This window comes from Leptidea sinapis, chromosome 6, assembly GCF_905404315.1.
Source record: "Leptidea sinapis chromosome 6, ilLepSina1.1, whole genome shotgun sequence".
Lineage (NCBI taxonomy): Eukaryota > Metazoa > Arthropoda > Insecta > Lepidoptera > Pieridae > Leptidea > Leptidea sinapis.
The window spans coordinates 15,071,782-15,132,729 of record NC_066270.1 but is presented as its reverse complement, the minus strand read 5'-3'; the positions used below and the strand labels follow the sequence as shown (position 1 = coordinate 15,132,729).

The 60,948-nt window shown below is 33.8% G+C and overlaps 2 protein-coding genes across 5 annotated transcripts; one reads left to right on the top strand and one right to left on the bottom strand.

The window, feature by feature from the left end:
• Positions 1-422: 422 nt before the first annotated feature.
• LOC126964825 (calcium-binding mitochondrial carrier protein Aralar1) lies at positions 423-36,613 on the bottom strand. 4 transcript variants are annotated; one of them, XM_050808127.1, is made up of 16 exons: positions 36,278-36,613; positions 33,979-34,117; positions 33,241-33,417; positions 32,108-32,199; positions 28,558-28,752; positions 26,338-26,576; positions 19,186-19,239; positions 17,345-17,435; positions 14,951-15,026; positions 13,642-13,850; positions 12,068-12,148; positions 11,091-11,303; positions 8,999-9,121; positions 7,356-7,458; positions 5,368-5,458; positions 423-4,411 (listed from the first exon to the last, which is right to left on the bottom strand). In XM_050808127.1, the coding sequence occupies exons 3-16, from the start codon at positions 33,368-33,370 to the stop codon at positions 4,249-4,251; spliced, it is 1,860 nt and encodes a 619-aa protein (XP_050664084.1). In that variant the 5' UTR covers positions 33,371-33,417; positions 33,979-34,117; positions 36,278-36,613; the 3' UTR covers positions 423-4,248. The 4 variants fall into 4 exon arrangements, with proteins under 4 accessions (XP_050664084.1, XP_050664081.1, XP_050664082.1 ...); XM_050808124.1 differs by having other exon boundaries at positions 36,282-36,613; XM_050808125.1 differs by lacking the exon at positions 36,278-36,613 and adding an exon at positions 35,717-35,848.
• LOC126964828 (oxamate amidohydrolase proenzyme-like) lies at positions 35,827-43,581 on the top strand. Its single transcript, XM_050808133.1, has 2 exons — positions 35,827-35,940; positions 41,493-43,581. Exon 2 carries the CDS (start codon positions 41,519-41,521, stop codon positions 43,094-43,096), a length of 1,578 nt encoding a protein of 525 aa, XP_050664090.1. The 5' UTR covers positions 35,827-35,940; positions 41,493-41,518; the 3' UTR covers positions 43,097-43,581.
• Positions 43,582-60,948: the final 17,367 nt, after the last annotated feature.

Here is a 60,948-nt window from a genome sequence, read left to right as displayed (position 1 = left end):
TTAGCCAACCGTAACGAAAATCCGGTTGACTGAAGGAAATATTGTATGCTGATTGTATACCAATATGATGATTAAGCCGTTTTAAGCACTCTAGAACTTATAAAAATATCAAAAAAGCAAAGACACACACAATGATGATATTGATGTTATTTTAAAAACGAGGTAGATAAGATTCTTGGGTTTGTATGGACAACAGGCTAATATTTCCTCTGAAGCAACACCAAATAATCAAGTCAATTTTTCAACATCTACAGTATGGGCTTAAAGGTGAACGCACACTCCAGTGGCGACAAAGTAACGCCCATGTATATATATATATATATATATAAAATGGAAATAGTATATATATATATACTATTTCCATCTTTTGTTTAACGATTTTTATCATATGTGCATATACTAGGTACAAATAAAAGATGAAAACATTTTAAAATGATTTATTTGTAACACAAAGTGTATCATTAGCATCTTGCCCCCGTTGGCGGCACACAACTGTCTTTATACAATGTTGTTTGACAACAAATAAACCTAACTATATATTAACATGTTATTTCGAATTGTGCATTGTGGGCCATCCATATATAAAGAGTATTAAATACCCTGAAATGTCTCTCATTAAAAACTTATTTTCCATATAATGTACTATTATATGCTGTTAAAGTTTTATAAATCAATTTTTGTGTAATTTTAAAAATACATTTCAAGAGTGCACGTGCAAAAATTGAGTTATATATGGATGTGCCCAAGCAAATAACAATAAAATGAGATATGCATTCGTTTTTCATAATGTCTAACTACAGTATAATCTCTTTATACCATACTGTTTAAGGTTATATAATATACTTCTAACGTACAATCACAATATTTTAATCAAATTCGCTTCTTATATTATAGTCTACCTAACTCCGGTCGTGGGGTAAAAATTTTCGGTCATTGACCTTAGGGTCTTGACACACCAAAGCGCACGCTTTGTAATTTTGTGCTTAACACGTCTTTTGGGGTTAACACAGAATTTTACGACGGTATACAGCATACTTCTATTTTATTCCATGTATACTTTAATATCATACGAACAAAATATTGATTTTCATAATAAGTATAAACTATTATTTTTCATATGTGATAGAATATAGACGAGAACTAAATCTGTAATATTAAAAATACTATGTAACCGCAAAAACATCGAGTCTTGACACTAAAGAGGTCAAAATAATGTTCAAGTGACATTGACAGATATGAATAGGGCAATGACCGACATTCACTTTGCTTCACGACCGGTGTTTAGATACACGTATTTAATAACATTTTCATATAAATCAAATTAGTTGTAGTCAGTAAAAAGCTTTAAGAAATTATAACTTTGAAAAGTGCATCCAAAATAATTTGTTGAGTATATTTTTCTATCTAATGTGACGGCATAATAAATATTAATAACAACACGAAGTTTATATAAAAATAAATATTCAAAAAAAAAATCGAATATAAAAATTAAATATGATTTTGATTTACTATCCTTATAACTAAGCGAAAGATAAAAATTATACGAAAACAAAAGCATAATAATATGGCAAATTAATAATAGGAAAACAGTTGGATTAGTTAAGCTGCGAAGTATGTGTTATATTTAAAATGTCTATTAAAAAGCTTTGAACTGCCGAAAATTACATCAATATTGCTTTTGAATTTTAACAGCACAATTCAAAGAAGTCTCCAGAATCAAAAGAAAAATGACATCTTTGAAGCAGTACTTGGTAATATTTGAATACCACTTAACGCCCTGAAGTTACTTGCACACTAAGATAATTTATACGTCTAGATTGTCTCTTAGTGTTAAGCAACGCATTACAACAGACCAGGGTTATTACTTTAATGTTCATGATACAGTCTATTTATTTTAGATTCCTGCGTTGTTGAAAATAGGGGCCAACAGTTCTCCGCAATTTTTTTCGCCGTGTTCACAGCTGCCACAATCTTTCTAGACTTACAAATTATCTATGCTTACATACATTCTATAATGAATCATTTTACCTTAGAATATGTTGCTTACACTTAAAACACAAAGTAAGTCGCGGGCCCGCACTCACAAAAGTTGTGTTCGTATATGTGTGTGCGGAAAGATTCGTCTTGACCTATTCCAGCTCGTTAAATACTCAAAGTTTACTCTTTCATATTAACCTCTGCGAGTTGAACTACATACAGAGTAAATTATAATGATGGCCCATCGTTTAAATACGATATTATATTAATATCCATAATATATACACTTTAGTAATCAACGTTAACATTTTTTTTAGTAATGTTTGATAGGATGTTTTAGTTTTTAAAAACACTAGGCTTTTATAAAGTCTAAAATACCACAAACTATATGTCTGTAACTATTACCTAGATATACAATTCATTAAGACAAAAAAACATTTAAATGGTGACCGAAGCACGGTATAAAGCTAGCATTTTTGAAATGCTAAAGCAGGGTCATAAGGAGACATGGTCCTTCGAACCGAATTTAATTGAACACCTGATAATTACCCTCGGCCTTAAGTAGTAAGGATTTTATTTTTAAATATAGCATAATTTAAATAATAAAAATTCAAATTAATATTATTATATTTTGCTTTAGAAGCGTTTGTTTTGTTTTATTGCTCTTAGCCAAGAGCAATTAATAATGCACCCAGTAAAAAAATTCTCTGGTGTTTTTGTCTAGGGATACGTAGACATTGGCGATTTTTAACGGCTGTCTTCCGTGTCCACTTGGACATGGTAGCATAGGACCATATAAAAGCTTGCCTTGACACTTGTACATGGGAGCTTCTGAGGGGTTAAAGGAAGTGTTTGTGTTTAAAAGTTACCAAAACATAAGTGACCTTATGAACAACACCGGTGGGGAATGAGCATGTACATAAATATTTATTGTTATGCAATTGTTTTAGATCCTTTATACGTCTAGATAAACTGTGACAGCTGTGAAAACGTCGAAAAAAATCGAGGTTGACAGTTAACCTCCTCTATCAGCAAAGCACTTACACTAAAACAAAGTGACATACAAATCGCGAATGTAAGACGTAGCTTGTTACGCACACTAAAGTAATAAACCTGGCCTGTTTTCATGGGTTATATAGCAGCAAGAGGATCTATCTAGAGTGTATATGTATAACTTATGTAAGGCAATTGAAATAAAAAGTTTAAAGTGTACCATTTCAAAGGGGTGACTCTGTGGCAGATAATTAATAAGTGATATAAAATAAAATATCCAATTTTTTGTTAAAAAAAAACACTAGAACTAACAACTACAAAATAGAACATTTCTTTGGGAAGCTTTTGCGAAGGTACTAAAATAACGGGAACCTATCTTACCAACCACACTTATAATGAGGAGGAAATTAAATTTATGGCAGCAACAGTTCTTCAGAGTTCACATCTTTCTAGAATTACAATCGTTAAGAGGTTTAGCTGAGGCAGTTTTGCAGATTTAAACAGATCTAAAAGAAAACAGACAACAGCTGCTTCGACTAAAAATGTCGAATAAAATGCAAAAATTAGAGTTTCTTTCTCGAAAATTTTGCCAATAGAAACTAAACTTTGTTTGAATGAATAGGAAGGAAATATTCTATGATTTCGTTTGCTTTGCTTATTTTTGTCGGATTTGTATACTAGGTTTCTGTTTGCGGGCTATATGATTAAGCCGTTTTAAGCACTCTAGAACTTAAAAAATATCAAAAAAAAAATAGATAGACACACTCAATGATGGTATTGATGTTATTTGAAAAATATTTCCTCTTAAGCAACACCAAATAATCAAGTCAGTGTTTAATCCAACTCCTACAGTATGGGTTTAAAGGTGAACGCACACTCATCCAAGTCAAACGAAATGAATTTTAGAAAAAAAGTAAGAAATGAAAGAGTTCTCTATATGAAATCTCATGAAACCTCGGATACTTCTTCGCGTCGAATCGTTCGAAACTGCGAGAACCCCAGAAATCCTAGACGAATGACGTCACCAGATTCGTCGCGGTTTATATCGATTCGACCGATGCGCTCGCATTCTATCAGTCGCATACGACAAAGCAACGCACAAGTACTATTACTTCATTGTTTTAAAAATTTCTTCGATTCGATTCTTTCGGTGCGGTTGATTCTTCTGGTTCAGATATGGGAGGCCTCATTGACTTCGATTCAATCAACGCGTTCGGCTCGGATGAGTGTGCGTTCACCTTAATATGTTACCTAATGTAAGCTCTCATTTTTTCTTCTCTAATTGGGCTTGGCGTAGGAAAACCTGGGAAGAGAGATGCCGAACTTGGTCTCGAGGCCGGTGAGGATGGGCGTGGCTAGTTGGTACCCGCCGATGTGATGCGCGCGCTTCACTTGCTCCTCCACCGGAGTCGATACGTGCAGTTCAGAACCAGCTGGTCGACTGGAATTACACATTAATATAAGGCACACATCATTGTGAACGGGGAGTATTATCAAAACTTCAATCAAGTAGGATTTCACCTTTATCTATCTTTCTATGATATCTTTCTTATAAATTTTATTAAAAAGAACTCTATCTTATTATCTATTTATCTATCTTATTAAGATTTTAATATATATATATATATATATATATATATATATATATATATATATATATATATTATATATTAAAATCTTATTATGAATAAAAATAAATTTGAATTTCAACTTCAGTATATTGTCGTATAAAGGACTAGACTCAATGTAAAAAATGTCCGAGGGGCATTGTATATACATTAACTTATACAGATTATTTTAAAATATTAAAATTAACACCTTATTTCGTGGCAGTAATGTTCAACATCTATTATTGAATACGCTCATAAGAAGCTAATTTATTATGATGCGCAATTCGTCGGCGATGCATCTTGTTTGAGCAATTGAAATGTAAGTATTTAGCAAAATGATTAAAAACGTCAAGTCACTTACACAATTTTGTTAATTTAAAAGACCGGTTACCTGAAATACGACACTCCATCCTTTTTAAGTTTGAATATGCTGTTATTTCGACAGTTTTTCACTGAACACTTTTTCATTGCGTGGCGTTGTATTCAAAGCGCGGTCGAAACACAACTGAACGAATACTCTGCTTCAGAAAATTTCTAGGAGTGATTGTGAGTCTAGTTCTTTATTGTAGATACGTCAATGTAGGAAAGCGCAAAAATAGGTACCTTCCTTCAAGGCCGGTAACGCTCTTGTGATTCCTCTGGTGTTACAAGAGAATGTGGGCGGCGGTGATGACTTAGTGATGATGGCGATGAACACCAGGTGACCCGTGCCTGCGTCGGTCTCCACCGCAGATATCTATCTACATACACACTTGACACAAAGGAAAGCGATATAAAAACAACTTACGATCCTCCAAAGTCAACATAGAAGAGACGCTGTAGTATCTCGTAGGTCACCAGTGTGACTGCGAACTGGGGAGACGATCGGAACACACGGGCTGAAATTAAACAACAAGTCATCAATTCAAGATTTTCCCTCAGGCAGGTTTTTAAGGACATAGATATTTTAACGGTTGCTTCTTACGCTGAGATCTATTACGAAATGAGATTACGAGAGAACTTAGACTTTGCTCAGACTTATTTCTAGCGAGTTGAGTCGAAGTACGTATTTATAAACATCGCTTTGATCCGCGCGATAGTAATAATTTATTTCTCTTAAAAACATAGGTTTATAGCTAGTGGCCGTAGTCACATTTTAGCCAAATAATGTCTGTACCAGGTTTCTCCACTCTTCCATTTCCAGCAATGTGTTATTTTTAACAAAAGTTTTATTGGTATGGTACTGAAATAATAATAAATTTATGAAAAGAAAAACATTTACAATTTAAATATTTGGAAAGTTTTTTTGAACACCTTAACAATACAGCGACATAGATTTACACGTACAATTTTTAATTCTTAAATTACTGGTAAATAGCTTTTTTTAATTATTAACTTAAATGATAAATGTATGTAACTATGTACCTATATGTGCGATACTGTGTGTTTGTGAGTGTTAGGTGCATGTGTGTGTATGTTATATGCGTATGGAAATATTTTCTGTCTGATCTATGTAAAATGTTAGTTTAGCTATTGGTTAAACTATAAAATTATTAATAAATTATAAGCGATAAGCCTAGGCTTAGCTCGCACTTACGTCAAACATAACGATGACTAAGGAAAAACTCCGTGAACGAGTCGAACATCCCACATCTCGTAGCGCCCTGTCAGCGGTTGCGCTGGCGAATGCTGTGTTTCCAGATTTTCCCCCAGTTCGAGCATCAATCAGTTCGCGTGTGCTCATAACTATTTACCATTTAGACTTAGTTCAAGAAACCAATTGTTCTTAAGTCTCGTTTAATTTATAAACCATACATAAATTAAACTGTGCGGCAACCATAGCACCGTACACTCAGACTATAACCCGAACATAAAGGAGATAAAAATTTCTTGCGTTATCACAACAGCTGTTGTTCGACGTTTTAAAATTCCCGTATAATACACTGTCTGCTGTCACGTTTCTCATACGAAATAAGTTAATAAATCTATATCTCGCATAAATCATTCATCAATTTCCATTATACTGTGAGCACTGGCGTGAGAACCAATATAACTGGCTATAAAGGAACGGCTTCACAGTATACTTAATTGACGTCACACTGTACAGTGGTCGCAGTACATATCGGAACATAGCCAATATGTGTTAACAATCATTGTCACTGTTGATATCATGACATGACGTGACAATAAGTGCTATATAAATAATTTACAGTACAACAGAAACGCTAGCTCCAAAGGGCCATCGGTAGGGAGCGGACATTCCCGGGTATAGTGTTCCTTACAGAAGAACAGTTGTTTCACTACCTTTAATATTAAAAGGCATTTATTTTCTCAAAATTGATTCCTTTAGAATTCTTTTTGATGTCATTTATAATATACTAGACACTACTACCGCTTCGGAAACAAATGGCGCTATGAGAGAGAAGAAGCGGCGCAAGAAACTCTCCCAGCACGTTTTGCGCTCTCTTTAATCAAATATACAATATTGTACTGTCATTGCTATTGCTATAAAATAATCATAATATGCTCCCAGGCTGTCGGATCACTTACATATTCAGCTGTGATAATGATTTTAAAAAATTTAGGGCTCTTTTTTACTCCATAATGCCTTACTTTTAGGAGTAAAGTTGGTAGACGCAGGCAAATGCTTTGGACAAATTACAAAAAATGCCCAATGCACCCTGTGACTCTTCTCAGGATTGAATATCATAACCTAACCCTCTTTATTGGCACTTTAATCATCTTATGCTGCGGTGGCGTGAATACGTAAGTACTAAGAAAATCTTTTTTACTTACCAACAGCGCCCTTCCAGAATGCTCTAGCACCTTCCTCGGCGTATATTTTTCTAGTCGCATCGATTACTCCGTTGTACGTGGTCTGTCCTGAACGTGCTACCACCTAAAACAAATACATTAAGTACTAGCTGACCCGGCAAACGTTGTTTTGCCATATAAATTATATTTAGTGTTCGACCGTTTTTTCTCAGACTTACTTTTTTAAGCCGACAACCACGACCACGAAAAAATCTTTTCATTTTTCGGGTTAATATAATATAGCAACAATATTTTTATAAATGTGTTATTCTGGTGTGTGAACTATATTATTGTAATGTTTCATCAAAATCTATTCAGTAGTTTTTGCGTTAAAGAAGTACAAACATACATCCAGACATACAAACTTTCACATTTATAATATTAGTAGGATGTGGTAGGAACAATAAATTTCTTCAATATGAAGACTGCTACCGAAATATTAATAGACCAATATATCCAAGGATTAAAAGCATAAAACTAAAAAATAATATTAGTTTGAACTTTTAAGAGATTATGTTATAGATCCGGCTCGAAGGACCAAGAAAAGGGGTTGCACTTAGGCTCGAAGGACCATGAAAAGGGGTGCACTAAGGGGTAGGTATATGTATTGGTTATTATGGTAAAACTATTTATTTACTTAAGGTACTAAATTAATCTATGACACTTGTTAAACAACTATAATTAATGGTTCTACTTGTGAGTACGCGGATCTCTACTATTAATTGGTAATAATGGTTAAAATTATTACTCGGGCCGTTCCTGTAATGGTTATAGAGGAATGGTTAAAGGTAAAGTGGACCGATTTAATTATATAAATTATCTACTAAGTATTTATCTACTAAGCAATATTTGTAATATAATGCTGTTCGATGGATTCACTTCCAACACATTTGAAAGAGCGCCATCTCAAGTCATTTTCCTAATATGCAATTATTGGAGTTGAGCAGGTTATCAACTGTAAAGTAGATCCTGTAGATGAAGTCACAACCTGAGAGACATACCAAGATAATTTAATTAATCTTAGAAGTGAGGGATATCACTTTAAAAATAACAAATTGTTTAATTTTTTTTTATGGAAAAAGGAGGACAAACAAGCGTATAGGTGACCTGGTGTTGAGTGATCACCTCCGCCCACATTCTCTTGCAACACTAGAGGAATCACAGGAGCGTTGCCGGCCTTTAAGGAATGTCATACCACGTGGTATCGTCCCGGAGACACCGCACAAGGAAGTTCATTCCACAGCATTGTAGTACGTGGTAAAAAGCTCCTTGAAAACCGCACTGTGGAGGACCGCCACACATCCAGATGGTGGGGATGATATACTAACTTGTGGCGAGTCTCTTCGGAACACTCCCCGTGATAAATGCGGTAGAAGACACACAATGAAGCGATGTCTCTACGCAGCGCCAAGTGATCCAGCCGTTCACAGAGCACTGGATCCCCGACAATTTGAGCTGCTCTGCGTTGCACGCGGTCAAATGGATCGAGCTGATACTGGGGTGCGCCAGACCAGAGATGACAGCAATACTCCATGTGGCTGGACCTATGTTTTGTAGAGCGCTAGAATGGCTATTAAATTGGCTTTTTTTATCTGCATGAAAAAAGAAATTTAATTTAATTTCACCTGAAGTCTAGTCTTGATGACGTCAGCGGGCGTGACCAATGAGGCGGCGGGCACACCCGCGATGGCGCCCGCAGCAAGGAGAGTAAGCGGGTGGTTGTATCCGTTTTCATCCGCGAATTTCGCCTGAAACAATGGCAATGGAATTAGGACCTTATTTATATATCTATTCAACACGTTCAATTATGGAATAGAGAGCAGACTTACAATACTACTTTAATAAGTTAGCTAGAGTTAAGGGCTCTTTCATAGGTCTTGGTGGTCAATCTTACAATAAAATACCAAAGGGTATCCTTGGATTTACTGAGCACATATTCAAGAAATATATTAAAGCCCAACAGATTAACAGTGAATCGCCATACTAGTCAGAGATAATTATGGGATAGTGAGAAATATTGATATTGTAACAAAGAGTTCTATATACGCATATAAGAACTCATTGTTCTATGGTTGGCCGTAAGGTAAAAGAATAATATTCTAATTTAAAATATTGACGCGGATGAGAAGACAATCGAATAGCAATAGAAGAGATTAGAGAATGAAGTAAAGCAAGAACGCCTTCGGCCCAATATAAAAAGTTGTGAGCTGTCACGGGACGCCTGGCAGATGTCAAAATCGAAATTATTTTGTACAAGTACTTAATAGGCACAAAAGTACAGATTATAACAGGAACTAAATATGGCATGATAAAAAAATAAAATGAATTTCTCCAGAAAATGATGTAATACAAATATAATTGTTAAAATAATTAAGTATGTAAATTCTGTTTTACCATAATAAACAGAACTGTTTAAATTCGGGTTATAATAAGAACAAATTTTAATAATGTAGGTACTAGGTTAGAATCACTGTTTAAGCATTTACTCAAGAAATGAAAGTAAATAATTAATAAATATGTAAGTACTGTTTTACCACAGAAAACAGATCTTTTGAAATTCGAAGTTACCATAAGAGAAAGTACTAATACTAAGTATAGATGGCGGCAACAATAATATAGCGTGGCGAAGCGTCGCCACGGCTTGTATCGCCACGCCAACAATCAGGTTTACCCTCTGCCTATAGATATAGATTCAAAGATAGTTTCAAATCAAAATATAGTTTGAAATGTATTAATTTATAAAATGAAGAGAAATGATGAGAAGTGAAAACGTTTGTTTTATTGAACAACGATCCCGCGTGTGCGGGAGGACTCACGCGTTACAATATCTACAAATAATTTTATTCAAAATAGGATGTGACATCACTAATTCAAAGTCAAAAACTACCACCCATTCCAAAACGAATGCCTCAGACCTGCGAAGAATGGGCGCAACAAACTCAGCTTTTTCTATAAAAAATTAAGTTTACAAAGTAATATTGTACCATCAAACTTATTATTTAATAGCCTGAGGGGGTTCGCTGCATTCCCAATCTGTGGAATCATTAAGAAAGTCATTTACGTTATAGTGTATATTTTTATTGAAAAGAACGCAAAAAAAAGAATGCTGGGAGAGTTTCTTGCGCCGCTTCTCTCTCAGAGCGCCATTTGTTTCCGAAACGGTAGTAGTATCTAGTAGTTATTAGAAATTACATCAAAAAGAATTCTAAAGGAATCACGTTTGAGAAAATAAATGCCTTTTATGCCTTTTAGTAACCTAAATACAGTATCATCTTTCCCATATATAGTTTGACTAGCTAACCCGGCAAATGTTGTGTTGCCATATAAAATAATAAAAAAAAATTGGGGGTATAATAATAGATGACGACCAATTCTCAAAACTACCAAATATATCGTACATAAAATTTATCGTACTACAATAATCATTATATTCGATTGCCATCTTGCAACTTTATTGCGTATCTGTGGATGGAATAGAATAATATTAGTCAGTATCTTTGTTATTTGTAATGTGGTATCATAAAAAAATAAACAATTTATCTAAAAAAAAAAATAGGGGTAGAATACTCTTGACATTTAGGGGGATGAAAAATATATATTTTTCGACTCTCAGACCTACCCAATTTTATGAGAACAGTCCAGCCGTTTCGGAGAAGTTTAACTACAAACACCGCGACCGTGACACGAGAATTTTATATATTCGATCTATGTACTTACCTTAACATGCGCGTACGCAGGGAAGTAGATGGCACTGAATGGCACGTCACGCAACAAACAGGCTTTCGCGCCCTTGTAGAGTCCGAACAGGCCGAGATCCTTCACCACGGCCCAGGCGCGGACTTTACCTCCGCCGGCTATCTCACCCGCCACTTGCAGGCGGATCTTCACAATCTCCAACGGATTCGTGAACACCACTTGTGAAGCTCCGGCCTGCCAAACAATAGTACATTGTACAAAAAGGGGAGAAAGTTGGGTTTTTCTCTTCTTAATAACACTATTAGTGTATGTAGCTAGTGAAATTACTGAGCAAACCAGACTTAACATCTTATGTTTCAAGGTGACGAGCGCAGTTGTAGTGCCGCTCAGAATTATTGGGTTTTTCAAGAATCCTTAGCGGCACTGTATTGTAAGGTGGCAGGACGTATCAATTACCATCAGCTGAACGTCTTGCTCGTCTCGTCCCATTTCATAGAAGAAAAAAAAATCTATTTTACGAGTGTGAGGTTGCTTTGTACAGAGTGACAGCTAGATCATGGGTATTGCAAAGGCAGGTAGGTATCTGCCGTGAAGCAGTAATGTATAAGCATTATTGTGTTTCGGTCTGAAGGGTGCTGCAGAGATTTGTTTTTATTTTAAAACTTGTATATAAATTAATTTAATTTAATTCTCGACCATTCGTTGTGGTTCAGTAGACATAATATAAGTAACAACAGTCTTGTTAGCTGAAGTATGATACAAATGGTCTTGTTAACCAGCTAACGTCAGGGTGTCGACTATCCGTGACGGTAGGCGCGCGCATTCTTGATAATTCACTCTGATAATTGTACCCAAACGCGCCGTAAATAAGTATAATTTCCAAAAAATTTTATTTAACAAATGTAGTAAGTCCATAGTGTTATAAAAGATATTATCTGGTACGTTGGTAGGTTCCTTAAATATTACAACTAATTAACTTAAAGAACTAGTTAACTTACACAGGCTCCTGCAAGTATTTCGCCAGATAAAGTAATGTTTCCTTTCTTGTCCATCATTTTATCACGCACTAAGTCGTTCATCTGTAACACGTAAATTTAAATTACTTCATGAAATACATGCATCGAAAGGATGACGACATCACTTATTGAAAGTCAAAAACTACCACTCATTCCAAAATGAATGCCTCAGACCTGAGAAGAGCGGGCGCAACAAACTCAGAGGGCTTTTTTTTCATCAAAAAAATATGTTTTCAAAGTAATATTGCACAGTTAAACTTATTATTTAATAGCCTGAGGTCGGTCACTCCATTCCCAATCTATGATATCATTAAGAAAGTAATTTATGTTATAGTAACCTTTACCACACAAACGTTTTTTAACAATTCTTTTGAATAACGTAATACTTTTATTTTGAACATTTTCTGGGATCTTGTTGTAAAAGCATATACATCGGCACAAAAGACTTACTAACTCGACTCAGCCGAGTAGTAGGCATTATAACTATATGTCTGTTCCTGGTGTTAACATTATGGTTAAGACAGTTTCTAGCAAATTCACTTATGTAAAATATACTAATAAGTATCTCGTGCATTGTATCTAGGTTTATATCGCAGTAGAAAATACAAATTTCAAGAAACATATTTACAAGTTAGTACAACCCTCCCAATATCTGCTTTTTGCACAAATTTTACCTGAACTTTGGTCGTTCATAATGTATTCATAAATTGTAAAAGTAAAGAAAACATTGCGATAGAAACCCCATGCATGTAATGGTAATTTTACATGATAAACATTTACTTCACAAATTTGTAAGGATTACTCAAAAAAACGTATTTCCTGGTTTTATGGAATTTATGCACACTATTTTTCGTTCAATGTTATCGTTTTCTCTTTCTTGTCGTCAACAGGCGGTATGCGTTGGATGAAACAACATGTTTGTTTTTCGACCATGTTTGTGTTGACCGGGAAGGGCCCTCTTAAGGTATATTTATTATACTATGGTCCGACAACGGCGTCCTTTTTTGCCGTGTAAGTACTGCTTCGCAATGTGCAATGTGCAAGCAACATTGTTTTTCGTTATGCAGAGCGCCGTAGATAGTGAGACTTAACATCCTATGTACTCAGTAATTGTTATATTTCAAATCTGGACTGGATTTTACTATTTAAGATTAGACAGAGAGAAACAGAATATAATGTGACGTCACACCTTAGTAATGCCATAGTAGGTCCTATACAAATGTTGTTTGCGAAATAGCGACACAAGATCCTTACCTGAAGTATGAATAATACCTGCAACTTTGTATTTCTTTCTTTTATTTAATTTTTAGTTTTACTTTATATCATTATATTTCTTAGTTTATTATAAAAAAAATGTATAATTGAATCAAATACCCAATTGTGATGCCGTAATACTTTGGCTTCAATCAAGCAATCAATTTGTAATGGGCAGTAAAAATCTTATACCATTGCGTAATGGTATTGCTAAATCGTCTCTTAGTCACAGAAAAAAAATATAATTCATATGACTTTTGTCACAAAAAAAACTTAACTTTTTATAAAAATACAAAACTTACAGTCAACTTAATGGCCTTTTCGGGTGCGACTCCAATAAGCTGCGGCACAAGGCCTCTATAGAGGCCGAAGAATCCCTCATGCCTGATGACTTTCTTGAAGCAATCCCACGAGTTCCTGTACGCGACCTCACCGATGAACGAACCAGTTCGCTGGTTCTGCATACGGGTCTTCACCAAATCGATGGGGTATACCGCTGAGGCTCCCACCGCTGATAAATAATATATTTGTATTAATATGACTCTACAGAATATCTAAGTAATATTATGCTTTTGAAAACTTATCCCATAATGAAGGAAATTTTTATTCGAATCACTGCATTAAATCGGTCATAAACGTACCAATTTTTTTCCTTTTTGAAATAAAACTTTAACGTGTATCGAATTCCTTCATTAAATTTACTTTTAAAAGTAAGAAAATAACTCGCAACAACATTTTGTTAATTTGTTTTTCTTTAATGTATTTTTTTTCATTTAATGCCTACAAAGCACAACACGCAAACAACAATGGAACCAAGAGCAAGACACAAAAAGTACAGGAAAAGGAGTTATTTGAGAGTTTATTAACACCGATACCTCAGTTCCAAACAATTCAGAAAAGGGTTCCAAATTAAAAAACTCGAGTTGTTTCTGTTTCAAGATTTATGCACGGACGAGTAAAAAAATTAGGACTCCGTGTCACCTTACATAACAGTGAGGCACCAAGACAAGCCGGTAAACGTGTAAATACATAGCCCCACTCATACACTTACACTAATACAAGCCGATCGGCCGCCAGTATGAGATTTGCCATCGTCTGTGACAGATCAGTTTGCGTCGCAATAAAACATTTTAAAAATGCCGTTGTGCGTTGTGGAAAAGAGTAAAAACAATAATATAAAAGTATTTGTGGATATATGATCATCTAATGGAGAAAAAAATGTGTAACCGGTATGCCGGTTACACATTTACCGGGGTATACCCCGTAACCGCACACACACTAGCATAAAGGTGCTTCACTTGCTAATATCACGGCGCGGAGTCCATCTTTTTTTACTAGTCCGTGGACTTATGAAGAAATAATGACTAAATTGTATTCACTTATCGACTTTTCTTTTTGATAATGGTGGGTTATCGTTCTCATACATATTTCAAACTTATTAAATTTCGGACGTAGGAACTGAAGTATTGATACTATATTATGCGAAAAGACTTATTCCCGACCTATTACTTTCGATTTAGATTACAGAGGAACTGAAGTCATCAGCGAGAAGTTGCTATAAGCATATATATGAACTAATGTAATATAATAGACCTAATATAAAATACTTACCACCAGCGATGGATCCCAGAGTAAACCTATATGTGCTCTCTAAAATTTGGATCAATATACTTCTTTCCTCGGGACTCTGAAACAAGCACCAACATAATATATATGTTAATAATTAGATAATAAATTAAACTACAGATAACGCGCGAGTTGAATGCAGAGTTCAATAATGCGATAGTGATGTGACCTTATTATAATTGATATCTATAATCACGAGTGTGTCGATAAATTTAAACAATGCTTTCAGTTTACCATTTTAACCAAATGTTCTGCCTTTCTTCAACACACGTGTCTTAAATACTATTCACCATTTCTCGTGCTTGGCAACGAATAAAAAGGTTGGTTTTTGCAACGGAAAGTGATGGATTTGGATCAGCCATTATTAAAATCAAAAACATAACAGGGGATCGCCACTTGAGTAATAACGCGATAGCACAATAATTGTCGACTACAGCACAGCACTACACTGCAGGCGCGTGAGGTGAGGTGTGCGGACAGCGGGGGGAGATGCTCCCGCGCTTTACCCTCAGGCCCCGACTGCATTCAACTCGTGCACTGTGTATATAAAATACAAAGAAAGAATACGCTTATGACTTTTATTTCCTCCAGCTGAGAATAATCGGAGAAAAATCGATTGATATGTCTTGTTATGAATTAAGAATATAGAGTATGTGTTTTTAGCTTATAAACTTATAGCTAACTCATTATATTTATATAAACTTGAAAACAGTACTAATTTGACTTCTATTACGGCAAAAAATTTCCTCAGTTGGAGTAAGTAAATACTGACGAAAATGGGACGGTCAAAAATTTTTGTAATTCCAAAATAATTCTTATATATGTCGGCTAATTGAGTACGAAATTCGAGCAGTCATACAATGAGTGAGCAGCATTGTCGATATCGCGCACTTGCTTACTCTAATTGTTTCTACTATTTTTATTATTTATTTATTTATTACTTTTTGTTTCCTTATTTAAGTATAGATTTTTTTTGTTAGTTTTTATTTCGTAATATTTATTTTAAATCTTCTTGGTATTGTTACTTGTTTAGTTTTTTAACACAATTATTTTGTAATTTGAACTTTAAAGGTCGGACCGCATAAGAATGATTTTAATGAAATTTAGTGTACAGGTAGTTTCGGGGGCGAGAAATCGACCAAGCTAGGTTTCAATTTTAAAAAATGTAGTTTTATACGTGTTTTAATGAGAAACAGCTACAATAAAATTAGAATGCAAAGGTAAATTTCGCCAGTATATAGAAGACTATAATAGCTCAGATGGGATATTGGGTGATCCGGAAAGCAGAAGACCCCGGTTCGGTCCAGATGTCCTGTTAGTTATTTTTGTTCAAGTTTTGTACTTTCTTAAAAATCCGAGTAAGGCTCAATCGTCCAGGCACTAAATATTTAAGGAGGCTAAATAGTTTTTCATAAGTATACCTCTAATAATATGTAAGGAACCTTCCACTAGTACCACTAGCACTTGCCCGGTTTATTTTATCAATAATTAGTGATGCATATTAATGGCAAATACCTTCACGGCTAGGTATATGGTTTAGCAATGAATAAGAAATTAAATATACTCATAAGCTTAGCGTGTCGATAAGTATTATGATGTTTAAGGTGCAATGGTATTCTCGTTATGAAATGCTAAAGGGCGAAGTCGAATCACTGACCTCTATAAATACTACTGGACAGGATGTTCCATATGTTTGACAGCAAATTTTTTGTGCCTTTTTGTAGCGCCACCCGCAAGCGTCCAGGTAACTAATTTTGACGTATAATACAAATGGCTGCGAGAGAAACGTACAATACTCTGAAGTATTTTTGCATTTTGAATTAATTTCGGTCGTTTTCCGTATTATTTATACTTCAGGAATCAACGTAATAAAGTACAAATAAATATATTTGATTGTTGATTGATGTTTGTTGTTTAGCTGCGGTTGTCATCACTAGTTTTAGTTCCGCAGACTCTCGCTATGGCCAACAGCGCCAAAATGGCGAATATCAAACAGGCACAAAAGCACTTTGACAGCCGCCAGTCTAGTGGTATCTATATAGTAGAGGTCAGTGCTACGGATAAAGAAATAAATGAAGAAACATCATAACTCCAATAACCTTGTACTCACCAATATACTTCCAACATAGTTAACTAATTGATAACGGCTTCTTAACATATTTACCTCCTCCTTGAGCATTGAAAGAAAGAGAAAAATACAAAGCGGTAAGTTAGTGATGTTTCCAAATAAACTCTTAACGTAAACAACATACAGTCCATTATTCTACAAACATTCATAAAAGCTTCGTACTCTGCGTCCTATAAGTACCTAGATCATATTAGAGTGAGATGGGTGTACAATGATATGTGTGGGTGACAGAGTAAGGGATATTATCTTACCGAAACTGCTTTGATTTCGGCGACGCGTCGCGTTACTTGCTTGAAGTACTGTTCAGGTGTTATTGTGTTGAGATCGTTGTATACGATGCGACTGAAATACAGTAATTATTCATGTTAAATTACAAACAGTAATTCATGGATACTGTATACCTAGTACTTACTATCTATGGAATATAGAAATATACTTCAATATCAAGCAGGTGCATTGGTTTTCTAGCAAAGTAGGCTTAAATTTCTTAGGACCGAGGACAACTTATTTTTTAATTTTAATTGTATGAAATGCAGTTCAGTTCCAATATGCAATAGGTACTTATTAGACTGCGTACCAAAGTTCTTTACTAGGTATTTAGCGTTAGTTAAAACTTACTGGGTGGGCGTTCAATAGAAGTTTGGTTACAGTATAACGGAACTAAATTTACTTTAATACTAGTGGTTATTAATTTAGGTTCTTATTAAGGCTTTGCCTAATTGCCTATATGGAATGCACGCCCCTGGCTTCCAAGAAGGGTAATATTATATCATATAACAACTTAAATCATTTAAACATCTAGATACACTATGACAGCTTTTGAAAATGTCGCAATAAATTGTTGACAGTTAAACTCTATTTTGAGCAATGCACACACAAGTGACATACAGATCGCGACGTGTAAGAATGAATCATGTCACGCAGACTAAAGTAATAAACGCTGCCTGTTTTCATAGGTTTTCTAGCAAACAGGCTCTATCTAGACGTATAAATAATCTAAGGATAATATGAAGTCATTCCAAATTCCAAGTATTGCAAAAAGAAAACATCAACATGCCGAAATTCAAAACCAGAGTCAAGACGTCAATTTTTCGAAAGGTGAACGTAAGATTTTAATGAATAGGAAAGACAAACGAACATGCGGGTATTATTATCCCGTCGCGTTAGAACATGGATGTAACCTTGTTATAATAAATGCGTGACGTAAGCAGGCAGCCGTCCGTTTGTAAATGGTATTTTCGATTGGTGCTTTTAGTGTCAAATATGACGTCACAAACATGGCGGCCTATCTGTAACTCAACGCACGGAGATTTTTTTCAATTAGATAGGAATTTAACTTCATAGCGCATTGATTCTCAATGCATTATGAATGTAGTTCTGCACAGTGAGACCGGCGCATACATTTCACTCACTACTCAAGACACGTGGCAAAGTACCTTGTGACAATACGTCATTATATGAACATAGAGAGTAGATCAATTGTCAAGTCTTTTGCGGTCATTTTCGCAACAGTTACAAAGAAGTAGGGACTTATGTTAATTACCAACCCGTAAGCTGGAGGAAACCAATTATTATTGGATAAAGTAGCACACAAATCTGTAGATCTATTGTGCCCCCTACATGTACTTGGACTCACGCTCTAGTGATGAATATTCCCGTTGTGATGAGGTAGTTGAGCAACGTTTAGAGAAATTAGTCGAAGGTCTTAATTGTATCTAAATCACATGCTCCAGGTTTATGACCTTTAAGAGGCGCAGTATACTCAGAGGGCCCAAGTGGGGTAGGTCCTCTGCCTGTAATTTGAGGGAATTTCAATCACGTGAATCTCAATAAATATAGTATTTCACACAAATTAACCAATTCTAGATGGGTCTTCTTTTATGGAATAGGAGGACAAACGAGCGTACGGGTCACCTGTTGTTAAGTGATCACCGCCGCCCACAATCTCTTGCAACACCAGAGGAATCACAGGAGCGTTGCCGGCCTTTAAGGAAGGTGTTACACATCGATAATCGTGTTTTGCACTGTTAGTATTATTACGGCGAGGGGATATCTCTAAGCTAACAAACTTTGTTTTACACAGGATCCGAACCCAGTATGTCTGCTTTCGTAACTCAGCCCGGACACGTCTGTGGCAGCAACCGTGCTATATATTTAAAACACATTATGAATTAATATTAACTTGAACGGTCTTATTCATAAACGTGGTGTAAAGTTACTCCAAGTTTAAAATTACTTCTACCTGTCATGTTATTCTGAAGTGAAGAAGATAAAGACAAAAGTTTTAAGGTTGGAATAACTTTATTTCGTTTTTAATATGGAGTGTTTTGCTCCTAATATCAAAGAATATGTAATTGTTCAAGAGTAGAAGTCTGAAAGAAATAGGGACTGTTACACCTATACAATAAGGTGTAATTCAGATCACACAGCGCTATTAACCTATATTTTTATTCACCAAGAAGTTGCCTCTCTTTCTGTCGCGTGACTCTTGCCTCTTCTGACGACCTTAGTGTTGTCTTCTTTACCTAAAACTGTACCTACCTAGTATAAGATCCTCTTATAAAAATAGCTCAGTTTTCCTTCAGTAGATTAATATAAATAGATATGTAATCGTAATTTTAATCAATATTCTTTCGTTTTCAAACTAAATTAGTATCATGAATGGTAGTTTCATAATAATAATAATTACTTTAAATAAGATTGTTTCAGCGTCTTTAGGAAGCTTTAAAAATGTACACATTAAACTATTTTGGATAAATATATTCGAATTTTTTATATTACTCAATTCAAGATCTTAAGTTTTTATCGCTCATATCCAACATATAAGCTGAGATAATATTAATATTGTACAATAGTCCGTTATCACCAGTTCAATGAAGCACTATAATTAATCTTATCATTAATAAAATATGTAGACATCTACACATAAAGCTATTTACGCCTCTAACAACAGTATATAAAAGTATTATACAAATCTTACACAATACTAAGTGTCAAAACAAATAACTTTTCTGGGTAGTTTTCTCAAAATTTGTAAAAAGGAAACGGCGAAACAAATAAAAAAAAAATATTGAAACACTTTTAAACATATTATCTTGGCCTAAACTAGGCATAGACTGTACTTTTGGTACAAAACAACGGTAAAATTAATACAATATACTTACTAAAACATACATAAATACATATAAATATGCATGACTTGGAAACAAACATCCATATTCATCATATAAATGTTTGCGCCTACCGGGATTCCAACCCGCGACTTTTAGCTCAGTAGGCTCACTAACCACTAGGCTAAATGGGTCGTCACACAAAAATCTTCAATAAATTTTTATTTCAGTTTAAGCCTTATCATTTGATCATGACGTAAAGTAGACAATACATAATTATTTAAATGTTATGAATGCAAAAAAAGCAACCTGCTTCGGAGAGATTAAACCATGCCCAGTGGAAAATCTTTCCCTAAAAGATTTTTTTACGAGGACATAAACACACACTGATACGTACAGATAATGCACGAGTTGAATGCAGAGCTGAGGAATGCGATAGTGTTGTGACCTAATTATATTTGATGACGATAATCATGAGTGTGTCGATAAAACAATACTGTAAGTTTACCATCTTAAACTAATAATCAAATACCAAATTTTTGTTCTGCCTTTCTTCAACACACATGTCTAAAACCTTTTTCGCCATTCTAAATATACTATAAATACATAAAATTATTCTTTTTGCAAGGGAACCTGATGGACTCGGATCAGTCATTACTAAAGTAAAAAAACGACTACAGCACAGCACTACACTACAGGCGCGCGAGGCGAGGTGCTGGTGCGTTAACACACACATGTACATATATACGTACATACACTTCCAAGGGTAATAACACTTTTTTCATAAACACATTAGATAAAAAATGGCTTAATTAGTTATTCGGGGAGCCATCATATCGAGAAGTGAATCTCTCCCTCGTGTTCCAGAGTCAATATCATCCTGAGGACGCCTCGTGTTTTACCAACTAACTAACCCTATCGTACAGTCGAAAGTTCAGCGAGAATTGATTCTTCGGTGAAGGGCGAGATTAGTTTTAAATTTAAACTAAAAATAACTTAGCGGAATTAACGCTTAAGCTGAGTAGCATCATATTAGCTGTTATAGTTTTAAGGTTTAAGTCAAATTTAACGTTAATAGTAACGCTGAATTTAACATAGACTGTGGAATATGTTGCACCGCCTAACTCCTTGGCATAGTTACAGTTATGTTAAAGAGTGAAATATCAAGTCAATATCGAATATTTTTCTGAAACTTTTCACAAATCGCTATTAAACATTAACAATAGCTTACGACGGTAACGGTTAACAGATAAAATTTGAAGTCATCTTAAAATTTTCAAATGGTTCAACTCATTTTTTGCTTAATCGGGGCATTGACTTGTTTGTTATTGCTAAAGTTAGTTGGTGCAACCCAGCCTAAAGAAATTTTTTAATCATGACAATTTAAATAGTAATTAATAAATTTGTAGTAAATATTATTGCTGTGGTACTTGATGTAAATGTTAATTGTCCAAAGAAATTGATTATCGTGTCAAATGAAGGCCGTAGTAAATATGTGTGAAATTATTAAATAATCTTTTTATCTGAGATATTTAATTAATCTTATCGATTATCCATACTGTGAACACGTGTAGTGTTTTCGTATTGTATTTATAAATAAAAAAATATGCCTTCCTTATCTAAATCGAGTTAAATATAAGTTTTGAACTTCTGTGGTTTTCTACATTTTTTTTTTATTAAAAACTAATAATATGGACCTGAAAATGATTAGATCCGTAGGAGAACTAAATAAAAGGGACATAGCCCAAATGATTGCTTAACTGAGCGACCACGTACCGGAAGACGCAGTGTTGGTAGACCCTGTAGGCAGGCCGGATAATCTGGACAAGATCACCGTAATACGTTGGATGAGGGAAGCGCAGGACCGATAATCAAGGAGATCTTTGGGGGAAGCCAGCAGTCTTCCGGCTGATATGATGCTAATATGATGGTCATCTGAGTGTTTCATATTCAGCTGTTCTGTTAAGTGAGCTATGAAGTGTAAGAGAGATAAAGTGAATCTATGGCCATAAGTTCTCTTTCTAGAACACTGATACATAAATAATGCGTTAATACACTGTCACACATATATTCTTGCCCCAATCTGTGGTATGGCTACAAGAAAACTATATATTTTATACAATATACATACTCAAATTAACATTATAACATAAATACCATGACTCGCGATCAAACATCCATGTTCATCATACTTATTATAAATGGATGCTTCTTTTTTTTATGATAAGGGACGAGGCGAATAGGACGTTCAGCTGATGGTAATTGATACGCCCTACCCATTATTGTAATGGATTCTTGAAAAACACAAAAATTCTGAGCGGCACTACAATTACGCTCGTCACCTCGAGACATAAGATGTTAAGTCTCATTTGCCCAGTAATTTCACTAGCTACGGCGCCCGTCAGATCGTAACACAATAATGCTTACACATTACTGCTTCACGGTAGAAATAGGCGCCGTTGTGTTACCCATAATCTAGCCGGCATTCTATACAAGGGAGTCTCCAACTATAAACCTGCAGAAAAGAGACAGACATTGGCCGTTTAAGCGCGCTGTCTCTTTTTAGAGAGTGATCAATTTAATAAATAAGTTTATATTGCTCAGTCCATGTTGTATGCGCGCTTCCGCATTTTCGTTGCTATCTATAACCCTTATCAATATGATATTGGTAGAAGTATTAAAAAACAATGAATAAGAACATTTTGAAAACGATAACATTATGATTGTCATTGTCATTGTAAAATGTAATGTCACGAGAAATTTCCACAGCATGTAAAAAAGGCCTCCCCCAAGATCGCCATAACGATCGGTCCTGCGCTGCCCTCATCCAACGTATTCCGGCGATCTTGACCAGATCGTCGGTCCATCTTGTGGAGGGCTTACCAACACTACGATTTCGGGTACGTTTCGCGATTCGAGGACTTACTGTTTTATCCGAATTCTAGTCTAATATATAGAATATCCTTAAATAATATATAAACAAACAGATATTACATTAATAATAATATTTTCATTAGATTAATTAAAAGAATTGATAAAAACTTTTGTGTGGTAAAGGTAACTATAACATAAATGACCTTCTTAATGATATCACAGATTGGTAATGGAGCGACCGCCCTCAGGCTATTAAATAGTAAGATTAATTGTACAATATTACTTTGTAAACATATTTTTGTGATGAAATTAAAACCCGCTGAGTTTGTTGCACCCATTCTTCTCAGGTCTGAGGCATTTCATTTTGGAATGCGTGGTAGTTTTTGACTTTCAATAAGCGATGTCACATCCTATTTTGAATAAAAATATTTGAATTTGAATTATCTTATTCATACTTCTTAATATGATTTTTTTGAAAACTTATTTATTTCATATAAAACATTGCTGTGCCCTTGCATGACGCCACATATTGTCAGCCTATCTGACTTGCAATAAAAATAATTTTGATTTGATTTGAAGATTGTGTTCTATAACATATATTTAATAAAAATGGTCTTCGTTTAAGGCCCTTTTACGCTGACCACTGATCGTATCGACATGAAACTACCACCATTCAATGCGAAATTTATCCTAGAAAGTTTATGGCTACTTATTTTTTTAATTCCAACGTTCCTTCCTTTTAAAATTCGCCCAGCGAAGCAGGCGGGAACGGCTAGTCACTTTGTATAGAAAGCATACACGATTGTATTACACAATGGAAATATTGTAATGATAGCAAGATCGATTAAGACATTGCTGATAATTATATCCTCACGCAAGTCTTCTGTAGTCTGTGGTAATCACATAAAACGTAACGTAACAGATAAGCCCGTATCTACAAGCTTATCTCTATTAGATCATCCGGCTTACATAAATGTACGTGGAATTACAACTATTTATTTTAACCTTACGAGTATTGATTATTCACGTGGGCTCACAAAAAATTATTATATGTAAGGTCAAGAGCATGAACCGCCACTTCTCGTACGTTTGACTTACGTGACGAGTAAACTTTTGGAATTATTTTTACAAACATTACGTGTAAGAAGTTTGATGTTAATTTATATTGTTGAATCAAATATTTTGATAAAGTAAATATACATTTACTATATCGTTTATGGTCTTACAAGATCGAAATACAGGACATAGATTAGAGAGATAAAGATAAATTACCTATTTAATAAATTAAAAATTTCTTTTATAGTTCAAAATACAATAAGTTGTTAAGTATTGTTATAGTAGAAAAATAAAGGCTATTCTTATTTTATATTAATTGAAATTATATATTAAATATTATTAATTACAATTCTCGTCCATTGGTTGTGGTTTAGTAAACATATGAGTTACAAGAGCTGGTGTCGAATTTACGTGACGGTGTACGCGCGCATCGTTAAATTGATAATTATTACTATTATTGATATAAATCCACATTGATAATTTTTCCCTAACGCGCCAAAAGAAGTAAACAACAATAATAATTATTATAATAATTAAAATAATCTCTTGGAGACCATGCCTTGTTTAATTGAAAATTGGTCGTCTCCTAACTTGCCAACCAAATATCCATAATTTAAATTAGATGTTATCAAATATGTCTTTGTTTTTTTTAGATAATAATTGATTGAAGATATTATAAACCTAGCAATGATATATAATAAGGTGTGTTCTTATTAAAACGGGGTAATATTTCACACAGAATCATATTATCAACATCGGATCAAAAACATTATGTAAAAAAATTTTTTAAAGGTAATACGTCTAAGAATTTTATATAATTTATTCATTTATTTATTTATTTATTATATACAGACACTTTATCACATAATATTACATTATATTTGGTCCCTACACTAGGCGTAGCCTGTCCTGTAGGCAACCATTTTACATCCTAAGGTTAACAATATGAACCGAAAGGTCAAAAAGTGCACTCTGTATATGTGTGTGTGTACACGTGTGTGTCTCTGGGTGTGTGTGTATGTGTGTGTGTGTGTGTGTGAGGGTGGGTGTGAGTGAGTGTTAGTATCTGCTTAATCATGTTACAAAGTATTAACATTATATGAATGCTAAGCTATCACTTTAAGAATAGCTTCCATGTCTGCATAAGTGAGTGTGTGTAACCATCTCTGTATTTTAAATTTGACCTGATGGACCGAGCAATTTTTAATAGAACATTTTAAATTTACCTTGTTGTATATATATGTATGTAAGAATGGGCTAAATCTACTTGCAAATGTTGTATTTATTATTGGTGTTGGAATCTTGTACGAAAGGCTATCTAGTAGGTTTTTATAATTAGGCAAATTCAAGACCTCCTTATGCATGCTTGTCATAACACGCAAGATAAATATACCTCGGACAGAAAGAAGTTCTAAGTCTTTATATAGTTTATGTGTTGGGTATCTAATAGGTTTTTTAAAAATCACTTTAAGGACAGCTCTCTGTGCTCTTTCTAAGAGTATCATGTGTGAAGTAGCCGCCCCTCCCCATACGGTGATACAATAAGATAATACAGATTGACCGATTGCAAAATAAATGGTTTTTAGCAGATTTAAAGATGCCGAAGCGCGTAAGTTCTTAAAAATATAGATCAGCTTGCGGACTCTTTTCGCTACCCTTTTAAGTACCTATATTCTAAAAATATTTATTTAAACCAAACAAATCTTATAATATAACTGTAAATATACAACTATGATTACATTATATTAAAACTATCAGTATGGGGAAGTGTACCAAGAATACTGGCAAGATTTCTACGTTGGATAGCTAGGCTGATCCCTTGACCGAAATAGCTGCCAGCGCTTGGATTTTCAGTAGCCTTATTGAGGCGCGTACATAATGCTATGTAAGTATATTGTATTATATATGGAGTGGTCCCTCAGGTAACAGATACCAAGGTAGGCCCAAAATGAGATAGAGAGATGACCTTCTTACAGTGGCAGATAAAAACTGGCTGGAGAAAGCAGTTGTGGAAGAAGATTGAGGAGGCATATACCCGGATGAGATCAAGATTATAATTTAAGTAATCACATTAGTTTATGGTATATTTTAAGTTACTAATACATTAAAATATGTAATCTATACTCTTGAATAAATATGATTATTGTTATTATTATTATGTAGGTATGATAATGTCTTTATATAAAAAAATGATATCAACTCACCCGTTGCTATTGTGCATCATATCACACAATGTGAACAATATATCAACTTCCAGCGGAGTAATTTGGCTCATCATCTGGGCAGAGTGGAGAAACTCTTCCTTAGTCACCTCTTGTGACCGGTGTCCGTTGGTTGCGTTCAAGTAAACTCGTTTTATCAACTCCATGTTGTTTAACAGAGAGTTAAAAGCCATGAAGTAAGGAAAGCTGATTTTTCGCTCGCCTTGAGGGAAACCAGAAGCCTGAAGCATATAAGGATACACTGACATTGAAGAATTGAACTATTAGTATTAGGATATCATCTCCACCATCTGGATGTGTGCCGGTCCTCCACAGTGCGGTTTTTCTTTTTTTACGAAAATAAGGGACGAGACGAGCAGGACGTTCAGCTTATGGTAATTGATACGCCCTACCCATTACAATGTAGTGCCGCTTAGGATCTTGAAAAACTCAAAAATTCTCAGCGGCGCTACAATTACGCTCGTCACCTTGAGACATATGTTAAATCTCATTTGCCCAGTAATTTCACTAGCTACGGCGCCCTTCAGAGCGAAACACAGTAATGTTTACACATTACTGCTTCACGGCAGAAATAGGCGCCGTTGTGGTACCCATAATGTAGCCGGCTTCCTGTGCAAAGGAGCCCCCCACTGGTTTTCAAGGAGCTTTCTGTCACGAACTACAAAGCTGTAGAATGAGCTTCGTTTTGCGGTGTTTCGGGGACGATACGACATGGTTACCTTTAATAAAAGCGCGTACACCTTCCTTAAAGGCCGGCAACGCTCCTGTGATTCCTCTGGTGTTGCAAGAGAATGTGGTCGGCGGTGATCACTTAACATTAAGTGACCCATACGCTCGTTGTTTTCCTCTTCCATAAAAAAAATATTCAGAGAACAAACACTATTCATTGGTTACCAGTAAAATTTCAACTACGTTTTTATTACAACAGGGTGGTTTTGAGAAGGGCGGATTGATGGCCAAGTCGGAAACTAGGAGACTTAGAGAAAAGTCGTGAAAGGAGTCATGCCCTAGATTTTTAAGAAAACAATAACTGCATATTTAGTTTTTTTAAATGTCTTGAACTTTTGACGGAAATCGACCCGAATGATTTTTCAAAAAAAATTACAGGATTAATCTTTGCAAAGATATGATATACGAAGAATGAAAGGAAAAGGAAAAATTTTACAAATTTTTTTCATATCTCACTTTTACCTAACAAATAAGTTGCTCAAAATGGCTTCATTTGACTCCAATGCATAAGTTTATACGTCTCTCTACTGACCTTAGTTTGAATAGGAGGTAAGTTTTCTTCCGTGTAAAAATAATAAAACAAAAAACGGGCCGATTTCCGTCAAAAGTGCAAGTAATTTTAAAAAACTAAATATGAAACGAAAACTAAATTTTTAAAAACTGAACTCCTATCACGACTTTTCTTTAAGTCTCGTAATTTAATCACCGCCCTTCTCAAAAAACCCACCGTGTATATAAATAGATAAAGCGATAACTTAGTACCCCTTTTTTTAAATACGCGAACGCATGAGCGTGAAATTAAAACAGTTAACTTTACATTGTGAAGAAGTGCAAAAAGCTATTTTTCTTATATAAAATGCCTTATTACATTAAATTAATTAAAATAAATATAACACACACTACTGCATGAATGGCACCCAACATACATTATACAAATAAACCCTAAAAAAATAATTAAACTTAAAAGAATTATGGTCGAATTTCGACTGCTGGGCGACCTCTAGTTAGTATTAATAAGTCAAGAATAGTTCTTTATCCTATTTTTATAAGAAAAGAGAATTTTTGTTAGTTTTTTTTTTATTGTGAAGTGCAAAATGCTAATTACTAAACAATAAATATACACCAAAATATAAAACCATTGAATAACTACAATAACTATTTAAACAAGAACTTTTTTTTTTTCGATAACTTAACCAACAAAAATAAGAACTAAGGAAAATTTTTGACTGTTTCTACCACACTGTTTCTATCGAATGATTTAATTGTTACTTAATATAGTAGACATATACCTTACATGCATAAATTTATTTAAAGCTATTAAAGTAATTGCTAAAGTAAACTTAAGTAATAACCGTAATAGCTATAGCTAACAAGGGTATCATTATATTTAACAATCTCAAGAAAATATACATTATAATAAAATCCTGAAAAAAAGGGGTTAATTTCCATCAAGTTGATCATGATTAAAATTACCTCAATAACTTTGCTCTTCAAATCCTTAGTGAGAAGGTGGTTCTTAACCGACAGCATAATGTCCCTGAAGTCGCCAACACTGATGAACCCACTGCAGTCCTTGTCGCATTTCTTGAATGCTTCAACTCCATATTCCTCATGGAAGTCATGTAAAAACTGGCTGAATTCTGGATAAGTCACTAGCCGCTTCTTGTCCTAAAATAATTATGTTAACAAAATTTGTTCTTAATATTCATCTCATTGGGATTAATCTTTAATTATATTTTATTGTATACCTAACAGAAAAATAATTATAAAAATATACAAATAAAATATGAAAAACAAAATTTTATGAACGATGCGGGGCTCGAACCAACGACTTCCGGCGTTCCGTGCCGGTGCTCTAACCAACTGAGCTTTTTATTTGTGTATTAATCCTAGAAGTGAGGGTTATCACTTTAAGAACATAACAAATTATAAAAAATAGTTTAAAAAAAAACTAAAAAACAACGCTTTGGTTGAAAAGATAATAGTTGAAATTTAAAATGAACATCAATTCCTGCATTATCGAAAATAGATGAAAAAATTATATAAATTAACAAAAATCTTATTTTTCTAATTGAAAAATGGAATAATATTATCAAATTAATGTATTGTCATCGGTCCTCGATAAATCTACGAAGTTTGAATGAAATCTGGCCGTTTAAAGTGGGTCAAAATCGCGCCGAAATAAGTCGGTTACAAACAAACATACATACACCTGAAGCTAATAAAAAGAGTGTAAAATCATATTTGAATCATGATGAATCCAGTTATTTATTATCTATAGTATATAATTTATTATATATACATAGATTATTTTGGTGATATTGAAATTAGTCTGTCACACTTCATGATTGTGAATTTTAGTCAAAAACTGATAGTTATACGTTATTTAATGTCATAATTCAGGAAGTGGATGTCATTAAAACTGAAACCTACCAGGTGTAACTGTTGCTTTATGTTATGAGTATGGTAGGTACATCACTAGAGCATCTTTAAAGATGGCGGCTTTACTACCGCTAGTCGGAAAGTATATTAAAAGCATAGATCAAATCCGTTATTATTATTTATATTCATAAACCAACCAAGACACTCAACAATCATTCTGTTAAAGAAGATAGTTGGTGAAAAGGATAATTCACTATGTATCCCAGGGACATAACTAACCGCGTGGAAATGGTCGTTTTGGGTAGATTTAATTGCAAGAAAAAGCGGTGAGACAAGATGTTTAACTAGTGGTAAGTATATGCCCTACCCACGACAATGCAGTGCCGCTCAGAAAATATCAAAATCTGAAACCGCTATTTTGACACAAGATCTTAAGTCTCGTTAGCCCAGTTATTTCACTAAATATTGACGGCCATATAACTGAAACAGATATGGCGCATGCACACTTGTCCCACAGGAAGTGTTGAAGAGTTTGGGACATTGTCCTCTCGACACATAAAACACTTTCTAAAAAAAAAGTCATGCTGGAAGAGCGCAAATAAAGTCATAATATTTATTGGCGTTATTTTAATATCTATTGTTACATCATCATTCATCCACATGTAAAAGTATTTGTAATATTTAAATGCGCTAGAAGACACACAAGGAATTATTTAATAATTTATATGTATATAGTCGTCTAGTTCCGATCTTAATCCGCTGGATTATGATTTATGGTCAGTTTTAGAGAGTACGGCTTGCTCTAAGCGCTATGATAATTTGGAATCCCTAAAACAATCCGTACGATTGGCAGTGAAGAATTTTCCCATGAAAGAGTGCGTGCTTCTATTGATAACTGGCCTCAACGTTTAAAGGACCGTATTGTAGCCAATGGAGACCATTTCGAATAAGCTTTTTAAATTTTTAATCGTTTCTTATTTATGTATTAAACTAACACACTGTAAATTAAATGTTATTTGCAATAGAAAATTTCTTTTTTTCTTTTTTCAGTATTTATGGCAAGACTTTAAGAGATAACTACATATTGACTAATGACGGATATCTCTGGAACCATAATGCATAGAGACTTGAAATTTGGTAGGAATATTCCTTTCGTCGAGTAGAGGTCAGCTAAGCTGATTTTAAATTCCACCCGCAAGAGTTTTTTTTTTATTATGAACAGAACAACGTCTGTCGCTTCAGCCAGTAATTTATATTTATTTATAGTCCACAGCCTGTGGATAACCTTATGATCAAGCAAGCATTGCTATCCATACTTTATTGGATCATCAGTAAAGAACTTTTTGTCGAAAGTAAAGTGTATAAAAGTCGATGAAAAAATATATAACGATAATATATAATACTTAATTTAATGATATAGTAATAACATAGTGATAATAATATTTGGACAAAGGTTATCTTTAATGGTGTGTACACCATAACTGATCGCTAAATTGTAAATTACATAACCATTGTGTCATTTAAATGATTTAAATTAATAAGTTAAATTTATAATTAATTGTACTTTCATATTTTATTTTGTTTTTAATGTAGCGATAGTATTAGTTCTATTTTTCAAAAGTAATTAGGGAGTAATTTTTGTTATTTTTATGTTCACCATAATTGTCCAACTGTACATGATGTGGTGTGCTTTAATAAATAAATAAATAACTTCCAATTTTTATTATTCGCTTTTTAATAAAAGTGAGGCACCCCTATCAACATCTACAAATTATTCGATTAAGTGGCTCTCAAAGAATTTAACTCAATTTTGAATAGTTATTCCTACTATCCCAACTATCATTATAAATGTTAATGTACATTTGTTTGACAGACTAGACCTTGGTTAAGGATATAGGCTACCTATAATCGCGAAATAAAGGCTTGAAAGGGTTGAAATATAGAACGGAGGTTTGTATAGAAGTCCGTGTTTATCGAAGATGACACCGTGAATCTTTGTATTTAGGCACTTGATAAGAAATAAATAAATATAATTTGTTCTAGCGTTTTTGAAATTTCGACCTGTGTTGAAATAGGGGATAAAGTTCGTATGGTCCAAACGTCAAGTAAACGAACTAAGGACGTAAGTCCAAACAAATTCGAAAAAAATTTGCTCCAAAAATAGAACACTTAAAAGTTACAGGAGTTACATTTTTACAAAAAATTTATTTGCCATGGGAAACTATACTATGTGAAGTGCTTACGAGCATCAAACTCGCAAAATCTTTATGATTTAGCAAAGGATGGAAAACAAAATAAAGTAGTATTAAAATAAGCAATTTATAGTTAACCATAGCGGTTTAAATTATTCATTGCAATGTATTATAAAAAAATGCTACCCAACCCAAGTAACAATTACAAGCGGACGAAGTCGTTGGTAAAAGCTAGTATCAAAATAAAAGTACTCTAAGTTAGTCCTTACAACAAGAGCATTTTACCAGTGAAAGTCCAGTCGAAATCAACAATTTTTTTTACTCATATGCAGTCAGTAAAACGGAGACATCAATTTTAGTTAGTTAATGTTTAGACAAAATAAATATCTTCGCACAAACTAAAAGTAATGAGATCAAAAAGTGAAAACAATATAATATAAGTAAATTACCTTGCCAAAATATAACCGGACAAATGTGCTTTCCATGTTAAAAGGCAGTTTCTTGTGTAATGCTGTCTTTTGCATGACATCCGCAAACTCCTCTGAAATTCACCCATTTCATGTTTACTATATCCCACAAATTTATGACCAAACACATTTCATAGAGAGAATTCAAGAAAATTTTTTGAAATCTCATAAAACTATACACTTTCAGCCTTACAAATAAACTTGGTTTAAAGTTTTACCTGAGAATAAACCAAAAATATGCAAGATACATATTACTGACAACACTGTCAATACAATGATAATTCTGAAGTTTTTCGAATATCAGGCAGCCTTGTAAATAAACATGGGCAACATTATATGTTTGAATAAAAGTAAAATGTCTATTTGTAAACATTTTAAATATTCTTGGTTTGTTTCTCAGGTATAACTTTATACCAAAGTTTAATTTTAAGGCTGTTTATATATTACATAAAGTAGACTGTTATAACATAATATTAAAAATTATAATACTCGAAACAAACATAAACTCGCAATTCCATCTACTAGGCTCCGTAAAATTGCTAAATCTTTTAAAGTGGATTGTGTTATATTTTATAATAAACTCCCAAATGATATTAAAATATTATCTATTAAAAAATTTAAATGTACCGTAAAAAATAAATTAACATCTAAGGCCTTTTATAATGTAAAAGATTATTTGAATGATAAAGATAGTTGAAATTAATGTTCTAAATTTTGTTATACTCATTTGAATGATATTGTAACTTTTGTACTTCATCCTGACTTGCACTAAATAACTTATAAAGTTTTACAGTGAATAAAGTTTTTTTGACTTTGACCAATTATTAATTGGACATAATTCCAGAAAAACGATCCAAACCACAATCATGTTGAAATTGAGATAGGAACACAACACCGGACATGTGATTCAAGCGTTTCATTTCAATCAACAGACTGATAAAAAATAGCAACCCTACTGTCACTCTTTAAATAACATCATGACTAAGTAGCCCAACCCACATGTATGTAATACACTAATATTTATTAAACTTTAAACACAAACTTCCTAAAATGTGATGTTTGTGGCTTGGAACATTTTTCAGGAACTACGTCCAATTGATGTTCAAATTTCTTACCAAATGCAACAAGGCCATTTCCATTTGTGTCAAAAAGTTGGAAGGCTGTTTTATATAGGGCATCTGGGACACACAAGAGGCCTTCAAAAGCTTGGAATTCAGAAAATGAGATGAACCCATCTTTATCCATGTCCACAATCCCTGCGATAAGTTTGACTGATTCCTTATTGTAGTCATCTGCAAAAGGAAGAAAAAATAAAATATTAAATTGCAGTAAAAGTGAATTTCATTATTAAAAAATTAAATGAATCACCCCATTACTTATGAAATTAGAGGTAAGTATCATTTATTCAAAAAGATTGTATTTCAAAAATAGTATTTAACCTTTGTTAAATATCTTAAGCCTTCACTACTTTTCTTCCTTCTTTTGCCAAAATGAGAAAGTTTCTCCTCTGAGTATACGGTTTGTTTTTCACAGAATACATAAAAAACACTTTAAACAAATAATATGCAATAATGATACTGACACAAGCAACTCCATAGTTTAGATTTTTTTAAATTAGTACACACAATAATAATTTATTCTGGAGTCTTGCAGGTTGAGCACTATTGATTAAAAAATTTGTTTCTGTGACACATTGTACCCGTTCTTCTTGGGTCTGAAGCATATATTTTAAAATGAGTGGAAGATGATGATCAATAACTGACTTAAAATGATGATTAAAAATATATAAATATGAATATTCACCCAGAACAGACCTGACTTTACCTATGAATAACCAAAAAAAGTTTACTTACCTTCATTGAATAGTCCAAGAAAATTCCGGACAAAGTCTTCACTGGTGATATATTTTTCACCATTTTTTTCTACTGAAGCATATCTTAAGAATATTTCTCTTAGCCGTTCTGTATCAGCCCGTTTTAAGTAACCGGCCCCCTGCAACAATACAATCAACCCAAAACTTTTAATATGACTTTACACACTACTTACTTAAATATGAAAACTATGTATTTACATTACATTAAACTATATAACTATTTAGTTTAATTTTTTATTATTGTCAAAATAAAATAATAAATAACCTGTTTTATTAATTTGAATACTGATTCGAATGTTTTTCGTTTTGAATTTGAATGGCCACATGTTGAGAGATAGCCAGGAGAAATGGAGCAAAATTGTCACTAATTGGTATCCGAGAGGTTGCACATGGAGCCAGAGGAGACCTCGAACAAGATGGGAGGATGAACTCAAAATCACAGCGGGCCCGAACTGGAGAAGTGTGACCCACGACAGACTCCAATTGAAAGAGCTAGAGGAGTCCTTTGCCAATAAGTGCACTGAGTTAAGAGACTCTAACTCAGAATAAAAGGGCAAAATAGAATTTACATTACATTAAAGTCAAAATAAAACAATAAATAACCTGTTTTATAAATTTGAATACTCATTGGAAAACCTGAGTATAATTCAAGGTTTTCAAATGAGGGTGTTTTATTAAAAATTAAAATAGTTTACAGTTAGGAGAACAGTAACAGCAAAAAAATGACAATATTAAGTTGCATTTGCAACAAATCAGTCTTTCATTCATGTGTATTAGTAATAAAGTTATGTTGAGATCAGACCATTAATATATAATTTGGTAAACCTATGATTACTTATTAATGATTGTTTGATATACATAATTACCAAGTAGGTTTTAATAGATAATACTGTTTATACAACAATTCTAATTAGTTTGTTAACATATTAATAGACACTAATCACCAGAATTACAAAATATTACATAAACTTTCTTCAAGATTATTTTTAACACTAGTGCATTGTCAGTGGTAAGTACATTGTTACTTATAAAAGTGCAGTGAATATACTTACAAAAACCATTTTGGTGGATGTTTTATTATAATAAACACAGTTGTTATATTTTGTCTGTGAATTTTACACACTCTTTTCACTAAAGTTGCTATACGTCTGACACTACTAAGTTTTTTTTGGTGTATTTGGTAAGTATGTGATAAAATATTTAATGTTGATTGTATAACTTATGTTGCCCATGACAAGTACGTAAATAATTTATATTTATACTCTGGCACTCAAAGTATGGGACAGTTAAATGAGGTCACAATAAGTTATCATGTCATATAAATAAATTATTAACATCATTTATCACAATATATATATAATATAGATAAATTAACATTTGGCATATTTTCTAAACGTAGAAGAATGGAATTCATAGAACAAGATTATTTATATTATTAGATTGAAAGATAAGAACATTGGAAAAGTACTAGCATTTTAATAGATTAACTAGTACTATTAAGATAATTAATAATTTAGATTAATTTCAGTTTGAATTTGCAGTAGGTATTTAAATTAAATGATAACTCTTAAATTTAATAATATAACTTTGATCTAACTGGATTATGTGCACATAATATTTACAACTAAACTTTATTCTTCACACTTGAACAGGTTATTTTTTGATAAATTATGATGCAGTAGACTTAAGTTATAGACAACTTATAAAAATATTATTACCCGTTTGGATGACATTTTATCTTGGAGTTTCAAATAGGACTAAAGTTATTATCATAACAGGTTGACGTAACAGATAAAAATATTATCTTGTTTGAATAAAAAATATTATCATTTTGTGGACTTCTCCTCATCATCAATCAGTTACCTATTGTGCCACATTGTAGTTTTAACAATAATTCTACCACAAAATACATCGAATTAAATAGAAATTTGTACAAAAGAAGGTAAGGCACGAAATAAATTTAATAAAATAATATTTAATAATTTACGAATTGTATAGCTACAAAATTCGTTCTAAGCTCTAAGGTCAAATAGGTTAGGTTTGATTACCTAACAGGTCTCTTTATTCTCGTAGTAATAAATTTAAATTTGGAACCTTTTATCAAATTGAATTGAGAACTTGGATGGGCTTCTTATATTCAAGGACAGTCAAGTCAAGGACATTCTCGGAACAAAACACCGGAAAAATTATACAAGCAATATATAGTGTATTTACTTGCTTTTGACATCGAAATTGGATAACTACGACTAACCATACAATAAACACCTGTAAAAACTTACCCACCTCTTGACAGCTGGCCTGAGTTATTATGGAGTTAGACAAGAACTTAAACATTACAGCTGTAGTTTTGTGTCACTAAACAGTAATTCACCAATAATTATATATATTACAGCACAGGTCGGAAATAGTGTAAAGTTCGTTTGCCTTGATTGCGTCACAATATTACGAATTTTAGTGTTTTGTGTCTATTTTTGCTATTAACCACGCATCACCTTCATGATAAAGTTCGGAATTCGTAGTTCGCTCGTTCAACGTTCTTCTAGCCTCTTCGCAGTTCGCACTTCGCAATTATTCACATTCGCAAGCTACCCCCGTCACCCGTACGCCGTACCTTGCCCACCACACAATGTCAATTTATTCGCGTCAAAAGTGAAAACTTCAAGCATCGCTCAAATGACATTTTCAATGTCAAGCTAATTTGTCTACGTCAATTGTCAAACTATGTGTGTACTTTATAGCAGACTTCAGCTAACTGCTAATCTATCTACCTACATCTAGCGTTATTTAATCCCACAAAAAATAAACGAAATAAGAAAGTATTAACTGTCCTGCCCTATCGAATTTCTGTACAAAAAAATGCACAAAACCGAGCTAGGGGGATGTAAGAGCAGAAATAGAACAAATCCAGATTTTTTTCACATTCTTTGTTTCTCTGTCTGTTTGTACGGGCTAATGCCCTAAACTGTTGGACCGATTTAATTGAAATTTTCCATGATCGTACCATACAACCCCGGTCAATATCTTTTCATCTCGGGATTGTAATAAACTTAGTAACTTATACTACGTAGTACACAACGACTAATGCACATAATTTAATAAAATTTGGCGTGTTGATACCATATATTGCCCCCAAAATCTGGGATTAAATGTTTAGATTTGCAAGGGCGACATCTCAAGTCATTTCCTAACAATAATGCAATTACTGGGGTTGATACTTGCGCAAGTTATCAAGTATAGTAGATACTGTAGATGGAGCCACAACCTGAGGTTGAGATGTATAGAGCGTACTTAGACTTCGCTCAGATAATACTTACGTCAAACTTACCTGAGAGTATGCTTAGCATAATCTTTGATTACGTTTTTGTAGCCATTTGACAGCTGAAATTATACTGAGCTTAAGCTAAGACAGCCCAGTGCAAAAGTGAAGTTTGCGTTTTATCACACTCAGCTAAGTTTTACGTAAGTAAAGTCTGAGAAAACGCTCTATAGATTTCAGATCACTCGGCCTGTTGGCTCAATTACTAAAAGTGCTCGGATGGAGTCCGAGAGGTGCGGGTTCAAGTACCGCATGGTCCATGAATTTTGGTACTTACAAATTAATTAATTTATATACTTAAATTCGTATAATTTAATTCATTTAATTAATTTATAAATATAATTAATTTATCTAATTAACTAATTAATTTTTATTTAATGTATGAATTAAATTTGTACATTAATGTTTTATTTTATTCTTGGTAATTGTATTTAAGACCAGCTTAAGTATACTCACAAAAATTAGCGATTTTAATTCTTAATCTAACATTTAAAAACATTAACGTTGGTTCAAAAAACTTAACTTATTTATCTTAGCATCTAAAAGTATATTTTCTTACCCAAGGGATTACGTTTGGTGCTCTAGCTTTTTGAGACATACCTACCTACATAAAGATATCAAAATATTTTAACATAGCAAATTAACAATACCATGACATAATTTCTTAAAAATAAAAATAGAAAATTTAATTAACAAATTATTATAGTACACCTACCTATACCAACTCAATGGTACCTACAACAAGTAAAACGCAAACCTAAATATTAATCAATACAAGCTCCACTCACAAAAATAGTTAAAATAGGAAATTAAATAATAATATGTAATAAAATTTTAAGTATAATGTTTGCAATCAAAATAGTGTTTAAATAGCTGTGGTAAAATTTAAATCTTCATATTTTGTATCGTAGGCCTACAAAATAGGCTTTCATGAAAACTTTTTACAAAATGGTTTCATTGTCTATTTGCAACTAAATCATTGAAAGTGATTTTACCCGATATCAAGAAAAATAATAAGTAGTAGTAAATAAGTCTTACCTACTTGAAAAAATTCTTAGGATTGGTCACAATATTATGATAATATTTTATTAAATTTGTATTTGTGTCTTAATCAGAATGTTAAGAAAATATCGACATCCTTGTGAAGTAGGTAGAAAACAGCGAGATTTCTAGACGTTAGGTAGGTATGCAGAACAACATTAAAATGCTGTTTTTAGTAACAAAAAGAAGAATGTAATAGGTAATAGATTGATGATGATTGATGACTACCACAAAATCAAATAAGAAAGCTATGCTTCCTAAATTATTTTTTTTATTTATGAACTATCACGGAGCGCACGCGATGCCAGATTTTTTATGACAAAATTTTTCACACCTTGGTTTATATTATTGCATTTTTATTAGGGTACCCTATTTTTTTTTTTTGATAATGTAATATAGCCTATGTCACTCAGTGAAGATTTTATTTGTTGTCCAGTAGTTTTCGTGTGAAAACATAACATACAAACATACATACAAAACACAAATTCTTCCTCTTTATAATATTATTCATAGAATAATAACGCTCAGAACGATAATTTCATTCATGGTTCCTGTCAATATAGAAGTAACATTATAATTAATATGTGCGTGAGTGTCACGTACTTACATTCGCCAACAACACAGACAGCCAAATAATGTTGCAAGTGAATAGACATTTCCCTAAATCAGTAAATTATAATAAATACTAGATTATATTAAATAAGAAAGAAGAAATAAAATAAAAATTAAGAATTTAATAAAAACATCACGTATTTAATTATTATTGCAACAATTTTTGAAGTGTGTGTAAAGAAGTTCTTTAGAATCGTTGTTATTTGAAACTCGATGAAATGAAAAAGCGAGACGATAAAGGCGCCGTTCCCAGCTATATCCGAGGTTTTTTAGGGTGCAGAGAACGATATCCATATTGTTAAAATCATAAATTCGCGTGGCGGACATCATGGATTAAAAAAAAAAGAAAATGGCGCGCAACCAAAAATCGCAACGATTTGCTATAAAATTTCTTTCTCATACGTCGATAAAGAAGTTTCACTTCAACATACCGACGTATTGAGAACCTTCTTTTCTGAAGTCGGTTAAAAAGAGTGCCCGTTAATGTTCCCACGATCTCAACTTTTTCCAAACATATGGTGAATTCAGTAATTTAAGAGAAATATTTATAGTGACTATTCAAAGCGCTTAGTTTAAGCCTAATTTAATTAAGATTATTTGACTTTGACTTTGAATACTTATAACATTATGTGGCGTCGTACTCTCGTCGTAGCCTCCTTTCAATATCTACCAATAAACACATAAGTTTATCCCAGCGGAGGAATTCGGGGTATATAGTCAGCACTTTAATAGCTGGCAACATATTCTTTCAATGGCGTCTGTTTTGTTTACAAAATATTTTGCTGTTTTTAAGAATGTATAAGCTTAAATTAAAAGTTGTGAAATAGTATTTAGGCGTGACATGTGATATTCTCATCATAATTTTTATTATAAGACGCTTTGTGACATTTCACTGAACAGTTAGTAAATTTTTCAATTAAATTTCGCGCACTGATTGTCCTGAAAGTTGACAGAATGACACTGACGCGGCGGGAAACGTATTATTCTATGATATTATTAGTTTAGATAAAAATTAAGACATTTATCTTTCTTACTTTTTTTATGTGAGGTTTTCAACGTTTTAATATTATCTCCACCGCCTGCAATACATATTTACTATATAAAATAATTTACTCATATACCATCTAGTAATTTCAATGATTAACTAATAAACTAACTAATGTAAATGCTTAGGGACATAAATAAATAACTTGTTTTCTGTTATAGAAGACGATCAATGCACAAATTCAAAGTCAAATAAACTTTATTCAATTAGACTCAAATTAAGCGCTTTTGAATAGTCACTATAACTTTTCCTTTTAAGTTACTCAATCAACCATAATATTATGTTCGGAAAAAAGTAGAGCTCGTGAGAAGACAATCAATTTTCAATCAATAGATTATTTTACAATAGCTGTATAATATACAATACAAAATGGTAAAGGTGCTGCATTCAATGTATGAATTGTTTAGTTGAAGGCGTTTTAAATACCAAATATTTAATAAAAAGTAATAAAGAATATACAATATAAATTATCATATATTGGATGCACCGACCTTTAGAGCTTGAATTCATTGTTTGTGTAAGGATGCTTCGTGAATATGATGGTCGCGGTTACTGTCATCATTATTAGGTTGCCCAGGAGCATCTATTTTCCATACTTCTTTATCCTCTATATATTTCTTAATCGTATAGTAAGTAGGCTTTTTAGCAGGAGATAGAGATGTAATATTATTTGGAATTTTATTAAAGAACTGTACACAGATAGGCATTATAACTAATAATAAAAATCTTAAATCTTAGGAAAATGTACGTCATCATTATAAAAATAATAATTTAATTCATTCAATTATATATAACCGCAACCATCATTTAATTATAAAATTGTTTCAAATGAACTATGAACTGTTAATTAAAATTTATGAAGTTATTGTTATAGGGGTCTTGCGAAGACCCAGGTTGCTAGTTTGTAATAATACAAGTTTCAGCTTTCCTAACTTGTTAATTAAATATAAATAAAGCGTTGCTGTTTGAGATTTCTAAAAAACACTCGTAATGTATTTGTAGCTCTTTTGCGGTTGTATTTAGTTTTTTAAAGAAAATGAATATCAGAGCTAAATCTATTTTTATTCAAGTATTTTGAAGTATTCAATTGGTCTTTTTTTCAGCGAACTTACAGTCTTTTCAAATGATATATACTTACATAATTTAGCTTAGGAAAAATGGTTATCGACAATACAAGTAGAACACAGCAAAAAAATCTAGGATAGACGCAAATTGTAGATCTAGAAAAAATTTGAAAATGAACTAAAAATAGTACCATTAATATTTTTCAATCAAACTATGAAACATATCAACTTCTTAAAGAACCCTGTTGTATAAGATAATAGTTCTTCTGAAATAAGTTTTCTTTGAATAGTTAGTAAGACACAAAACTATAGAAAATAATTTTGCGGGAACCGGATGATTTGATTGGAATTCTTAATTTGATTCTTCAATTATTTATAAGTGAGGGTAAGTTGACATAATGGTTGTATTGTTTCAGACAAACAAACTCTACGAGGTACTACTATGGACTTTAGTGTTATGGCGCAGGGTGGCATGGTGGTAACGCCCCACCATCTAGCATCTCAAACTGCGATTATGATACTGCGGCAAGGTGGCACAGCGATAGAAGCAATGGTGGCAGCAGCCGCTACAATAGCCGTTGTGTACCCGCATATGAATTCTATAGGTGGAGATGGTTTTTGGCTTATCGTACCGCCTAATGGTGTCCCAGTGGCAATAGAAGCATGTGGAGCTGCAGGCAGTCTAGCCAATCTAGATTTCTTTAAAGATATGAAATACATACCTCATAAGGGTCCAAAATCTGCAATAACAGTAGCTGGTACAATTGGCGGTTGGGCAGAAGCACTAAATTATGCTACGGAAAATGGCCACAAAACAATTCCTATATCTGAATTATTAGCAGATGCAATAAAGTACGCAGAACAGGGATTTCCAATATCATCTAGCCAAGAACGAGGTAACAAAAGGTATAATACCACATATTCAAACAAGGAGTTCAAACATACGTTTAAGCCAGATATCATGAGATTGGGTGACGTGTTGTACCAAAAAGAACTTGCAAATACATTGAAACAGCTGGCAAATGATGGCTTGGACAGTTTTTATAGAGGTGATTTAGCAAAAGTTTTAGTAGAAGACATGGCTGCTCTTGGGATGCCTATAACTGAAGCAGATCTTGCAAATTATAAAGCAATTAGGAGAACACCATTAAAACTACAGCACACAAGTGGAGAACTTTTTAATTTACCTCCGCCAACTCAAGGTGTACTTTCGCTGTCTATATTGGGTATGCTTGATGAATTACATATTGACGGTAAAAATGAAAGTCAATTTGTACATGCTGCTGTTGAAGCTACAAAGCAAGCTTTTCTATTAAGGGATAAATATATTACGGACCCTAAATATATGACCGTAAATGCTCAATCGTTGCTTTCAAATCAATCAATAAATAAAATGACCCAGCAGATTAATTTAGCTTATGCATCTTCAGAAGGAAAAGGAGTTGGTCCTGGGGATACTATATGGATGGGTATAATGGACAATAAGGGCTATTCAGTTTCATTTATTCAAAGCATTTATCATGTCTACGGAAGTGGTGTAGTTTTACCAAAGACAGGGATCTTGTGGCAAAATCGTGGAATTTCGTTTAATTTAAAAAAATATCATATAAGATGCTTAGAGCCGGGAAAGAAACCATTCCATACATTGAACCCAGCAGCTGCCTTACTGAATGATGGCCGAATAATGATTTACGGTTCCCGTGGAGGTGATGGCCAACCGCAGTATCAAGCTGCCATCTTCCACAGATACGTTGTTCAAAGGATGAATTTAGAACAATCAGTGTTTGCGCCAAGGTGGTTATATGGACCAACTCAAGACCATGAAAACTATACGTTAGAAATTGAGAGTAGATTTAGTGAAGAAACAATAAATGAACTTAAAGCTTTAGGACACAATGTCAAATTGTTACCAGACTTTTCTGAGGATGTAGGACAAGCCGGTGCGTTAGTCAGACACAAAAATGGAATCTTAGAAGGTGCTTGGGATCCTAGAAGTAATGGTTTTGCTGTTGGTTTCTGATATTTAGTGTTTGCAAAGAATATTATAAAAATGGAATATAATCCACTTTTTACATTTGCAAATGATTAAATAGCTTCCTAAATATTACTTATATTAAATAATGCAATACGTACATAAGTTTTACAAATCGCTCTTTTGTTTTGTTTGTAATACTTTTATTTAACAAAATCTGATCTGAAGTAATACTCACTCAATACTTTTGTAAATTAAGTACTATTCCTACCTCAATGAATAAGGGATAAATCGTTGCCATCGCAAGCATCATATTTAAAAAAATAGATTGCAGCATGGTAATTAACGATAGTCGCTCGAATATAGTTCTTAATTTAAATATTGTAATATTGTATTATTATTAGTTGTATTGTAGTTTAAACTTCTTGAATCTAATCTTATTTGAATCAATGCTCATCTACAACTTTATTATTATAATTTAAGTAAATAATCGTATTATATACTGAAGAATAATAAACGATACACAACACAAATGTGACTTATTCTACCCTCGAGTCCTTCATAATGTGTAAAATAATAATTATAGGACTCAGTCCCAAAGCTGTCAAACAATATAACTGGGAACTGTCACGTTGACCCAAAAGTTAGCGAATTGCTTAATACGCGAAGTGTCTAATAAGCCTTGAATCCTCAAATGAAGACGAATGCGTCCACTTCATTATTCTGAGAGTTTAATTTAGCGTCCTCCGACGATTTATCCGCATTAGCACCAGTCGGTGACAAATTAAAGGATTTATTGTGTTTTTATTCTGTTTAGTTTTATATTTTCACTACTAGCGTTACTTCGCTAATATTTAAAGAATATTCTTGAAGATATAATAGTAAGATATGTCGAGGACTTAGATCAAGGATTGGTGTCCGCTGCGCTATAACTAGATACCGCAAGCGTAGTCGCAAATTGCGGCAACTAATACTAAGCCCAAGTGGGCGTACTCGAGCAAGTTGACGTGCCACATGTTCAGTTAAACTTTGGTAATACTTACAACTAAAAAGCCGGGATGCGAAGTAAAAATTTGTAAAAAGAATACTACCTACACGAAATAAGAAAGGCAATGGGATCACATATAATCAGTAACTATTTTGTATTTTATTAATTTCAATGTTAAATAACCCGAAGCGTATGTTACTAAATTTGAAAGATACCATTGAGTGTCAAGATGCCACGCATACAAGCATCAAATAGTTGTCGTAGTAAAAAATCTATTGTTCTTAGGTAGTGCGTTATCTAGTTGGAGCGGAAACCAATCCTTTATCTAAGGGCACATGTGATTTAGTACAAAGTATACAACCATACCTAGTATAGTAAAATTATTTTGGTAAACATTGTGGTATAATATTACTTCAAATACTGAAATTTAGAATGTACTTATAATTAAACAAGGTTGAAAATGCCAGTTAATGCGTTAGCACAAGTTTTTGTATCCATTAGAATTTACAATGTCCCAATAGAATGGTAATATCCACACGCAAATTAGAGCAGGTACGGTCATAAGTGCACCGAATAAGCACTGCTCAGTGCAATTCTGAATCTATCCTAGAGCCAATATGCACCGGCCAATGGCACTACATAAAAACTAATGTGACTGTGGTTTCATTTGAAATTAAATCTACCTCAAGCTAAATCACGTAGTATCCATTGCGTTAGCTTACAAAGTTAATAAAAGGCATAAAATGTTTCTCATAATAATGGTAATATAAGCGTTTGCGACTTTTAAGGATACCCATTGTTGCCCAGTCATTAAAACAATGTTTGTTGTTAACTGTTACCGTTACTGGAGTAAAAATCCTGTCAAATTCCTCACAGAAGGAATTGAAGACTACGTTATAGTGAAAATTAGCAGTTTCACCACAGTGTAAAAATGGTATCGCATTTACCAAATTAATTCTAAGCCTCTTAAGACGGCTACCAGTAACTGGTATAATCGTCACCTTTTTTGGTCTGACATTGTCCAATCTTGTATTAACTTTCATAAGTTGCCCACTATGGTCGGACTGAAGATTATTAATTATAAGTTTACTAGTAATAGTAACATTTGTAAAAATATTATCTAAACGGGTTGCTGTTGTAGAAGTGATTCTAGTAGGTTCCCAAAATACATTCAACAAATTAAAACTTTGAAATAATTTTTTAAGTACAATTGACCGAAGGTTCAAGCAAGTTTATATTAAAATCTCCACACACTATAATTGACTTGCTGGTTTTGCTAAATTAATAATTAATAGAGGCATCCGTGTTTTGATTGTAGGAAAAATTTGAATTTTTGCCAACTTACTTGCCGTTATAGCTTCATTTGGTATATACAGGGTGTCCCAAAGTTATTGGACATGAAGGGAAAGTACCTTAAATATAGAAGATAAGCTATTTACTGAAAGAAGACTGTATGTTATTTTTAAAAGTTAGTACTTCTGCATTCAAAGATTTTCTAAAAATTACTTGCCTCGTCTGGGAATCGAACTGACTTAAATGTAAAAAAAAACCCTACTCTTATGATGCCAATCGAAAGAATGGCCAAAAACTAATAACAGCACTTCTTAAGTAACATAGTATTTTAAAAGAAAGTAGTCAATTAAGTGGGTATTTTTTTGTAAATTAATTAATTAAATTGTCAAATGTGACCCCTCTTGTCTTATGCAAATCGCCAATCTTTTAATGAGTCCGCTGCCTGTTGATTTTCTTATCATTTTATGGAATTGTGAATACTCGATATGATATGGCACAATTCTGTTTGTAACTCGCCCACGTTCTCGTATCGTTTTTTGTATAGCATATCTTTCACGTATCCCCAAAAGAAGAAATCTAATGGTGTAAGGTCCGGGGATCTGGCCGGCCATCTAATCGGTCCATTCGTACCAATCCAAGTAGGAAAACATTTTACGTTGTTCCCTTCTTTTAAAATACTATGTTACCTAAGAAGAGTTATTAGTTTTTGCCCATTCTTTCGATTGGCATTATAAAAGTAGGGGTGTTTTTTTTTACATTTCAGTCGGTTCGATTCCCAGACGAGGCAAGTAATTTATAGAAAATCTTTGAATGCAGAAGTACTAACTTTTAAAAATAACATAAAGTCTTCTTTCAGTAAAATAGCCTATCTTCGATATTTAAGGTACTTTCCCTTCATGTCCCATAACTTTGGGACACCTGTATATACCGTCAGAACAGCAGACACTCTGACATTAGCTAGACCATTTGTATCATACTTCAGCTACCAAGCCTCTTGTAACTCTTATGTCTTTTGAACCACAACCAATGGACGAGAACTTAATATTAAATATAATATAATAATATCAATTTGTACCCATACAAGTTAAAATAAATAATTCTCTGAATTGTATAAAAATAATTTAATGATATTTAATTATTCACGTTATTTAACTAAATTATGCGGTAAATTAATATATTCATTGGTTGTATTTAATACGTTTATTTATTACAATATTGTTTTTTCTACAAACGTAAAATAGCAAGGAGAATAAAAATTTTATAGGATTTTTGTATTATAACGCCAAAGAAGAATATTTTTTTTTGCGTGCGAACGTAAACACGCCCTTGGCATTTAATTATTGCGAACTAGCTTTTACCCACGACTTCGTCCGCGTTGAATTTTATTTTTTAGTATACTTTTCAAATAATACATATACAAACTGCTCATTCCGCTGGCAGCACTCTTCTATGATACAACGCATATCCCTTGTCATTGTGAACAGTTTCTTTAATAGTATTTTCCTGTGAACTTTAATCTTCTATATTTTCATTCCCGTGTAAGTCAGAGTTTCAAAAATGCTAATAAATTATTTCTTATCAAGTGCCTAAATACAAAGTTTCATGGTTTTATCTTCGATAATGACGTTTTTCAAAGCTCTAGTCTATCTCACTTCTAAATTTTATCAAAATCGGTTCGGTCGTTGGTTGATGGTGGTGCTTAGGTTGGTAACAAACAAACTTACATTCACTTTTAAAATATTAGAAGGTGTAATAAATACAGTTGTATATTAATAAAGTGAATACATATAATAATACCGAAGCAAAAATATTAGTTTATAGACTTTGTCTGTTTGTGTCTATGTATATACTAGGGAAAACGTATTACTGAATAGATTCAATTCAAGAAAATTGAATTTGATCACGATAGATCCAGGCATAGTATTATACGTAGGTCACACTAAAAGTTTTGCGTAACTTAAAAAAACAACATGTTATAACCAAAATATTATGTTTATTGCTTTTCAAAATACTCTCCCTTTCATTTTAAACACTTTTTTATGCGATCGAACCTTTTTTCAAACAGGAAGACCACAGATCGGAAGGCATGTTTTCTACGTGCTAATTGAACGCTTACACTGCCACTTCGGTGAAGTAAAAGTGAAACCTCTCATCAAATCTTTGATTTTGGGGAAAGTACAGAAATCATCTGGTGCTAGGTTGGGGCTATATGCAGGATGGGTAACGAGTTGTACTTTTTCGGAAGCTAAAAATGACTTAGTTTTGTTGGTCGTGTGTGAAGAAGCGTTTTCATGATGTAGGAGAACGCGGATTTTTGGTCGTCTTTCGCCGACTGTTTTTAACAGCCTGGGTAAACAAATGGTCGAATACCACTCGGCATTAACACTCTTTTGATCTTCAAGTGGGATTGTGCAGATGGGACCCGTAGCTGAGAAAAAAATGCGATTATTGTTTTACCAACGTTTCTCGTCTGCCTCAATTTTGTTGGCCTGTTCTCATTTTCAAACACCCATTCACAAGATTGGTGTTTTCTTTCGGGTTCAAAACAATAAATTCAGATTTCATATTCTGGGACAATGTTATAAACAGCATTAGAATGTCCGTGGTCGTACTTCATTAACATCTGTGAGCGTGGAACGTTCAAGAGGGATCCAACGACAACAAAGTTTCCGAACTTTCAATTCTTCGTGTAAATTTTTCTGAATTTGGCTCATACTAATCCCCAATAGTAGGGTAAATGTAGGTATATCCGTGATATCGATTATTTAATCAGTTCTGGAGCTCTTTATATTTTGCTATCAGATCCCCAAAAATCATCATATACGCGCTTACAACTGAACATAAGAATTGTGATCCAGTCTTATTAAAAAACGTACACCGTAATTACTTTTTTATTTTTTATTTTACTTTGCGGTGGGATGTTATATCGTGATATGGTACTTTAATTTCGTGATAATAGATAGTTAATAACGTGATAAATATTTCAATAGAATAAACTTGAAATAAGTCAAATATAATACTTTATATATGAACTATGTAAGTATTATTACATGTGTTATTATTATTATTTTAGGACAATTCGGCACACTCATCACACATAACATACAACTCGTCGACATCTGGGGCTACATCAAGGCATATATTGTGATATGGCCGGACACAGTATGAGCATTGTATCCATTCCCGGCCATTTTTTGCCTTGAAGTCGTCAGAATACTTGCCAAGACACTTGGTGCACGTCCAGTCATCTTCAGTGTTGTTTTTCGAATTCTTTCTCGTAGAATCTGATGATGATTTCCAGGACCTTGACAAAGACGCCGCAGATGTTGATAGCGAAGACGTTGAAGCTGAGGACAATAACGCCGATGTGGACGGTGAAGGTTCAGTGATTGCTTGATCGTTTAAGCATTTCGCGGATGAATCATTTTTTTTCCTATTTGTCTTCTTTTTGGCTGAAGGAGTCGGAACTACCATTATATTACCAATTTCGGATAGCGGAGTGGGTTGGTTACCAGCCTCAACGTGCTCGATCGTTTCTCCTATTTCTGCTTGTGGTGATAAGGTCCTTTCCGTCAGTAAGGATGGAGCCAAAGCGTCAAGATGGACAGCGTCTTTATTAAATGGGCAGATGCCACATTTTTGGAAAGCATTGGTAATGTTGGTGGTCGTAAAAGCCTTAAAGTAAGCAGGATTAAGAATGGTGTTAAAATGAGATCTGTCGGGTTTTTGGGTTGGATGACGTACTCCTTCACGCTATCATTCCAATGACTCTTGAGAGATTAATAAACACCAACATCTAGTGGTTGTAAAATGTGTGTGTTGTGAGCTGGGAAAGTAAAAAGATAAATTTGGTTTTCCTTCGCTAATTGTATGATATCTGGAGTAATATGGGAGGCGTGAGAATCCATTAGCAGCATTACTGGGCGTTCATCTGGAATAGCCCTAATAAAAAATCTAAACCACTCCATAAACAGATCCGCGTTAATCCATCCTTTGGGTGATAGTCTTACCATAGCATTTGGCAAGTCATCCCGTTTTAGGTTCTCACTCCATCTCACACCTTTGAATATGATTAGTGGAGGAATCCACGTCCCATCTGCGCAAACACATCCCAATAACGTGGTATTTTCGCCCCTTTCAGCATATGTACGGTTGTAAACATATTTCTTTCCTATAGAAGTAACAACCTTTCCTTTGTTGGTGACATAGTTGAGACCAGTTTCATCCCAGTTCCAGATACGATTGCTACTATCTTTAATACCCAATTCATTTAGTTTATTCTTAAGTTTAGTGTAGAAGTCTTGTATTATTGTGGCATTTGCCATAGATGCCCTATACGCAGATAAATTCTCAGCTACTCTTAAGGATAGACCATATCTTTCTTTAAAAGATTGCCACCACCACTTACTGGCTATTTCTCTTTTTGACTGTTCATGATTGAGGTAGTTCAGTCTGTCAGAAGACTTAAATAGTTTAAAGGCAATCTCTCTTATTTGGCGAACCGTCAGTCCAAACCCTAGTTCGTGCATGTTTAATATATAATTAAAAAACTTAATCTCTACTGAGGAAGTCAAAGCAAATGGCCGGCCAATTTTGGCTACCGTTTTGTCTTCTCTGGATAGGTAGTCTTTTATTATGCTCCATGGTACTCCAGTTGCCTTAGAAGCCGCATAAATGCTGACACCGGCCTCTGCGACCATTTTTACGGCATTTTGGATGTCTGAAAGCGCATACTGCCTTCGTTTTTTAGGTTCTCGTGCCATCTGAAACAAAAAATAAAAATAATTATTTTATGAATAGGTAATATCGTGACATTATTTTTTTAGGAATACCATGAAAAAACAAAACTTATAAAACCTTAAAAACATAAACAATAACATGTCGTAATAAGTTAACTAATAGAATGCATACATATGTTAATAATAATTTTCAAATTTACCCCTTTCAAATTCTCACTGGTTTTACAAAAAATAACCTAAGAAATGCGTGGTAGAAAATAAGGGTTATGATCATTAATATCGCAAGTCCAGCATTATAAACCATCATTATGTTTTAAAAACTATCTTATCCTTAGCTTACATAACTTAAAAGAGTACTCACCTTCTTATTTTATCAAAAAAAACAATATCTTCCCTCCAAACAACATTACTTAACAAAAACAAACGAAGTTTGACAGATCACTGACGAAAAGTTTTGCTTTCGTCGTATCGGAAATCGAGCGCAACTTCTTGTTATATAGCTATCTTTATCATTCACTAGACAACCTCTAACACAAAAAACAATTGACAAATGATTTCCCGCCAACTGTTTTTTTATTACTCAGAAGGTTGCAACGTTTTAAAATATATAACATTCGCAACGTTTTAAAAAATATAACATTCGAAATTCAAATAGTTCCGATTAGCTAGAAGTGCAAAAGTTTTAAGGCCTCACAAAAAAACTTGGTATAAAGTGAGAATAAACCAAGAATATGCTAAATGTTGACTATATTACTGACAACATTGTCAATACAATGATAATTCTGAAGTTTTCCGAATGTCAAGAAGCCTTGCAATTATACTTTGATGATTGGGTTATTGAACGATATACGTTCGAATAAACCAATCATAATAAAATGTCTATTTGTAAACATTTTGCATATTCTTGGTTTATTATCAGGCACTTATAACTTTAAACCATGTTCACTTGGAAGGCCGTTTGTCTTTTTTTCTTTATATAATTAGGTTAATGTTGTGTATATCTATAATTCATATGTTATATATAGATGCGTAACAAACGCATTGAATTATTACTATTGTTATCATTAATATGTTTTCATACGACAACGTTTTTTAATAAGAAATAAATATCCTTAAGCCTAGCCTAATATTTTGGCATTAGCTGGATGAATAGCTTCACTCAAGTAGGAACGGATCTCCCCAAGGAACCATCCCATCCCGTTTAATCATCACACATGTAACGGTGGCACCCTCTCACTGCACTGGAGAGTAAAAATACGATTCACACTTGGTTGGATTATTTTTAGTCCCTTACTATTGTTTCTGTCTAAAAATCATGAGTTTCATTTTAATTTAAAATATTATACCACTCGACAGACAGGCTCACTGTCTAAAGCATCTAATAAACATGTCTACCCAAGTTACTCCAAGATTAAAATTACTTCTCCCTGTCACGTAATTCTGTAGTGACAAAGATGGGATAACTACAAAAAGTTGTAAACTTCGAATAACTTTACTTCGCGTTTATTAATGACACAGATAATGTCTGATTAATAAACGCAGTGTAATTTTACTCCAAGTTTAAAATTACTTTTCCCTGTCATGTCGTTCTGTAGTGACAAAGGTAAGATAAAGACAAAAAGTTTTTATGTTCGAATAACGAGCGCGAGGATCAGACACCGTGGTGAGAGTCAATTCCTATTGCGCCACCGACACTTAAATTTGAATGAAATTCAGCTTTCTGTTGTTTTAAGTGAATCCTGAAAACTCATATATCTTATATCTTTAAACGAGCAATTCTTGTATATATATATATAATCTGAATCTTGGACACGATTTTAATGAAATTTAGTATACAGATAGCTTCGGGGGCGAGAAATCGATCTAGCTAGGTTTCAATTTAAAGAAAATGTAGTTTTATCCGTGTTTTAATGATAAACAGCTACAATAACTTTAGAATACAAAGGTAAATTTCGCCACTATATACAAGACTATAATAGCTCAGTGCGAAAAGCAGCAGATCCCGGTTCGAATCCAGATGGCCTATTAGTTTTTTTTTGTTTCAAGTTTTGTACATTCTTATCGTCGTCCGGATATTAACTATTTAAAGAATAGAGAACATATAGTAGTGGTTAGGTAGTTAGGCGAAGGTAAAATTTAAAACTCACCGTGAATGCTTCGGCTAGCAATGATCGTAAAGCATTCTACGATATTGCTCACGGGATCCGATCTGAATCGAACAAAATCGTTTCCTGCCCGCTTACATGACTTCAACTCTCCCCAAGGCTGTTCTGTAACAGAAATAAAATGAGCAATGCAGTTTGTGAGAAATGTTTACAAAAACTAATTGAGCGCAATGCTGATTGCGAAGCAAGTTTTCTTAATAACTTAAAATATTTTTTAAAAGCTTCTTTTCAGGGTTGATTTTTGCATAAAACCTACATATATTTATTTACTGTGTGTTACCGTTGATTTACTAGAGGTACTTAGTTTGTTCATATTTAGTTATTCACTTAAGTTGAAATGTTTTTATATTTTGTACCATCGCTTTGCATTTATTGTATTTAAAATATTTGTGAGGTGATGAAGCTTTTTCTGCCGTGAAGCAGTAATGAGCGAAACACAATAATGCTTACTATTGTGTTTCGGTCTGGAGGGCGTCGTAGCTAGTGAAATTACTGGGCAAATGAGACTTAACATCTTATGTCTCTAGGTGACGATTGACGCGATTGTAGTGCAGCTCAGAATTTTTGAGGTTTTTCAAGAATCCTGAGCGGCACTGCCTTGTAATGGGAAGGGCGTATCGATTATCATCAGCTGAACGTCCTGCTCGTCTCGCCCCTTATTTTCATAAAAAAAAAGATACAGATACTGGCTTGACAAAGCTTTGTGCAATTTTAACTTTAACAATGCTATCTGGTTTTTGGTCCTTTGAAGCTTCGGACGGCGGGAGTTATAAAATTTTCTACGACACTAACTTTTTCTTTTTTTTTTTTGAGAGGAGGAAATACTGTTACGTATTTACGCCCCGGAACGGGGCGTAATATGTCGGACTCGAGTGTCCGCGTAAGCGGACGCCCCATACCGACTAAAACCTCCTCTGTGCTGTTAGCAGCCCTGGCTTTCACAGCGAAGTAGGACGTGGGCCGTGGAGGCCGCAAAGACTACGCAACAACAGTCGCGGGGCGTCTCCTAAGGAGACACGAACCTCAGACCGGCTGTGTGCTTGTGGGAAGGAGAGAGAATGAAAATGAAAATGAAGATGAAATGAAGATCAATAGATGGGAAGAACACACTCGCCGGCGAGTGTGGTGATGTTTAGTGTACTGTATGTAAGTGTGTGTGTATGTGTTTATGATTGTATGTATGTATGTTTGTATGTGTGTAAGTAGTGTAAATGTTAGTGTGCATGTATGTTTGTGTTTGTGTCTGTTTGTGGAGTGTGTTGTCACTAACTTTCTAATTAGTTAAGGTTGTACCATTTCATTGGCTTCACCATAGGTGTAAATTCCATATATGGTATCCAGTATTATGAATCGAATCGATAAATAAGTTTTTATATGATTATTATGATAGAGAAAAATAAAACTGGATACATATCTATAAGGACAATCAAGGGAAGGAAGCCATGTTCATCAGGACAGAAACATCCTACTAATATTAAAAATGTGAAAGTTTGTATGTCTGGATGTATGTTTGAACTTCTTTAACGCAAAATCTAATGAATAGATTTTGATGAAACTTTACAATAATATAGCTTACACACCAGAATAACAAATAGGCTATAATTTATAAAACTATAGTGTGAATTATACAAAATATAAAAGAAGTGTGATTGTTACTAATAAATACAACTAGCGCCATCTCTTATCGACTAGCAAGCAAAAGATCTATACAAATGAAAACTTATCTGAAGATGTGTTGAATAGTTGTTGAATAAGGGACTGGCTGACCCGACAGACGTTGTTCTGTTCATAATAAAAAAAAAACTCTTGCGGATGGAATTTTGGAAAATCCGTTCTTAGCTGACCTCTACTCGGTGAAAAGAATATTCCTACCAAATTTTCAAGTCTTTAGCTCTAGTGGTTCCAGAGATATCGTGATGAGTGGAAATACGTGGAAATCTCTTATATATATATAGATTGAACTTCGGAAATGGATTGACTTGATTCATACCACAAACTTTCAAGGATTGGCCTTAAGATTTGAATGGTCAGGGCGAATGCGAGACGGATCGGAAATTAAAGATTTGCGGGCTAATTTGTCATGCAAAATGTTCATTAAGTAGTTGCTATTAAGCTGTGCATCTTCGAGAGGTTGCAGTGATCCAATACGATGGTGAATCTGTCCTTATATCTACAATAACAAAAGCAAAACCCGTATTACTGATTTATAAACACTTTTTTTAGAATTAGCATACACCATACATAGGAATAAGTATAGTACGTATGTTATTCTTTTACTGTATTGTGTGTAAGTATGTAAATAAATAAATACCTTGAATGTCGGATTAAATCCTCGTTCTTAGATGTCTGCCCAAAATGAGGTCATTTAGAAACAAACATTGTATTTTTGAGTGTTTTCTAGAACATGGCAGCACAATTCTTGCGTTTCTCCGCAGAATACTCGCAAACAACGTCCATCGGCCCAATGCGAAAGCTAGTATGCAAGCAGTACTACAGTACAGTATAAGTACTGCAATCGTATCGAAACGCTGCTCGATTCAAATCAGTACTTCATAAACTTCTTCTTGTGCGTCGAAAATTATCTATAAGTTGTTGATCTCCGAGGTTTTACTGGACGATTTCGTATTGCCAGCCGATCCGTTTTACGGGCTGCTACGCTTTGCTCTTGTGATTCATAGCACGGTACGCGGTTCTTTTCACCTGCAATTTCTTGTTGTTCTTCAGTCCTTTCATTCGCAATATTTCGAATCCTAGTTGCATTACGTCTTTGTTGGGAATAATTTGATCGTCTTAGTCGTGCCATTGTTAATGATAATATCGGCACAATAAGCTAATAGAAACTCGAAACAAAAACACCAACCGGTCAACTTGAATAACATGACATGCACTGTCAGTTGTATTTTATAACTCATGTAGCGTGAAACTAACAAAAAACTTTATTGAATTCTTTCTATTCTCGAGATGTCATCAAAATGTCAATCCATACAAAATGCATCAGAAAATATTTTCTTTTATAATAATATTTTGTCGTAATTTTTTTGATATTTTATGACTTATTATATCCTATGTCCGTCTCCTGGCTCTAAGCTACCTCCTCACCAATTTTCAGCCATATCGGTAAAGCCGTTCTTGAGTTATAAATAGTGTAACTAACACGACTTTCTTTTATATATATATATATATATATATATATATAGATTACTTCCTTTTTGTTTTTATTACATAGGTTAGTATTTGGTTTTCTTTTGATTTTTAAATAATAAATTTCTTGGTGGTGAATAGTTGAATAGAGAATGCGAATGTTTGTGAGTGTGTGTGTATGTTAGTTACGTCCAATAGAAAACTACAACTTTTTGAGTATCATAGTGGTAGTCTTTGACATTCAATAAATGATATTAAATCTTACTTTGAATAACAATATTTGAATTTGTATTTATATTAATATATTAACCCGAAGAATGAAAAGACTTTTTCATAGTAGTCGGATTTGTTAAGTCGGAGAAAAAACGGTCGACCACTTAAAATAATTTATGTGGCAAAACAACGTTTGCCGGGTAAGCTAGTACTATATAAGATCAATAATTTTGTCCACACTTATTTGAAAATCTGCTTTTATTTTCAACAGCCTTTGACAAAACAGGAGTCAATTCTCAATTCAACTGCATTTTGTGAATGTTTGTTAGCTCATAACTCCGCCATAGGCATACAGATCATACGCTCATAACTAATGGTTTGAATTTTATTCATGTAGAAAGGTATTTAATATATAATTTGTCATGCTACCCCTAAATATTCGTCTCATCATCATTATCATCGTCCACTGCTGCACAAAGGCCTCCTCCAAATATCGCCATGACGATCTGTCCTGCGCTGCCCTCATCCATCCTACTCCGGCGATCTTGACCAGATCGTCGGTCCAATTTGTGGGGGGCCTACCAACGCCTTCCGGTACGTGGTCGCCATTGAAGGACCTTACTGCCCAACGGCCATCTGTCCGTTGAGCTATGTGCCCTGCCCACTGCCACTTCAGTTTCGCAATCATTGGGCTATGTCGGTGACTTTGGTTCTCCTACGGATCCTCATTTCTAATTCGATTTCGCATGTAAACTCCGAGCATAGCCCTCTCCATTGCCCGCTGAGCAACAGCGAGCTTATGAATATTCGTCTATTAAGCTGATATAATAAAAAATACAAAATTGATTACGAAACACAAAATGTATCCAAAATAATTCATAAATCTCAAATCTTTGAATCACGTTAAATTCACGAGATAAAAATCAGAGTCACTCATTTATTTCCAAATAAATTAGATTTCATTCTGGATATAACTTGGACATAAAAGAAAGATGCTTAGGATAGCGTCGCCTTATATTTGAATTAATCAAAATGGCGTTTCAAAACGATGTATTCAGCGAGCTATTCATAATACCAGTCTTTAACAGGTGCCGTTACTTCAAAAGGCAATAAATTGTTCAATTAAATTCATTGAAATCTCAGGTTGTATTAAAGATGGCGGTGATATAAATTTATTAGAGTCATTGATCAAACATAATAAGTATCTACTCTGGAGTCTTTTGTTTATTTGATGCATATTTTTAACTTTTTGTTTTTATTTTGGCTGTCAAAAGACAAGGCTAGGCTTAATTGATACATCTAGACATCCTTTTATGCGTTGAAAAGTCTACTTCCACTAATAAGAACAGTCCCCCTGACTGCCACAATTGGCAAGCTTCGCATCGATGTTTTATTGACTGACGTTCAGTCCTGATTTTATCAACGATGCGTCTCTCGAACGGTTGGCTCAATTGGTAAGAGTGCTCGCACGGATCGCGAGAGCTCGCGGCTTCGAGTCCCGCATCGTTCTTAAGATTTTGTTTTCAAATTTTCGTTATGTAATTACTTCCAGAAGTGAGGCTTATCACTTTACAACATAATAAATTGTTTAGATTAGCAAGAGTGACATCTCAAGTCAATTTCCTAATATGCAAATATTGGGGTTGAGCAGGTTATCAACTGCACAGTAGATCCTGTACATGAAGCCACAACCTGAGAGTTGAACAAGACATACCAAGATTTATCAACGATACGTCACTCAAACGGTTGGCTCAGTTGGTAAGAGCGCTCGTGTGGAGATATAACCTCACTTCACGTCTGAGCTTGCAACTATAAAAGCAAAACAAAACATATACTCGGCATCACATGAAATTATCACCTCTTGGCGGGGACTTCCCAGTACCGCCGCCATCCATTCGATCATAAAGAACAGCTCAAAACATTGACAGTAAAGACATCAATAGCTATGGCCACACTGTGCCCCTTCATCTTCAACTTTCGTATTTATCTTTCTATTCAAATTTTGCTCCTTCAATAATGCGTCACGAAGGTAGCGTCTTATACGTCAAGCTTACGATCAGCTTGATTCTTTAGCGTTACGTAGAGGTGTAGAGTCTCTTTGTACTTCTACTTTGTATAGCACTGGTGCAGGTTAATGCTTAATTCCACTTGCATTACATTGTTATATGGTACTCCACAACATCGTGATTTCTTACCTTGAACAGTAATTTTGTGGAATCATCTGCTAGCTCCAGTATTCCCACAAATGATACGACTAGGTAACAGTGGGAGGCTGCTTTGCACAGGATGCCGGCTAGATTATGAGTACCACAATGGCGCCTATTTTTGCCGTGAAGCAGTAATGTGTAAACATTACTGCGTTTCGGTCTGAAGGGCGCCAAAGCTAGTGAAATTACTGGGAAAATGGGACTTAACATCTTACGTCTCAAGGTGACGAGCGCAATTGTAGTGCCTAAGCGGCTCTGCATTGGAATGGGCATATCAATTACCATCAGCTGAACGTCCTGCTCTTCTCGTCCCTTATTTTTATAAAAAAAAGACCTAGGAACTTATATGCTTTGAAAATTGTCCCACCTTAAAGGCAGGTAGAGGATCTCTTGCACTCTGGAATTCTATTTTATTCTATTCTTCCTACTATGGCTCCTGTGGAAGGTATACCACAAGTTTGGCAATATCTTGTTAAGGTAGAACACCAAGCTTAGAGAATTTTTGTATTCTGATTACAGAAAATAAATGCATAATTAAGCGATGAAGCAATAGGGAAAAGAGGAAGGTTCAGCTTCACGTGACATGTGATAACTCATGTTTCCATGCAGCGCAGTATTTCAGCCATCCCTTCCTCCCTTTTCCCTTTTTCCCTTTCATTAGGATACTCGCATGTTTGCCCAATCTTATAAAAAATCACGTTTGGCATAACCGTCTTTATCAAGACCGAATCAATCAATATAATAACAATATATATTTAATATAATATTTGCATATAACCATAGCGAAACATTGTTCAAACGAAATCCAGAAAGGCATAATATACTGAATTAAACTCCGAACTTGATAACAAAACAGAGGTGAAATATTGTTAGAGTTTTGATAATATTGTAAAATAATTCAACATTAACGCGGTTTGTGTGGTTTTAGCTAACATGTTTTAGTTAATTATAATAATCACAACTGAACATTATTGTTATGAGCTAGATAGTTTAGGCAGTCGTTAGTCATTTTATATGGTAGGTGTATTTGTACTAAGTTTTGATTAATGTAATAACTGTTTACCAGCTTTAGCATCATTTTTATAATTTGAGAAAAAGCGACAAGATACACACTGCCCATTATAATGCAGTGCATCCTAAGGTCCGTACTAACATTCGTAATTACTAGATAGTTTTACTCCAAAACGAGTATCAATCAACGTGTGGCCCACAAAACTCGAAGTTCGAACCGGTTCGATGGAATTAAATAAAAGTAATTTCCTTCGCACTAAAAAGCAATGAATTTTAAAATATTAGGGGTTATAGTATGAAATTGCTGATTTGTACTGAAAAATTGAAATTGTTTTTTTTTTTAATTTAACATATTTATTTAATCAAAATATTACCATTATTATCTATACATTGCTGCCATCTAATAGAAGGCTCATTTTTGCCTTTGCGATAGAACTGTGGTGATCTAGATTCGACAAACTGTGTGAAAGCATTTTGTACTGCCTCCTGAGAAGAAAACTTTTTATCACGTAGAAAATTATGCAAATTACAAAAAAATGGTAGTTCGTTGGAGCAAGGTCTGGTGACTACGGAGGGTGACGAATGATTTCTAATTGCAGTTCCTGTAGAGTTAAAACGGTTTCTCGTGCTGTGTAAGGTCTCGCGTTTATGGAAAAGATAGAATATCAATGGTGAAGATGGGTTCATGAGTCGGGGCTGTTTCACTGCTAGTTTTGCTATCATTGTTCGGAGTTCAGCACAGTAGAAATCTGCAGTTATTGCTTGACCAGATTGGAGGAAGCTGTAGTGAATAACTCCGTGCTGAGACCACCACACAGTTACCATAAATTTTTTATTGGTAAGCTTTGCTTAAGGACACGGTTGCGGCGTTTGATCTAAGTTCAGCCATTGCAGTTTTTATTCATGGTTATCGTAAAGAATCCACTTTTCATCGCATGTCACAATTCGATCGAATATTCCTTCATTTCTGTGTTGATTCAACAAGGCAACACAAGTTTCAACACGCGTTTCTTTCAGCAGATCAGTCAAATCATGAGGCACCCATTTTTCATATTTTTTTTTTTATTTTATTAATTTCACCAAAATGAGTCAATATTGTAGATAAACCGTGCCGCTAATTTCTGAGTAGTTTGGCTCGGATCGGCTTCCACTATCTCTTTCAATTCATTGTTATTCAACTGTGTCTTCCACGTGGCTCGTTCTTCAATTCAAAGTTTTCATCACGAACGCGTTTAAACCAAAATTGCACGTTGATACAAAAATGAAGGAATATTAGATCGAATTGTGACATGCGATGAAAAGTAGATTATATACGATAACTAAAAAAATCTAATGGTTGACCTCAGGTCAAACGAAGCAACATTGATATCAAAACTAGCAGTCCCCTCTCCAATCGAAACATTGATATTGCGCGGTGTTTCTGCCGCGTTAGTTCCGCGTCGGAACTCGTATTCAAAAATCACTCGAATTATTGAAGTATCCATCTTTCTTGTCTAAGCTTAGTGAAAAAAAACTAAAAAAAATAAAAGAAAAAAGACATGAAGGGTCTATGTTAATTCGAAGCTATAACTATAAAACAGCAATTTCATACCTACTTTAACCCCTATTAACAATGTTATTTGTCATGATATACTTACGTTAAACAATATATTATTATTGTTGACACAGATTTTCTCCAACAGTGGAAATTTGTACAAACATTGTTACGTTTCTTTTCACCTTTTTATTAAAACATGAACCTATTTCGCGCCAATGCAAATTGCGTTCAATTGGTTAAACCAATTTAGTTTGTATTTTTGTTCGTCTTCCTCTTCAACACAATTGGCTTGAGTATTCGTGACAAAATTATCAATACCGGTTTCATTTGAATATAAATTAAAATAAATAAGATCTACAAAACTCTATTCGTGTCGTCTATAACTTGATTGTATTTTATCATTCTTGTATACATAAGAATATAAATTAATACTTTAATTAGGATGCACAGCGACCCATCTGGAAATGGAACCCTAACGATGATAATCTTCTGGATTTTTAAGTTTGTACTATCTCGCTTTGAAGACACTAAACTACCGAACAACATCATATCGAAACTTACTCAGCTTAAGAAACTATTCATAATGCCAAACATCCTTCAATGGAA

What these genes read in the sequence shown, in the direction of transcription:
- LOC126964825 (XM_050808124.1), bottom strand. Translation starts at nt 36,332, where the DNA reads ATGTTTAAGTTCTTGTCTAACTCCATAATAACTCAGGCCAGCTGTCAA. An exon ending in AAATACTTGCAGGAGCCTGT is followed by an intron (nt 11,304 to 12,067) that starts GTAAGTTAACTA and finishes ATTGTTTGGCAG; the next exon opens with GCCGGAGCTTCACAAGTGGT. An exon ending in TATGTTGACTTTGGAGGATC is followed by an intron (nt 4,412 to 5,367) that starts GTAAGTTGTTTT and finishes GTGTAATTCCAG; the next exon opens with TCGACCAGCTGGTTCTGAAC.
- LOC126964828 (XM_050808133.1), top strand. Translation starts at nt 41,519, where the DNA reads ATGGACTTTAGTGTTATGGCGCAGGGTGGCATGGTGGTAACGCCCCAC.